Consider the following 72,089-nt stretch of genomic DNA (forward strand, 5'->3'; position numbering starts at 1 on the left):
AGGCGAAGCCCTGCGTCGGTAGCAACATCATCACCGTCATCACGCCGTCGTGCTGACGGAGCTCTCCCGCAAAGCTCTGCTGGATCGGAGTTCGTGGGACGTCATCGAGCTGAACGTGTGCTGAACTCGGAGGTGCCGTGCGTTCGGTACTTGGATCGGTCGGATCGTGAAGACGTACGACTACATCAACCGCGTTGTCGTAATGCTTCCACTTTTGGTCTACAAGGGTACGTGGACAACGCTCTCCCCTCTCGTTGCTATGCATCACCATGATCTTGCGTGTGCATAGGATTTTTTTTGAAATTGCTACGTTCCCCAACATCATGAGCATCTACAACACTCTCCAAAATATATCTCCCCTTGACAAAAGCAGATTGACAAGAAGACAAAAGTCCATCCCTATAGGAGAAACCCTATTAGTCATGGCCTTACTGAAGATTTTCATAGAGTAGTTGCTCAAACTTATTGTCCTAAACCATTCATATATTTAGCATCATGCTCCATGGGAATTAAAGTGAGGAAAACCAGTTTTCTAGGACATTATTAAGAAGGATTTTACGGCTTTAGTGAGAGATTTTGAAAATGGCTTTCCTAAAGCATGAAAGAAAGTAGTGTTTTGTCTCCTAAAATTTCCTAGTCCTAGATCTTTGCCACATGGCAGTTTCTTCCTTCTTCCAACTGTCTTTCAACTCATTTTTTATATCTCTCATTCCCTGATGATCCACATCAGAGACCAAATTCTTCTCAGGAAAAACATCTAAAATGGCAAATTCCAATAGAAGATATATCTTTCTTTTTCTTAATAGCAGTATCAATATTGATGCTCCAGTCTTTCACCTTTTTCTGAAAAGTTTTGTTTTAAACTGCCAAGTGTAATCTCCTCCACCATCTTATGAAAATCAGGGTGAGAGAACCACCATTTGTCAAATCTGAAATGCTGGTCAAATTATTTTTACTACCACAAGAATCAAGAAGGAGTGGAGCATGGTCACTACCAACTCACAGTAAAGCATGCAATGTGGTCAAAGGAAACTGAGCATCCCAACTAGCAGAAGAGAAAACTCTATCAAGTGCAGCAAAAGAGGATTTTGATTGATTGTTACACCAAGTATAATTTCTATTAGCCAGTTTGTTTTCATTAATGCCCATTTGTTAATCCAATCCTCAAACAAAATTGCCCAGCTAGCATTGATATTGCCACTAGACTTATGTCTAGCTTCCCTAACCAGGTGAAAACCCCTCCAAAAAGGACAAGATAGGTCAAAAGACCCACAACCTACGCTTTCCATAGTAGGAAGTTGGTGTGGGGAGCCGGGCGGTGATGAGACCGGCAAGCGATGGCATCGTTGCGGTAGGGCCGGAGATGATCGAGCTGGCAGCAATGGTGACTAGCGCGCCGGCGGTGGTGCTCATGGCATGGAGTTGGAATGTTGTATCGAGACTTTGTTACCAAGTTAGAAACAAATATGTTTGTCGTGGAGAACCTCACGGGCTTGCACTATATTAATATATGGGGCAGTCTTGGTTGCCAAGAATACATGAGATACATGAGATCCTAAAGATCAAATTAATAGGAAATAATCCTATCTAATCTGTCAGTCATAACCACAACGATTACATGCTGACATATACATTAGCAAAAGATTCAGATCCTCCCGTTGATAATCCAGTGGGAGTGGACCCTCCATTGGATCCTTTAGTTTGAGTGATTTGAAGGACTCGAGATCCCCAGTAATCTTCGGCGAGCTTGTCAAATCACTGCAGTGTGTGATGTGCAAATGACTATGGGCAGGTGCATGAAGCAACAAGCTCCAATGATGCAGAGGCACCTCACTGTTTTCAACTACCATATTAATAGATTCTCCTGCAGACGAAGATGAGGAAGCACAATTCTGTGACAGCCTTTCTGCCCATGATGTGAGCACATTATCACTTCCCATTATGCTCCAAGAAGCATATCTAGGAACTTGTGGTTGTAATCCTCAACTTGGGGCATCCATGTATATTGACTTGCTCAAGCATACACGAGATTAGCTCATTCACTGCAGCCTCACCACTAGAGAAAGGTGATGTGTTCCATTCTTTAAGGCTGCTCATGTCTTTCAGGGTAAGCTCTCGGAGGTTTGGTAATTGGGTGACGGGTGGAAGGCTGTTGCAGTAGGGCAAACCAACCAGCTGCAGTCGGACAATGTTGGGCAGATAACTACCAATGCTCATCATCAACCAATCTAGAAAGATGACACTAGCATGACCATGAATGGCAAACGCATGCAGATTGCTTGGTGGCAGTGGCACTAGCTCCGCCAGAATCTTTTTGTCATCAAGAAGCGCGCTAACCTCTGGATCACTCCACCTTAATGCCAATTCTCGCATGTTTAGTTTTTCACTTAGCTTTATACACGCTGCCTCTTCTCGGGACCACACATTTTGAAGTTGACCAATGTCCAACTCATCAGGGTTGACATGTTCAAGCAAGCCAGGTTGTTGGCACACTTCATATCATCAGCTACACCAAATACATCAAGTTGGGGCAATAGGCCAAAGACAGTTTGATCGTCAAGTTTATCCACGGACTCCGGAAGACTCGTAACTCGGGAGCACCCCTGAAGGATCAGCTTGCTCAGGAACGTAACACTTTCTGAGATACTAATAAGAGGTCCAGCTCCTCCATGTAGGCAAGGTTACATATACGGTGAATAAAAATCTCTGCTTCATTTGTTGATGGGCCATCAAAGATATACCCAATGCACGCTGTTAGATTAAGATATCTTAGTTCGGCGAGATTGCAAATGATTTCTTGCAGCCCTCTAAGATTTTGGCAGTACGATAGATTCAATTGCTGGAGTTTGGCAAGCTCAGTTAATGCTTTAGGTATTCCTTTAACATGATGACAAAGTGCCACGTTCAAGTATATCACGCCTTGAGATTCCCAAAAGAATGTGGGAGTTCTTCTAGACCAAGACAACTTGATAAGTCAAGATACATCAAGCAACACTGCTACCGTTCCACAGCCGCAAAAGTTGAGGTGATTCAGTTCTTGGAGCATACTGATACATAGGCTTGGCCCATAGGCCGGGCAAAAGGGGCGACGACCGCCCCGGGCCACAAGAGGGAAGGGCCCCAACTAAAACTTATACTAGTAAGAATTATACAAGTATACATTAGATATGAAAGATTATTAAATGGATAAAATAGAGCCTCAATTTGCAGAAGCGTAAGCTCACACCACATACTAATAAGTTATACCACGCATAGGCAAACCAATCCGACTGGCGAAGTTGAGTTCAAATACACTAGTCTCTCTTTACGATGCTTCTCTTAGTATATCATAATGAAAATTATGATAACTAGATTTTAATGTTTAAACCAATGCACAGTTTTTAATTCGATAAATGTGTAGGCATCTCATTTGCACCAAATCAAACCAAGTGAATCAGGACGAGCATGTTAGGACCGAATCATACGAAAAAGTACAATTAACAACATATTTGTTTCTTTGATGATTCTATTACTGAAACGAACTTGCAAACTATATTTTCTATGCCCTAGAAGTTTACATGAATATGAGTGCCTAATATACACTAGAAACCACTATTAAAATATTTGTTAGTATGTTTATAATCTAGAAATCTCTACCGTAATATTCAATAATACTAAAAGATATATGAACACACACATAGATATGCAAATGCGTATACAGTACATCATTTATGCAATATTAGAAAAATAAATAAGAAAGATTGTTTTAACAAGAAAGAAAAATTTTGTTACATCATAAAATTTTCATTTTGAAGAATAATTTGTTTAATGATATACATTACAACTGCATAGCAATGAATATATAACTATTATTTGAAAACATTCTATGTGGCTAAGTAATAGAAAAATATATTAATAATAACTGTAATATGGTACACTTACTTTAGTATAGTATAAAAGTTTAGTATAAAAAACAATTGTTTTACATCGCCCCGGGCCCAAAAATACTTTGGACCGGTTCTGCTGATACGGCTAAGATATGTACCATCAAGAATATGTGGAGCACCAAGATACGTCAACTACTTCAGTTGACCAACAAAAGTAGGTAGTAGCATAAATCCAAGATACGAACATTCTTAACTAGTGAAAATGCATCATGATCGAACTCTGACTGATCTTCGTAGTCAACAATATGAAGTGCCCTGAGCTTTTAATGGCTTTGTACAATCCATGAGCCATGCATAGCAGCAGTTGGGCCCTGCCAAATTAAATTCGCCAGCCATGACAGATCTTGTGAGGTCATGCACCAGATCATGCACAAGAACATAGTGCCGCCCCCTTGGAACGGTGTTTCAGTGTCAGCCTGCACGGAAATAATATGCAATAGTGTAAGACTGGTTCAAATTACAAATAACTTAAAAACTATATATATTAACAGTCTTTTGCAAGATTAATTTTATTTCTCTATTACTCAAATCAACTTGCCCATTGTACTGAGGATGATAAGGTGGTGCAGTTATATGATTTACATCATATTTGGCTATGGTTTTATGAAATGCACCATGAATAAAGTGTGAAACACTATCAGTTATTAAATATCTAGGGACTCCAAACGCGGGAAAATAACTTCTTTAAGTATTTTAATAGAAGTGTTGTGATCAACACTACTAGTTGGAATAACTTCTACCCACTTAGCTACGTAATCAACAACGACCATAATATAAGTATAACTGTTCAAGGAAGGAAAATGTCCCATATAATCAAAACACACAATATCAAATAGTTCAATAACAAGTAAATAATTCATAGGCATTTCCTGACGTCTACAAATATTACCAATTCTTTGACATTCGTCGCAAGAAAGTACAAACTTATGTGTATCCTTGAAGAGAGTAGGCCAATAAAAACTAGATTGCAATACTTTATGTGCGGTTCTATCTCCAACACGGTGTCCTCCATACGCATCAGAGTGACACTTCTTTATGAGATGTTCTTGCTCATGCTCAGGTACACAACGTCTAGTAGCACCATCTACTCCTTCTTTATATAGATGTGAGTCATCCCAGAAGTAATGTATTAAATCAAAGAATAACTTTTTCTCTTGTTGATATGTGTAATTAGATGGTATATATTCAGCAACAATGAAATTAGCATAATCTGCATAGCAAGGATTATCACTAGAAGAAGCATTTACGATAGCTAATTGCTCATCAGGAAAACTATCATCAACAGGCAGTGGGCCCTTCATGACCCACAAGTATAGGGGATCAATCGTAGTCCTTTCGATAAGTAAGTGTGTCGAATCCAACGAGGAGCAGAAGGAAATGACAAGTGGTTTTCAGCAAGGTAATTTCTGCAAGCACTGAAATTATCGGTAATAGGTAGTTTTATAGCAAGATAATTTGTAAGAAGTAACAATAGTAACAATAAGTGCAGCAAGGTAGCCCAATCCTTTTTGTAGCAAAGGGCAGGCCGAAACGGTCTCTGATAATAAGTAAAATGTTCTCGAGGACACACGGGAATTTCATGTAGTCACGTTCATCATGTTGGTTTGATTCGCATTCGCTACTTTGATAATTTGAGATGTGGGTGGACCGGTGTTTGGGTGTTGTTCTTACTTGAACAAGCCACCCACTTATCATTAACCCATCTCGCAAGCATCCGCAACTACGAAAAAAGAATTAAGATAGGATCTAACCATAGCATTAAACATGTGGATCAAAATCAGCCTTGTACGGAATAGCACATAAACTAGGGTTCAAGCTTCTGTCACTCTAGCAACCCATCATCTAATAACTACTCCACAATGCATTCCCTTAGGCCCAAAGATGGTGAAGTGTCATGTAGTCGACATTCACATAACACCAGTAAGGGAATCACAACATACATATCATCGAAATAGGAGAAAGATGCCACTATCTACTTTTATTATTCCCTTTGGTGTCTATCATACTGTCATTATCTATTTACGAGAGAGATGCCACTAGCGAACCTATGGCCCCAGGGACCATTCTCCTTTAATACTTGTGTATACACAATTGATCTGTTATTTACTTTTATTATTTTGTTTTTCCACTGTACCATTATCTATCCACTATTTGCTTTTAATCTTCCAACTAGCAAGATGAGGGGATTGAAAACCCCCTTTCCAAGTTGTCACAAGGTTTTTATTTTGTTTGTGTGTAGGTGCTACTTATCTTGTTAGCAGGTCACACTTGTTGAAGTTAATTTTCATACAAGACAAATTGTCAAAATATGAAAGAAACAACTTAATATTTCTAGCATTATCCAAACTAGGATGCAAGAATAGAGGGTCTCATCTGCATATTGCAGGCTGATGATTCTACCTAGAACAACATTAGGGAGAGTGCGGCAATAATTCTTTCTTGAAAAGCTTTGATCAACATTTTACATAAAACATCAGCAACCTAGTTAAATAAAATAGGAGAAGGGGGATCCCCTTGTTTTAGACCCTTACAACTAACAAAAAGAGAACCATTTATATCATTTAATTTGACATAGAAGGAACAATTCTGGATAGTGCCCATAACCAAACTAATCCATTTATTACCAAAACCCTAGAGGAAAGCATTTCCACAAGGAAATCTCAGTTAAATCTCTTATAGGCCTTCTCATAATCTAATTTGAGGATAACCCTAGAATGTTTAGATTGGTGAAGTTCATGGATAGTTTCATGAGCATTCACAACACACTCCAAAATATATCTCCCCTGACAAAAGCAGATTGACAAGAAGGCAAAAGTCCATCCCTAATAGGAGAAACCCTATTAGTCATAGCATTACTAAAAAAATTCATATAGTAGTTACTCAAACTTATTGTCCTAAACTATTTCATATATTTAGCATCATGCTTCTTGGGAATTAAAGTCGGGAAAACCAATTTTCTAGGACATTATTAGGGAGGATTTTATGGCTTTAGTGAGATATTTTGAAAATGGGTTTCCACATCCTTTGTGAGCTAAAGCATGGAAGAAAGGAGTGTTTTTGTCTCCTAAAAATTTTCTAGTCCTAGATCTTTGCCACGTGGCAGTTTGTTCCTTCTTCCAAAAGTCTTTCAACTCATTATGTATATCTTTCATTCTCCGATAATCCACATCAGGAACCAAATTCTTCTCAGGAAAAACATCTAAAAATGTCAAATTCCAATAGAAGACCATTTTTTCTCTTAATAGCAGTATCAATATTGATGCTCCTAGTGTTTCATGTTTATCTAAAAAGTTTTGTTTTAAACTGCCAAGTGTCAATAGCAATGGTAAAAGGGGAGGAAGTAGACCAAATATCCTCCACCAGGTTATGAAAATCAGGGTGAGACAACCACCATTTGTCAAATCTGAAAGGTCTGGTCAAATTATTTTTGGTACCACCAGAATCAAGAAGGAGTGGAACATGGTCACTACCAACTCACAGTATGGCATACAATGTGGTCAAAGGAAAGTGAGCATCCCAACTAGCAGAAGAGAAAACTCTATCAATTGCATCAAAAATAGGATTTTGATTGATTGTTACACCAAGTATAATTTCTATTAGCCAGTTTGTTTTCATTAATGCCCATTTGTTAATCCAATCCTTAAACAAAAATGCCAAGCTAGCATTGATATTGCCACTAGACTTATCTCTAGCTTCCGTAACCAGATGAAAACCCCTCCAAAAAGGACAAGATAAGTCAAAAGGCCCATAACCTCATGCAATTCAACAATAAAATCCATTTATAATTCAGCATAAGTTGTGCCATAAACAGTGACTAGATGCCAGCAAAAACCATCTTCCCTATTCTTAATAGTGGCAATTAGAAAATAAGTTTTAGTAATACACCCAATGCACTCAAATAAATCGTCATTTACTCCTAACAAGATACCACCTGTGGTATTAATAGAAGGCATCATGTGCCAAGAGAAGTTAATATTGCCACCAATAGCTCTAAGGAAAGCCTCAGAAAATTGATCTCTTTAGTCTCCTAGAATCCAATAAAATCATGTTTATATATGTAGATTAAGTCAGAAAGGCACTGTAATTTGCCATTTTTCCCAAGACCTCTAATATTCCCAAAGATTCCTATCATGAAACTTTAAATGGGCGTGAAAGGCTACAAGGCCTGGAATTATTAGTATAGTCTGGTTTAACAACAGAATCAACATTGCCCCAGACTTGGTGTTACCAGATTTGCTACAAGGTCGAGTAAAAATTCCCAACTCCAAATCCTCTAATTCCAAATTGGCAAGAAAATAAATTTTAGGATTTTGATTAGCAAAGTTAAGGCAATTATTCTTTTCAGTAACCACCATGTCCTCAATTGAACATAGCTTCTGTACAAAATTTCAGAGTTTCACAGTCGGAATGTGAAATAAAATAAGACTGTCATGAACTGATTCTAACACACATAAAAAAGACAATGTAAGACTTTTCTATGAAGAACACGGGCGACGATGGCCGCCCGCAGGGCATACACGTGTGCACCGGTGGATCCGGAGTTCCAGATCCTCGCGATGGTCTTCCGACACACCCTCACAATGGAAGAGACGAACGCGCGGAAGCTCCGTCGCAAAAAATCTAAAGCGCCTGGGCTCGCCGTCGAGCAATCAGAGCGTGCTAGGACGGAAGTGGCAGCCAAGGCGAAGGCGCCCTGTCTGCCTTGGCTAGCCTCTGGACCGCGCGGTCCTACGCCTTGGCTAGCCAGGGCGCCTTCGCCTTGGCTGCCACTTCCGTCCTAGCACGCTCTGATTGCTCGACGGCGAGCCCAGGCGCTTTAGATTTTTTGCGACGGAGCTTCCGCGCGTTCGTCTCTTCCATTGTGAGGGTGTGTCGGAAGACCATCGCGAGGATCTGGAACTCCGGATCCACCGGTGCACGCGTGTATGCCCTGCGGGCGGCCATCGTCGCCCGTGTTCTTCATAGAAAAGTCTTACATTGTCTTTTTTATGTATGTTAGAATCAGTTCATGACAGTCTTATTTTATTTCACATTCCGACTGTGAAACTCTGAAATTTTGTACAGAAGCTATGTTCAATTGAGGAGACGGTGGTTACTGAAAAGAATAATTGCCTTAACTTTGCTAATCAAAATCCTAAAATTTATTTTCTTGCCAATTTGGAATTAGAGGATTTGGAGTTGGGAGTTTTTACTCGACCTTGTAGCAAATCTGGTAACAACAAGTCAGAGGCAATGTCGATTCTGTTGTTAAACCAGACTATACTAATAATTCCAGGCCTTGTAGCCTTTCACGCCCATTTAAAGTTTCATGATAGGAATCTTTGGGAATATTAGAGGTCTTGGGAAAAATGGCAAATTACAGTGCCTTTCTGACTTAATCTACATATATAAACATGATTTTATTGGATTCTAGGAGACTAAAGAGATCAATTTTCTGAGGCTTTCCTTAGAGCTATTGGTGGCAATATTAACTTCTCTTGGCACATGATGCCTTCTATTAATACCACTGGTGGTATCTTGTTAGGAGTAAATGACGATTTATTTGTGTGCATTGGGTGTATTACTAAAACTTATTTTCTAATTGCCACTATTAAGAATAGGGAAGATGGTTTTTGCTGGCATCTAGTCACTGTTTATGGCACAACTTATGCTGAATTATAAATGGATTTTATTGTTGAATTGCATGAGGTTATGGGCCTTTTGACTTATCTTGTCCTTTTTGGAGGGGTTTTCATCTGGTTACGGAAGCTAGAGATAAGTCTAGTGGCAATATCAATGCTAGCTTGGCATTTTTGTTTAAGGATTGGATTAACAAATGGGCATTAATGAAAACAAACTGGCTAATAGAAATTATACTTGGTGTAACAATCAATCAAAATCCTATTTTTGATGCAATTGATAGAGTTTTCTCTTCTGCTTGTTGGGATGCTCACTTTCCTTTGACCACATTGTATGCCATACTGTGAGTTGGTAGTGACCATGTTCCACTCCTTCTTGATTCTGGTGGTACCAAAAATAATTTGACCAGACCTTTCAGATTTGACAAATGGTGGTTGTCTCACCCTGATTTTCATAACCTGGTGGAGGATATTTGGTCTACTTCCTCCCCTTTTACCATTGCTATTGACACTTGGCAGTTTAAAACAAAACTTTTTAGATAAACATGAAACACTAGGAGCATCAATATTGATACTGCTATTAAGAGAAAAAATGGTCTTCTATTGGAATTTGACATTTTTAGATGTTTTTCCTGAGAAGAATTTGGTTCCTGATGTGGATTATCGGAGAATGAAAGATATACATAATGAGTTGAAAGACTTTTGGAAGAAGGAACAAACTGCCACGTGGCAAAGATCTAGGACTAGAAAATTTTTAGGAGACAAAAACACTCCTTTCTTCCATGCTTTAGCTCACAAAGGATGTGGAAACCCATTTTCAAAATATCTCACTAAAGCCATAAAATCCTCCCTAATAATGTCCTAGAAAATTGGTTTTCCCAACTTTAATTCCCAAGAAGCATGATGCTAAATATATGAAATAGTTTAGGACAATAAGTTTGAGTAACTACTATATGAATTTTTTTAGTAATGCTATGACTAATAGGGTTTCTCCTATTAGGGATGGACTTTTGCCAGGGCCTGCGTGGAAATGGTGACTTCCTCCATCCTACTCCATCTCTCTGTTTCATCTAATTTTTTTACGTTTAATTAATATTGTCTGGCGAAAAAGACTTGTTATTTTGGTTGTCCGTTGGCTGCTACTATCGATTGATGTCGGAATTATATCTGTTTGTTGCTAGTGTGTTGATCTAAATAGTTTTATGTTTTACATTGCATGGATTGCATGGATATTGGGGTTCGGATATGAAGGAGACTGCTGCAGAGGCAGCAAAGTGAAGGGTGACCGGTCATGGCCCATGAACGCGCCCGCGAACGTTTGAGAAGGGCCGGATTAGCTACTTGCAGTTTTAGATGCTCTAAGAAATGACTTTTGTTTTCAAAGGCATACTTGGAGGAACATTCACAGCATCCTTGCGAAGCTCAGCGGTTATCTTCATCGGTGGAAGGTGCTTTGAGAAGACACCCAATCTGTGCTTCTCCATCGTTGCATTCTTTTGCTGGATCGGCATCGGGACGAACTCCTCAGAATTGCTTGGAGAATGAGCCGTCCCCATGGTGCAGAACTCCAGTAGATGTTGATATTCTCTTCTCTTTGGTATTCTGTGTCATGGATCCGTAAGATAAAATATCGTTGGCTGGTTTATTTTCAGACAACTGTTTGGTTGGCTAATGCTTGCTCGGGCCTGGCTTCACGCTGGCGGCACCACAGACCACACAGAAGAGCAACAATGATGGGATTGGGCGAGCTGGTGCTGACACTCACAGTGGGCCACAGAACAGAGCGCCACCTCATCCCTCGGTTGCGGCGTCTCGTCGTGGCGTCCCGCAGGGCGGCAAAGTGACCGAGCGAGTTCCTGCTCTCCTCGCCGGCCTATCACGTGGAGTCCGTCAAGCCAGAGGCGCCAACGAAGCAGCTTTGGATGCCGGCGCGTCCAGTGTCCAGACTCCCGATCCACCCTACCGTGCCGGCGCCTTCCGCCTGTTGCCACGGCCACCTTTGCACGGACGCGGATGAAAAGGCGGTTGCACATCGTTCCTGGTGCCTGTCCTTGATCGCGGCGGTCCTGCCTGCCAACGCCACGGGAGCCGAAACGGGGGGGTCAATGCAGACGCCCGGCCGTGTCACCGCCGGCCGGCATGGTGATGGAGTCGTCATCGCTTCTGGAGCGTGGGTCTTGGACGTCGACGTTACGCTGCTCTCCAACCTCCCTTGCTACTAGGCCCATCACGGATACGGATGAGTCCCATGCACAAGCACAAATTGTTGGATCAGTGCTCCACAACGGCGTGGCTGTGAGCGCCGACAGGATGCATCTCGTTGTCGCCAAGACATTGTCATGAAGGCTGCTTCGTCACTGCCTGCACGGACCCACGGCGGGGGAAACAGAGGTGCTTGCCGAGCTACCGTGGTACCCGGACAACGTGCGCCCTGACAGAGGCGACCAGGGATGGGTACCGGCCTGGGCGGGCTTGAACCGAGAAAAGCACTGGGAATAGAACGGTACCACGGCGAACTCCATGAGCGCCGTTAGGGTCGTCGCCAATGGAGATGCCAAGAACGGCACGGTGGCTGTGGCGCTGCGCGGGTTCAGCGACTCCACGGTGAGTGAGGTGGTGGAGCGGAACGGGTATATGTGGATCGGCTCCGTCGACACGCCCTACATCCGTCTCTTCAAGTTTGCATCTCTCTAGCGCATAGCAGTAAGCGCCATCAGCAACTTGTCTAACATTAAAGCGAAGTAAATAACAGATGGTTTGCTAATAAAAATATGGATCACAATAGTTTGCCTGATAAAAAAGAAACTGGAGCATTACATTTAGCCACAAGAATAATAAGAAACTAAATTCATCCTATATCTACTATACTCTACTTCTCTACTTCCTTTTTACTACGCCGACATAAGGAAGCTCCACCGAGCCCAAGTATAGCTTGCCGTCATCTCTTTCCATGATCTCGGTTGGCCTGACTTTTTTTGGCCCTCTCATCTCCTCGACTATCTTCCCGTCAGCAGCGACCCTCACAGCAAGAAGATGGCTATCACGACCAAAGGGCAACTCATTTTTCTCACGGTGCAACGCCACCCAGTAGCCTCCTTTCCTGTCGGGCCTCACGTTATCTGGGTAGCCCGGCAGGTCGGCAAAAGGCTCGGACTTGCCCGCGTCGACCCCTTTGATCCAGTGCCTCAGCAGCTTGCACGGGCCAGTAGATGCGACCACGAGGTGCGTGCGGTCGGCGCTGAGTGCGACGCCGTTCGGGTATGTCATCCTTGGTTGGAGCACGGTGGCGTCCGATGTTCGTGGATCATACATCATGAGGCGGCCCGTGGAGTCCCCCGTCTTGGTGACCATCTCGTGTTCTGACCTGTCGTAGTTCATTGAACTGTGGGTGAAGTAGACTTGACCGGTGACTTGATCGACGTCAACCCCGTTGGTGAAGCGCAGCGGCATGCCATCAATCTGGTCGACCAACACGGTGGCTTCCCCGCCGCCGGGCGGCACACGCATAAGCCCTTTGTACGCATCGGCCACGTAGAGGTCACCCGTTTTCTGGTTGAAGCGCAGACCAAGCGGGCGGCCGCAGCGGCTCTCTATGTCCGCCTCCGTGCCAAACCTGGATGTCGTGCACGTTTCGCTGTCGTAGCCTGGTCCGTAGGCGTATGTTGTCCAGCCGAGCTTGGGCCCGTTCCACCTCAGGATGCGGCCGTCGGAGACGCCGCTGTAGGGGCCTCGGCCCTGAGCGTCGAAGGCGACGCTCTCTGGCCCGTGCACTTCTCCGGGCGGCAGGGGCAGCTGCTGTGCCCGGGAGGCGTCGAAGCTTGCGGCGGCGGCTGCCATGGCCCCGGGCATGAAGAGAAGGACGAGTATGACCAGTGCGACGGTGGCCTTGAGGAGGCGGCTCATGCTGCACCCCATGTTGGCTGGCTGGCCGGCTACCTTAAGCTTGTCGATCGATCACGTCGGCTGTTCGATGGAGGTTGGTTGTACCGTGTGTGTCGATCTGCTGGATGTTGTTTGGTTTGATGGATTGAAGGGAGGTGTCTAGATGTCCTATTATATGTACTCTCATGGACAGCTACAGGTCCGAGTCGGCCCATGCATGATCCACACGTACGCCGAGACGGACGGAGGCAGTCGAGTGGAGTCGAGTTGGATTCGAATCGGCAACCGAGTCCGGCCGGGTACAAGGAAAACAGATACGTACGTACGTGTTTCCCGCCGGCATCGCGTCGTCGTACGTATGGCATCGCGTACTTGTATTTTGCTTTGAACTTGCAAGGAGGATCCACTTGCGTCGCGACGTGCCTACCTACGTGTATCGTTTGTTTTTTATTTTTATTTTTTTTTCACATGAAAGGAAGCCTCATTTCACATCCAACGAGTCAGAGATATATAAGACCATGCATGTCACATCTGGTTCCTACGTGCAGCTAGCTCCTGCCTGTACTCTACGGATCAATCGATCCATCTATTGTAAAGATCTCATCTTCAACAGTTTCGTTTCAAAAGAAAAAGTCTTCAACAGTGTATAGCTAGCTACGACGTCGTCCTGACTCGACCGTCGTGCATGGATCTAAAACCCTGTGCCGCCTCATGGTGCACGCATCCCCGCCACTAGACATCATCGACGCTTTCCGCCATGTGGCGGTGCTCCGCAGAATGGCCTCATTAGAAGAGATCCGCCGTCCTGCCGCTGCCGCTGGAGGAGGACCGGCGTCATGGTTGCCATAGCCTATAGGAGCTTGGAGAGAGAGGGAAGGCTAGGGTGCGGCCGCGACCGGTTCTTTCTCCACCACGACGACCGGAGTGGTCCGAATTCATGAACATGGAGGAGCTAAGTGTCCTTGCAGACGACCGAGATGCCAATAGAGATCGTTGCACCACTGTCCGTAGAGAATGCCTCGCTGCCATCACGACCGCCTCACCGCCGCTAGGACCGCCTCGTTGCCCCGAGTAGGCGCCGCCAGGAGCGCCCCACCGTCTCCCGTTCATAGACCAAACGAGTTCAATTATTTCGGTCCACTCCCGCTCTTGCGCCCGAAGTGCGGCCTCGTAAGAGAGATGTGAGCCCTAGGTCAGGCCTAGGCCGAACCAGGTTGATCTCTCTCTCTCACTCTCTCTCTCTCTCTCCGCCAATTTTTGCATGGACGACCGTGATCGATTTTTGAGGGGGGCTATTTGTGTGTTGTCGCGGTGGACAAATGAGTGAGCAGCGAACCGTGGCCTCCTCCACCCCAAAAGAGAACACCCAAACAAGTTGCGATACTATTCACAATCCCTAGCCGCATCCTCCCGCTTCATGCTCCCACACGTTGCCGCCGATGCCTCTTCCACCCCAAGTGACGGTGGCGCCCCAGCGACCACGACTCCCCAGAAGAGAGGAGGCACAGAGGGGTGGTGGACAACGGTCGCTGAAGATGCAAGCGAGATGACAGACGCATGGTGGCAGCTGCAGATCCGCACTCGAGCGGCCATCTCCGCCTCTGCCTTCTCCCTGCACTCGACAAGTTGCACAAGGTAGTTGAGACACCGCTGTTCGTGAGGAGCACGTCGTTCATACACAGTTAGACATACATGCATGCATTCGAATTGCTTAGCTACTAGTAATAGTACATATGTGCGCGTGAGGATGATGTCAGGTACTACGCATGGATGGATGAAGAAGATGGATGTGTGTGCACATTAGCAACAAGCAACGAGAGGATCACTATTAGATTTGGACGTTCCACTGAGATGGGTTCACAAGAAAGAAGGATCAATCCGTGGCAGATCAATTTGACCAATGAGCGAGAAATCGATCAGTGAGAGATGAGGTTGACCAATCATTAATGGAAGGCCAACGAAACGATTGATTAATACTAGTACTAGTACCAAGAAAGAAAGAGAAGATCTCACCGTAGACACGGACGGACGGCTGAGATGAGGTTGGCAGGGGATCGATCCGTGGGACGCAACAATTCTCCAATGAACAAGAAGCAATCCGACGTGGGTAAACCGAAACGGCGAATCCACATCGACTTCCCCCGACCGATTCATTCATTGCTCCCCTACCCACACCCAGACACAACACCACATTGGCGCCGCCACCCAACGCCCCATCTCCCTTGGAGGCTCGGACCTTGCCGCCGCGCCCCCCCCCCCCCCCCCTCCCCACCCCTCGAGCGAGGAGGAGGTCGGTAGGCATCCCCAGATCTGTTAAGGGATTCGAACTGGAGCTCTCGATCGCTCACGCGCCGGGCACAACCTCCGTCTGCTCTTATTGCTCGCCGGCGACGCGAGCATGGAGCTTCCTCCGTGCTCGCTTGGGCTCGGGACACCGCTGCTAGTCAAGGTAACTTGTCTCTCGCCCGTCCATCCTTTATTTGCTTGTCCCCAACGCCCTTCCCTTCCCTCCCCTCCCCTCATGAGTTTCCATCCGTGGAGCGCAGACACCACTGGCATCGAACCCTAGCCGCACCGCACCAGCGGCGGCCATCGACGACGGAGTACAGTACAGGACGGCCTCCCCGACGCGGCCGTCATAACCCAAGGAGCCTTCTTCGCCAGCCCTTGCCTCCTCTCCCGAGATGTGGACTGATGATGGCTGCTTCCTCCTCCCCTCCTCAACCACCAGCCCCAGATCTGGACCTTCCGGACATGGACGTGGACGTGGTGAGCTTCCCCGCCTCTACCCCCAAATCTCATCTTTTTTTGTTGCAATTGTACCTACTGGACAGACACAACTACAGGTTCAATTTCTACTATATAAGAGAGACATGTTAATTATTGTGTATTTTATATATAAATAAATCAGAGGCTTTGCTTGATAGCAATGTGAGCCTGTTAGTTTGCTTGCTTGCTACCAAGTGTCAGGGTCACTCGAGCCAGTGGCATATATAGAGAGAAAACTGCACCTTTAAGATCAATCATATATCCGTGACATTGTTGTGTCCAAAGACAATATTTTCCATCACCATTGGGTCAATATTCAATTCCTTGACATGCCTTTTCTGATTAACCTCAAATAGGGACACTCTCACTTCAAAAACACACATAGACAGCACAAGGATATCTGGCTCCATATATTGATGTAAAATAAATACCTGATAGATGCCTAAAACTTTGGCAAGGCAAGTTTCGCTGTTCAATGCCGACTTGTTAGTTTTCATATTGGTTGCTTTTCCAAAGAGTATCACTCAGTCTCTTGAGGATCGATTGGTTGATGTGATTATATAGCACATCTGATGGTACTAGACTAGATGTGTAGGAAGGAAAATATAATCATCTTCTCTCCTTGTTTGGTTTTCTTAAGTTTACCACCAAGATCTGATTTGCAATTGTACCTACTGCCCAGACAAAAAGAGCACGTTTTGCTTCCATTTTTACAGCCTTAAAGCTGGAGCGTCACGTTTATGACGAATACGCATCACGTACATTACATGCTTATTATTTCTATGCAACATTTTTTGGTTCAAGCACAGAACCTATAGTAGTATCTTAATTTGTTCAATTTCTACTAGAACAAGAGAGACAGGTTAACTTTGTGTAGTTTATGAAATTTCTAGAGGCTTGGCTCCATAGCAATGTCAATCTGTTAGTTTGCTTGCTACCAATGTGGTATCAGTTGGTTTTGTGCTGTTCAATGCCGACTTATTAGTTTTGGCACTGGTTGCTTTTTCAAAAGGGAGGAGCTAATCACATGTGATTGCGCAAGTACCAGTCAATCTCTTGAGACTGGATTGGATGATGTAACCACATAGCAGATCTGATGGTACTAGATGCGTTTGAAAGTATAATCATCATCTTTCCTCTCTAGGTTTTCTTAAATTTACTAGATGTTTTTCCTGAGTCTTTCTCTGCACGGACCGACCACTCCCATTATTCAGCAGTATGGTGGTCTACTAGGAATGCGTCGGGATGTTAATTGTCGTGTACGGTAGCCACTCCTGCAAGTCGTACCACACGTCCTTGACGGTGTTGAGACGGCAAACGTGACAAAGCACTCACTATAGTTTTACTCTCAATGATGGTTGTTTCAGACCAACACCAGCTAATATATAACCAAAAAATGAAAATGTTTTCAGAAGGTGCGTAATTAACATGCGGCTTTTCACTCACCTGCCATGATATGCCTTCAAATTTGAAACTTTAACTCTACCTTTACATAAACGATATACTGTTCATAACTAGCAATTCGGAAAAATTACTTTCAAATTCACTTTTTATGTCACTGACTAGTGACCGCCCAAGCTTGCACTATTGTGGGTTAATTCCACAAGTTGTTTCCGCAATGTGGTAATGAACTGACGGATTGATTTCTATTTATTCTCAAGTTAGATTTCTAGATTTATTTGATTTGAGGTTCCTTCCTGGGTTAAGTTAATTTCATATACGGCTGCTTCTGCCATGTGTAATGAACTGGGGATTAACTTGTTATTCTGAATTTTAGATAGGTAAAGAATTCACCCTTGATGCTGCTTCTTCAGTTGAGACAATCTAGTCCCTGGCTGCTACTGGAACGAGATGTGCGATGGCTCATCCCACTCAGCTCTTGAAGACAGCGTGTGTACCAGGGAAGGAGAATGGCATAAATGCAAGTTGTGACTACTTCGAGTGGTAAGCTTGCTGCAAATTGTAAATATAGCTTCAAAAAATGCTTCTGCAAATTATTCTAGCCATGTATGTGACAAACAATGCTTCTCCAGCAAATTTCCCACCAATCTGTTTGTCTGTCGTTTAGATTTTCTACTTCTGAAAATAAAAAATTTAGTGACAAGCAAGCCTTCTCCATTAACCACTTTGTGTGGTATCTGCTGGTTTTGTGTTGTTCAATGCCGACTTATTAGTTTTGGCACTAGTTGCTTTTTTCAAAGGGAGGAGCTAATCACATTTGATTGTATAAGTATCAGTCAATCTCTTGAGACTGGATTGGATGATGTAACCATATTGCAGATCTGATGGTACTAGATGCGTAGGAAAGTATAATCATCCTCTTTCCTTTCTTGGTTTTCTTAGGGTTACTAGATGCTTTTCCTTAGTCTTTTGCTGCATCGACCCTCCACTCCCATTATTGAGGATATTGGTGGTCGACTATGAATGCATTGGGATGTTAATTGCCATGTCCGGTAGCCACTACTGCAAGTTGTACAACACGTCCTTGATGGCGTCGAGACGGCAAAAGTGACAAAGCACTCACTATAGTTTTATGTTTTGTTTCAAGCGTTATCAATTACTCCCACCGTACCAAAATAATTCTTTATCAGTTCTCAAGCTGATATTCTTTCACAATGATGGTGGTTTCACACTAACATCAGCTACTATGATACACTTCTTTACCTATATCAGCAGCTAATATATAACCAACAAATGAAAATGTTTTCAGAAGGTGCATATTTAACATGTGGCTTTTCACTCACCTGCCATGATAGACCTTCAAATTCGAAACCTTTAACTCTACCTTTACTACGTAAATGGTATACAGTTGATAACTTGCAATTCGAAAAAAAATTACCTTCAAAATAACTTTTTTTATGTCACTGACTAGTGACGACCCAAGCTTGCACTGTTGCGGGTTAATTCCACAAGTTGTTTCTGCAATGTGGTAATGAACTGACAGATTGCCTTTTATTTATTCTCAAGTTAGATTTCTAGTTTTATTTGATTTGAGATTCCTTCCTGGGTTAGGTTAATTTCATATACTGCTGCTTCTGCCATGTGATGCTGAACTGGGGGTTGACTTGTTTTATTCTAAATTTTAGGTAAGTAAAGAATTCACCCATGCTGATGCTTCTTCAGTTGAGACAATCTGCTCCCTGGCTGCTACTGGAATGAGATGTGTGATGGCTCATCTCACTCGGCTCTTCAAGACAGCGTGCGTACGAGGGAAGGAGAAGGGCAGAAATGCAAGAGTGACTGCTTGGAGTGGTAAGCTTGCTGCAAGTTATAACTATAGCTTCAAACAATGCTTGTGCAAATTATTCTAGCCATATATGTGACAAACAATGCTTCTCCAGCAAATTTCCACACCAATCCGTCCATCTATCATTTAGATTTTCTACTTCTGAAAATTAAAAAAATAGTGACAAGCTAGCCTTCTCCATTAACCACTTTGTGTGTGCTGCTATATGAACATGTTTCGATTTGGCTGCTCCCCCTACCTTATGCGTGCGCAGGTGCTTTGAGTGCTTCCTTCTTCCCTTCCTGGGACGCCGCTCTCCCAGTGCTCTGACGCCATAGACAGACAAATGTAAGTATTTCTCTTGTCTCCACTTGCCCTCTGTTAGTGTCCTTTCTCTGGCCTTAATTTGCACAGAAATTATTTCTTAAGAGAGGACAAGAGGAGATGTCCTGCCATCCAACTTGTCTTCTTGAACAAATGAAGCACAACCCTTCGCAGCACCTGAAGTTTCAGACTGAATGAATTACGTTGGCCACCTATATTTAGAAACTTTACCCTATGGAGTAGCATGTACCTTTGGTTTCCTAGAAGCCCATTGTGCGCGTCCTTAATTAGCAACTCACTTTCCAAAAGTTCCGATGACAATTTATGTGAAACCAGTTGTGCAGTTTGCATCTTTGTAACAATACATGCTATAACATCGAAGTTAACACTAAAAGTGTTCTCTGCAGTGTATGGAAGTTTAACTTATTATGCGAATCTGCTTTCATTTGATTGTGCCTCAAATTTCACAATCATTATTATTTATTTTAGACACTTGAAAATGAAGGGAGAAATGCTACAGTTGTATGTTGTTTCTGCAGTATGTTGATCTACTTGCCTTTCCTTTTGTTATACATGCAACCAAAATTTCTAGAGCAGGACAGTCGCTTGACATTTTGTTATACATGCAACTCAGTCGGTCAGTTGGCGGCTCCCAGATATATCCGCCACGGTCGCCATGATGATGACGACCTCCCCTCCACATGCTTGTGCTCGGTGGACGACGCGACTGTCTCTTCCTCACCTCACCTCACCTCAGGCTGGTGGCGTCCAGATCAAGTGGATTCGTCAATGGCCTCGAGAGATGCAGTCTGATTGCCATCATGAAGGTACTCCCACTCTTTGATTTGCTCCTCTCCCCTTCCCTTCCCCTTTCTTCTCTTATACACTTGGTTTCCTTCCTCACGCATGCGTTTCGGACAGGCTTCTTCTCCACAACCACACACGGGAAGCCATGGAAGCTCCATGTGCTTGTTCTCCATGGAGGTCAGCAGCTGCCATGCCGCGATGGAAGCAAGTCCTAGAGCTCGTCAAGGTTTGGTTTTGGCAGCTCCACTCCCTCCCTATTGATTAACCTATGCTAGTTTTTGATAGTTTGCCTTAATTTTGCTGCTAGCACATGGTTTTGCATGTATTGCTAGCGTATATTAAACTACCAAGAAATAAGTGGCTCTGAAGCTACTTTTTTTATCAGTCTAGTCTTGATTAAATCCAGGCTTTATTTACTTGTAGATGTATATTGTTTCTTTTGGTTGGTACCTGCTAACTGGTGTGATGTGGATTACGTCAGATGTTTATGTCAGGTGATGAATGTATCTGTGATGAATTTTTGTGCTCTGTTTGGAGAACTCACTTGGGTTTGTTCACTCAAAATGACATCAAATTCTTGAAATCTAGTTCTTAGTCTCGAGTGGCAATGTGCAGCTTGACTGAATCTTTAATGTACCTGTGTTGTATGACTAATGCTAGTGCGGAGAATGAGTAGTTCAGATTGGTAGTAAGCTGGATAAGTACTTGGTCTGAATCACACAATTTTGTTTGCTGCATAATAGCACCATGCTTAGTTAGTATACTTATGCAACCATCATTTTCCTTGCTGCTATTTTTGTGGTTTCTTTGCACCACCTTGTTATCTCTGTTTTGTGACACATGTGCTTGTACATTGATCGTATTGAGTAACACTTTATTGTATCAGTGCATCCCCATGCATATGAATGGTGCTTTCTTTTTGGTACAGGTAACTAGTGTCGCCGATCTGCCAAGCATATGATTCCAAAGCATCTTGTAATCAGCGACCTACTTCCACTGGGACCTGACTGCCATCCGACAACACGTGAGCCATACCGGACATCGTTGGGACCTCCATGTCCGGCTACATGGGTTGCGGTGAGCCCCTGCTCTCTCTCTCTCTCTCTCTCTCTGCCCTTGGACGGTCCGGCCATCGAGCTAGTGTGCGACTGTTGTCGTCATGCTGTGTGTAGTGGTGGTGGTCTTCCGGCAACTAACATGATCTTGGGATTGTGGTCATATTTCTTGTCGATTAAACATGTCATGATACTTGTGCTTTGCGAGGCCATGTGTGTATGTGGCTGCTACCATGCTTTCCTACCTATGCAAGATTCTGTTGTGCCTCCACAAATAGTCTCTGGTTTATCCATTTATGTACCTTTTTTGCACCGCATGTTACAGGATTTGGTAGTGGTCCATGTTCTAGCTTTGGTAGGATCCTTGCTTATATGTTGTGGGAGGTTTATTTATTAACAATGGCTACCATTAAATATAGAAAGAAAACGATTACCTATTAACTGGTGTAGTGTTGCAGTGCACATATAGATAGAACAAGTGTTATCCTTGTGTGCTTTGGAGGGAGCCATCATGCATGTGCTAGCAATATTCATGACTAGTCTTGGATGGATATTTTATCTAGTTGTATGTTCGATTGTCAATTGTTTGCTATGCTAGCTGAACAAATGGGTGCTTCTTTTAATTTGTTATGCTACCTGGTCAGTTTCTGGAGCTCAACAATATCTGTTGTTTCTTGGAGCTAGGGCCCGGCGCAAATGACACTTGCTCTCCCCAGAGCTCTCTCCCTCCTCTGACACGTATGATGAACACTTTTTCTCTGACCACGGCTGAGGTGAGCCGGTTGCTTCGTTTCTTTTGCATACTTACTCTCATTCCCTGTGTGTCCACAACCATCGAGCCGTGGTAGTTGTATACTGGCCATTGCACCATGGAGATTTCTTGGGCTGGGTTGGGGGCTATGGTCATGGTGTCTGTTGTAATCTACATTTCTGTTTCTGTGAATGAACGATGACGACAATATTATTTTCCTACCTATGGCTGCGGCTGCGTTGAGCCGTCTCAATTGGTACTTTTGATTGTTACACATGTTCTGAATCCATGATGCTCAGGGTCCCTGATAACCCACAAGTATAGGGGATCGCAACAGTTTTCGAGGGCAGAGTATTCAACCCAAATTTATTGATTCGACGCAGGGGGAGCCAAATAATATTCTCAAGTATTAGCAGTTAAGTTGTCAATTCAACCACAGAACAATATATGAAAAGCTCGTAGGCATTGGATCGGTGATGGAGAATTATGCCGAATGCGGTTCATCATGTAACAATCATAACATAGGGTGACACAGAACTAGCTCCAATTCATCAATGTAATGTAGGCATGTATTCCGAATATAGTCATACGTGTTTATGGAAAAGAACTTGCATGACATATTTTGTCCTACACTCCCGTGGCATCGGGGTCCTAACGGAAACTATGGGATATTGAGGCCTCCTTTTAATAGAGTACCGGAACAAAGCATTAGCACATAGTGAATACATGAACTCCTCAAACTATGGTCATCACCGGGAGTGGTCCCGATTATTGTCACTTCAGGGTTGCCAGATCATAACACATAGTAGGTGACTATAGACTTGCAATATAGGATCAAAAACTCACATATATTCATGAAAACATAATAGGTTCAGATCTGAAATCATGGCACTCGGGCCCTAGTGACAAGCATCAATCCATGGCTTGCTCGAAACAACGAGTGCCTCCAACTAGCAACAGTCCCAGAGGGAGTTTTGTTTGCAATTATTTTGATTTGATTTTGTATAAAGCATGGGAATGGGCATTCCGGTGACCAGCCATTTTCTCGTGAGTGAGGAGCGGAGTCCACTCCTCTTAAGAATAACCCGCCTAGCATGGAAGATACAGACAGCCCTAGTTGATACATGAGCTATTCGAGCATACAAAACAAAATTTCATTTGAAGGTTTAGAGTTTGGCACATACAAATTTACTTGGAACGGCAGGTAGATACCGCATATAGGAAGGTATAGTGGACTCATATGGAATAACTTTGGGGTTTAAGGGATTGGATGCACAAGCAGTATTCCCGCTTAGTACAAGTGAAGGCTAGCAAAAGACTGGGAAGCGACCAACTAGAGAGCGACAACAGTCATGAACATGCACTAAAATTAATAGACATTGAGTACAAGCATGAGTAGGATATAATCTATCATGAACATAAATATCGTGAAGGCTATGTTGATTTGTTTCAACTACATGTGTGAACATGTGCCAAGTCGAGTCACTTAAATCATTCAAAGGAGGATACCACCCCACTATACCACATCACAACTATTTTAATAGCATGTTGGCACGCAAGGTAAAGCATTATAACTCATAGCTAATGAAGCATGGCATAAACAACTATGATATCTAATTGTCATTGCAAACATGTTTATTCATAATAAACTGAATCAGGAACGATGAACTCATCATATTTACAAAAACAAGAGAGGTCGAGTTCATACCAGCTTCTTCCATCTCAGTCAGTCCATCATATATCATCATAATTGCCTTTCACTTGCACGACCGAACGATGTGAAAATAATAAGAGTGCACATGCATTGGACTAAGCTGGAATCTGCGAGCATTCAATAAACAGGAGAAGACAAGGCAATATGGGCTCTTGGTTAAATCAACAATAATGCATAAGAGCTACTTCAACAATTTAATCATGGTCTTCTCCTATCGACCCCCAAAGAAAAGAAAAGAAATAAAACTATTTACACGGGAAAGCTCCCAACAAGCAAAAAAAGAACAGGAAATCTTTTTGGGTTTCCTTTTTAATTATTACTACTACAGCAAGAATAGTAAACTAACTAAAAGCTACAGCTAATTTTTTTGGTTTTTTTAAGGTTTATCAAACACACAAGAAAGCAAGAAAAAGAAAATAAACTAGCATGGATATTACAATGAAAGAGTAAGAGCACCGACATTTAGCAATGAGTGTGTGAACATAAATGTAATGTCGGTGAGAGATACGTACTCCCCCAAGCTTAGGCTTTTGGCCTAAGTTGGTTTATTGCCACGGATGGCCTGGCGGATATCCATAGTTGTAGCTGGGGTCGTACTGAGATGAAGAAGACTCTGACTGCCACTGGTTCGCAATCATATCCGGATCCCACTGGTAGTTAGACTGTCGTGGAGGTTCAAAATGTGGTTCCGGCTCCGTGGCTGGTGTAGGGTTCCGGTAGGCGTGAATGGCCGCCAACGGAACGAGATACGGACCTTCAGATAAATTAAACAAGGAGGGAGCAGGCAAGGTAATAGTCTCAGGGTGATGTTTATCAAAGAACAATTTGTATTTAAGCGCTCCTTCCCTATTCTTAACAATAAAGTCATGCGCTACCATACTCTTATAATCTAAATAAGCATTGGGCAGCAATTTTTCTTCTTTTTCATAGTGCCTCATAGGTATGTTATAATGTGCAGCAAGGCGTGAAGCATAAATACCTCCAAAGATGGGGCCCTTTGTACGGTTCAAACTTAACCGTTTAGCAATAATACCGCCCATACTAACAGTGTTATCGCAGAATAAACCATGGAACAAAATGATAATATCAGGAACACTAAGGTTTCCACAGTTTCCGCGACCAATTAAGCAACGACTAGCAAATATGGCAAAGTAGCGTAAAACAGGAAAATGTATGCTAGTGATTCTTGCATCGGAAACCTTCCTAGTTTCCCCCACAGTAATGGTATCCGTAAACCCGTCCACATCTTTACGATGTGGTTCCTCTAAACTACCCTCAAAAGGTATTTTGCAAACCTTGCAAAATTCATCTAGTGGCATTTTCTTAACAACATCATATAAATGAAACTCTACTGAAGGAGGTGATTCCTTAGGATAATGGTAGAAGTTTTGCACAAAAGTATTGGTGAGTAAGAGATACTGATTGCGTTGGTCGCGGAGGAAGTCGGTGAGGCCTGCATTCTCAACCAATTCATAAAAATCATCATAAATCCCGGCTTCTCTCAAGAAATCATTGGAAGGCCGTTCACATGGCCGGACATCCGCGGTGCGAGGCAAATTATATTTGGGCCTCTGTGCTTCTTCACTTTGCTTTTCCTTCGAGCTTTGGATCGATGAGCCCCTCAAGAATCTCTTCATTATTTTCTGAAAACTTCTGAAATTTTTAGTAACTTCAAATAAAAATGAACCAAACTCAATAGAATTGATAGCAACTACTCCTGCAAGTGCCTAGAGCCTATATCATGCATTAGCACTACTTGGAACCATATAAATTTGACATGCAAGCTCAAGAACATGGTCACCTAGGCAGCACAAATTTGCAATGAATAAAGCACTAGAACAAAAACTAATTGGACCAATGGAGGAGTCACATACCAAAGAACAATCCCCCCAAGCAGTTTTGTGAGAGGTGCTTTGAGCAAGGAGATCGAAAATCGCAGCAAAATGAGCTACAACTCGTGCTTGAGCTGAATGGTGATTTTTTTGGGAGGAAGAAGAAGTGTGTGGGTGCAGGAATAAGTGGAGGGGAGCCACCGTGGGCCCACGAGGCAGGGGGCGCGCCCTCCACCCTCGTGGCCAGGTGCTTGCCCCTTCTGTTGTGTTCTCAGTGCCAGATATTCTCCAATATTCCAAAAAAAATCATATTCCATTTTCAGGGCATTTGGAGAACTTCTATTTTTGGTGTATTTTTATATTGCACGGATAAATCAGGAAATAGACAAAAAAATACTATTTTACTTTAATTCAACTAAATAACAGAAAGTAAAAGGAGGGTACAGTAGGTTGTGCCTTCTAGTTTCATCCATCTCATGCTCATCAAAAAGAATCCACTAACAATGTTGATCAAGTCTTGTTAACAAACTCATTCCGAATAACATGGAATCGGAGAAATTTCGAATGACACTATGTTACCTCAATGGGGATATGCACATACCCAATAATAAGAATATCATATTTCTTCTTGACAGTAGGAAGAGGAAATTCAAAACCTCCAAATATAATTGATGGAATTTTTCGAATAGAATTTATACTATGAACTTGAGGTTGCTTCCTCGGAAAGTGTACCGTATGCTCATTACCATTAACATGAAAAGTGACATTGCCTTTGTTGCAATCAATAACAGCCCCTGCGGTATTCAAAAAAGGTCTTCCAAGAATAATAGACATACTATCGTCCTCGGGATTATCAAGAATAACAAAGTCCGTTAAAATAGTAACATTTGCAACCACAACAGGCACATCCTCACAAATACCGACAGGTATAGCAGTTGATTTATCAGCCATTTGCAAAGATATTTCAGTAGGTGTCAACTTATTCAAATCAAGTCTACGGTATAAAGAGAGAGGCATAACACTAACACCGGCTCCAAGATCACATAAAGCAGTTTTAACATAGTTTCTTTTAATGGAGGTACTCCTGGATCTCCAAGTTTCTTAAAAGTATAATTAGCAAGCATGGTGGAAATTTCAAGTTCTGGTATCTTTCTTTTATTAGTAACAATATCTTTCATATACTTAGTATAAGGATTCATTTTGAGCATATCAGTCAAACGCATACGCAAGAAGATAGGTCTAATCATTTCAGCAAAGCGCTCAAAATCCTCATCATCCTTTTTCTTGGATGGTTTGGGAGGAAAAGGCATGGGTTTGTGAACCCATGGTTCTCTTTCTTTACCATGTTTCCTAGCAACAAAGTCTCTCTTATCATAACGTTGATTCTTTGATTGTGGGTTATCAAGATCAACAGCAGGTTCAGTTTCTACATCATTATGATTGCTAGGTTGAGCATCATCATAGACATTATCATTAACATTTTCATTAGGTTCATGTTCATTACCAGCTTGTGTTTCAGCATCAGAGATAGAAATATCATTTGGATTCTCAGGTGGTTCAGCAATAGGTTCACTAGAAGCATGCAAAGTCCTACCATTTTTCTTTTTCTTCTTTTTAGAAGAGCTAGGTGCATCAATATTATTCTCTGAGAATCTTGCTCAATTCTCTTAGGGTGGCCTTCAGGATACAAAGGTTCCTGAGTCATTTTACCAGTTCTAGTAGCCAACCTAACAACATAATCATTATTCTTACTATTCAATTCACTGAGCAAATCATTTTGAGCTTTAAGTACTTGTTCTACTTGATGGTGACCATTGAACCATGTTTAGTAATGAGTTTAAGTTCACCTTTAACTCTAGACATATAATCACCCCAAGTGTTCAATCATATAAGCATTTTATTTTAATTGTCTACCAAAATAAGCACTAAAATCTTCTTGCCTAACCATGAAGTTATCAAACTCATCCAAGCATTGGCTAGCAATTTTAGTAGGAGGGATTTCAGCTTTATCATATCTATAGAGAGAATTTACCTTTACTACCTGTGTCAGGTTATCAAGACCATGAGTTTCTTCAATAGGTGATGGATTGAGATCATATGTTTCTTCAACAGGCGGTAAATTAAGACCATGTATTTCTTCAATAGGAGGTAAATTCTTAACATCTTCAGCTTTAATACCTTTTTCTTTCATAGATTTCTTTGCCTCCTGCATATCTTCAGGACTGAGAAATAGAACACCTCTCTTCTTCGGAGTTGGATTTAGGAATAGGCTCAGGAGCTGGCTCAGGAAGTGTCCAATTATTTTCATTTGTCAACATATTATTCAATAGAATTTCAGCTTCATCCGGTGTTCTTTCCCTGAAAACAGAACCAGCACAACTATCCAGGTAATCTCTGTAAGCATCGGTTAGTCCATTATAAAAGATATCAAGTATTTCATTTTTCTTGAGAGGGTGATCAAGCAAAGCATTAAGTAATCGGAGAAGCCTCCCCCAAGCTTGTGGGAGACTCTCTTCTTCAATTTGCACAAAATTATATATTCCCTTAAAGCAGCTTGTTTCTTATGAGCAGGGAAATATTTAGCAGAGAAGTAATAAATCATATCCTGGGGACTACGCACACAACCAGTATCAAGAGAATTAAACCATATCTTAGCATCACCCTTCAATGAGAACGGAAATATTTTAGGGATATAAATGTAGCGATATTTCTCATCATTAGTGAACAGGGTGGCTATATCATTTAATTTAGTAAGATGTGCCACAACAGTTTCAGATTCATAGCCATGAAAAGGATCAGATTCAACCAAAGTAATTATATCAGGATCAACAGAGAATTCATAATCCTTATCAGTAACACAGATAGGTGTAGTAGCAAAAGCAGGGTCAGGTTTCATTCTAGCATTAAGAGATTGCTGCTTCCATTTAGCTAATAACCTTTTGAGCTCGTATCTATCTTTGCAAGCTAAAATAGCTAAAGTAGCTTCTTTTTCAAAAACATAACCCTCAGGAATAACAGGAGAGTCTTCATCATCACTTTCATCAATGTTATGAGTCTCAATAATTTCATTCTCTCTAACTCTAGCAAGTTGTTCATCAAGAAATTCACCAAGTGACACAGTAGTATCAAGCATAGTAGTAGTTTCATCATAAGTATCATGCATAGCAGAAGTGGCATCATCAATAACATGCGACATATCAGAACGAATAGCAGAAGCAGGTTTAGGTGTCGCAAGCTTACTCAAAACAGAAGGTGAATCAAGTGCAGAGCTAGATGGCAGTTCCTTACCTCCCCTCGTAGTTGAGGGATAAATTGTTGTTTTTGTGTCTTTCAAGTTCTTCATAGTGACCAGCAGATATAAATCCCAAGTGACTCAAAGAATAGAGCTATGCTCCCCGGCAACGGCGCCAGAAAATAGTCTTGATAACCCACAAGTATAGGGGATCGCAACAGTTTTTGAGGGTAGAGAATTCAACCCAAATTTATTGATTCGGCACAAGGGGAGCCAAAGAATATTCTCAAGTATTAGCAGTTGAGTTGTCAATTCAACCACACCTGGATAACTTAGTATCTGCAGCAAAGTATTTAGTAGCAAAGTAATATGATAGTAGTGATAACGGTAGCAAAAGTAATATTTTTGGTATTTTGTAGTGATTGTAACAGTAGCAACGGAAAAGTAAATAAGCGCAGAACAATATATGAAAAGCTCGTAGGCATTGGATCGGTGATGGAGAATTATGCCGGATGCGGTTCATCATGTAACAATCATAACATAGGGTGACACAGAACTAGCTCCAATTCATCAATGTAATGTAGGCATGTATTCCGAATATAGTCATACGTGCTTATGGAAAAGAACTTGCATGACATCTTTTGTCCTACCCCCCCCCCCCCCCCCCCCGGTGGCAGCGCGGTCCTAATGGAAACTAAGGGATATTAAGGCCTCCATTTAATAGAATACCGGAACAAAGCATTACAGATAGTGAATACATGAACTCCTCAAACTATGGTCATCACCGGGAGTTGTCCCGATTATTGTCACTTCGGGGTTGCCGGATCATAACACATAGTAGGTGACTATAGACTTGCAAGATAGGATCAAGAACTCACATATATTCATGAAAACATAATAGGTTCAGATCTAAAATCATGGCACTCGGGCCCTAGTGACAAGCATTAAGCATAGCAAAGTCATAGCAACATCAATCTCAGAACATAGTGGATACTAGGGATCAAATCCTAACAAAACTAACTCGATTACATGATAGATCTCATCCAACCCATCACTGTCCAGCAAGCCTACGATGGAATTACTCACGCACGGCGGTGAGCATCATGAAATTCGTGATGGAGGATGGTTGATGATGACGATGGCGACGAATCCCCTTCTCAGAAGCCCCGAACGGACTCTAGATCAGCCCTCCCGAGAGGTTTTAGGGCTTGGCGGCAGCTCCGTATAGTAAAACGCGATGAATCCTTCTCTCTGATTTTTTCTCCCTGAAAGTGAATATATGGAGTTGGAGTTGAGGTCGGTGGAGCGTCAGGGGGCCCACGAGGTAGGGGGGCGCGCCCTAGGGGGGCAGGCGTGCCCTCCACCCTCGTGGATAGGGTGTGGGCCCCCTGAAGTGGCTTTTTCTACCAGTATTTTTCTTATTTTCCAAATAGATGTTCCGTGGAGTTTCAGGTCATTCCGAGAACTTTTGTTTCTGCACATAAATAACATCATGGAAAGTCTGCTGAAAACAGCGTCAGTCCCGGTTAGTTCCATTCAAATCATGCGAGTTAGAGTCCAAAACAAGGGCAAAAGTGTTTGGAAAAGTAGATACGACGGAGACGTATCAGTCCCATGTAGTTTTTAAACTAAACTTGATGCAGAAAATTATCTTTGGAATAAACTAGATGCAGAAAATTATCACCTTTGGCAAAACAAGTATAACCTTTGGCAACTTAATTCACAGGTCGTCTCTGTTTATTATTGACAACGAATTAACAAAGTGGCTGCGACTTGGAAGACGTTTTACTCGACCGCAGAATGAATTCACTTGTAATGTTGGAATATTTTCCGTAATTCCTGGCAAACCAAAATAGTATGCAAATTATTTCACCACATAATTGTCACGCAGCTGGTTTGAACTCCAAAACTTACATTTTGATTCTTGGGTGCAGATGATAGACAAGAATTCTGATTTCTTCCATTGAAGGCCTTAGTGGGCATACCACTAGGGAGCTTGTTGAGATGCTCAAGGCGTGAGAGAGCTTTGTCTTGCAGTGCAATGCACAAGATGGAGGTCCAGAGCAGGCACCTATAGGTGCAATGGTTACATTAGGCGGCGCCATCACCCCCATGTAGGTAGTGGCTTCGCCAGCGCGTCTGCTCCAGTACCCCTTCTTGCATAGGTAAGCCACTCAGTTGGTCCCACTACTCCGCTTTCTCTTCTACTCTGTGTGCTCACGGCCATCCATTCGTGGTTCATTTAATTCCATGGCAATTTCTATGATTCTGGGTTGTGCTGATGGTCTGTGACGCAAACACTTTCAATTCCATGGCAATTTCTAGGATTCTGGGTTGTGCGTCTCGTGATGATTCTGGCATAATAGCCAATGGATTTAGCCCTCAAGTTTAGTCCTCTAAGTCTTTCTCTTTTGTTGTTGTAGTTGGCTGATGTGTTGTTGTAGTTGTGGTTGCTTTGCACCACCTTGTTATCTCTGTTTTGTTACACATGTGCTTGTCCATTGACCATATGACAATTGTCCTTACTACTATGAAGAAACACTTTATTGTATCAGTGCATCTACATGTATATGAACGGTGATTTCTTTTTCATACATGCAACATGTGTCGCTGATCTGCCAAGCATATGATTCCAGAGCATCTCGTCACCAGCGACCTACCTACACTGGGACTTGACTGCTAGCCGACAGCACGTGAACCATACCATACATCGTCGGGACCTCCATGTCCGACTACTTGGGCTGCGGTGAGCCCCTTCTCTCTCTCTCTCTCTCTCTCTCTCTCTCTCTCTCTCTCTCTCTCTCTCTCTCTATCTATCTATCTATCTATCTATCTATCTATCTCTATCTCTCACTCTCGCTCTCTCTCTCTCTCGCTCTTAGAAGGTCTTGCCATTGAGCTATGGGAGATTGTTGTTGTCATGTTGTGTGTAGTGGTGGTGGTCGTCGGCCACTACCATGATCTTGGGACTGTTGTCAGATTTCTTTCTTGTCGATTAAACATGTCATAATACTTGTGCTTTGCGACGCCATGTGTGTATGTGGCTGTTACTATGCTTTGTTGCCTATGCAAGATTCTGTTGTGCCTCGACGAATATGCTTTGTTTTATCCATTTCGATATCTTTTTTGCACTGCATGTTGCAGGGTTTGGTAGTGGTCCATGTTCTAGCTTTGGTAGGATCCTTGCTTATGTTGGGATGTTGATTTGTTAATAATGGCTATCATCGTATAGAAAGAAAACGCTTACTTATTAACTGTTGTAGTGTTGATGTGCATGAATAGATAGAACAAATGCTATCCTTATGTGCTTTGGAGGGAGCCATCATACATGTGTTAATAATATTTCTGACTCATCTTGGATGTATATTTAATCCAGTTGTATGTTTGATTGTCAGTTGTTTGCTATGCTAGCTGAACAATGGGCGCTTCTTTAATTTGCTATGTAGCTGATTAGTTTATGTAGCTCAACATTTTTTGTTCTTTCCTAGGCCGCATCGGAGCTGGGACTCGGCGCAAATAACACCTACTCTGCATCCTCTGACACCTCCGATGAACGCTTATTCTCTGACTTCGGCCTAGGTGAGCCAATCGCTTCCTTTCTTTTGCATGCTTACTCTCCTTCCTTGTGTGTCCACAACCATCGAGCCGTGGTAATTGTATGCTGGCCATTGCACCATGGAAATTTCTTGGGATCAGTTTGGGGCTGTCGCGATGGTGTCTGCTGTAATCCACATTTCTGTTTTTGTGAATGAACGATGACCAAAATATTTTCCTTGCTATGGTTGCGGCTGCATTGCGCCATATTAATTGATACTTCCGATTATTACACATGTTCTGAATCCATGATGATTAGGGTCCCATGTAGTTTTTAAACTAAACTTGCTGCAGAAAAAGTTTTTGGAATAAACTAGATGCAGAAAATTATCACCTTCGACAAAAAAAAAGTGTCACCTTTGACAGCTTAATTCACATACTAGCTCATATAGTAATTTTTTTTCTAGGAACCAATCCTGCTTCCTAAACTGGGTCCATGGTTTTTGGGGTTGTCTATTTGTTGCTTCCCTTGTTGATGTTGTATTGGCCAGTAAAACAAAACAGTCTGTGCAGTTTTATTTCTCCTGTTGCTAAGGTTGTTAATGACCACTGGTGAGTAGTATATAGTTTTCTCCTCCGGCTACAAGCTTCCTTGATTTTTATGCGGCACTGTGACTCGTTGTGTCCCGAGCACTCAAATTTCTTTTGCGATAATCTCCAAAGGATTTGGGATCTCCGATGTTGCACCAGTGCCAGTACTTGTAGCATATGTTCTTTGTTTGCTCCTTCACGAGTAGAAGAATGAAACATTTGGGCTTAGGATCTTGCTGCATATCAACACTCTTCAGTCTCTTGAGCACTCTTCAGTCTGTTGAGGTTGTTGTTGGCAAGGGTAAGCAGTGAACCATATATTAACAGTTTTTTATTTGGAACTTTGACTATCAGTTCCTATGAAAAATATGTTGCTTCAAATTTAACCAAATATTGATTATAAACATATATTTCAAGATAATCTAGTAGTATTAATGTGTTGCAGTTGTTGGTATTTGGTATATATTGATAGTTGTGATCAACCTTTAAATTCAGGTCCTGCATTTGGATCTTGTTCTTGCTGCTTTGGTTAGGCAGCAATTTAGAATCTCTATAGCAATAGGCTTGCATGTCACGCTAATCAAGTATGAAGCAAAGAGTTAGTTCATATTGTGTCTGCAAAGGCTAGCTTGCCTAGTTAGGGCCCGTATCTTAATCAGTGCTTTTAATCCTCTGTTGATGTATCTCCCATCGTGGTCGATCCTTGCGGCTTGCCTTTGCATATTTGCACTGTTTAGTCTGTATTAGTTGTCTTTGCCATTGCATAATCATGTTTTTCATGTGCCATTGGCTGTTACAAGTCGCACTTTGAGTTGTTTATTTACTTTACTAAGTAATATTCCTTCCATGAGATGAGGTTTGCCTGCAACGGTGGCTGTGGTCGCTACGTCTTCCTTGGTTCCGGTGAGTCCATGGTCATCTTCCTTTATCCATGTGCCTTGAGATGGCCTGGCAATTGAGACGTGGCTGATTGTGGTGCTGGCCACTGGGTCAATGATTTAGGGTTTTGTGTTGTGGTGGTGGTCTTCCGGCCACGGCAAACTTGTGTTTGTGATGCTCTTGTTGTTGAAATTAGTCCCTGTGCTTGTTAGGATTTTTTGCTACTGTGCATGTTGTTTGTTTGGGTTTGATACTCATTCCAGAGAAGCTTTTTGTAGTAGAATGAGATCTTGTTTTAGTTATTCAATCGGTGTCGGCAGAAGCATTTTTACTTTTAAGATAATCATCATGATTCGATATTTGTAATCTGAGTAGCTACTCCTTTGCAATTCTTTGTAGTGGCTTGAGTACAAACTCGGAACTGCAGCTCCTGTTGGCGCGACCTGGTGGTTGATGTTGCAGCCTCCAGCATAAATAATTAAGGTCCTGCTATTCGATCATGCTGTTGTTGCTTTTGTCAGGCGGCAATTTCTATTACTTTGTGTGAGACTGTTCTAGGAGTACTCAGCCCTCCTAGCTAACTTGCCTAGTTAGTGCCTCGCATGTTAGGTGTATTAGTGCTTTTAATCCTCCGTCGATGTATCTCCCAATGTGGTTGAGTTTCGCGGCTTGCCTGCTTTGCATAATTGCACTGTTTCGTGTGTATTAGTTGTCCGCCTTTGCAAACTTGTGGTTTTCATGTGCCATTGGATGTTACAAGTTGCACCTTGATGCATATGCGAGTTGTTTATTTGCTTTACTGTCCGACATTATTTTCATGAGCTTGGCCATTAAATATCATTCTAACTTGAAAGCCATTTCATATTCATGAAAAGGTTTCTCCTTTTGCCTTTACATGAGGTCGGTTGCTGGTGCTTTGTAAACAAGCAGCCATATTTGTCTCGACTTGTGTTTTGTTGTTGAGAAACCTGGCTCGGTTTCGGTTTAGATATTATTACAAGGGACAAAGGAGCAAACCTAAAGAAAATAAAAACCTGACTCGGTTGTTTGTTTAGATTTGATAATCGTTTAGGATCTTGGCATGCCGCTGGCCAGGATGTGGATTTTGATATCAAAGGGATGATTTCCTTAGACGTGTAGACTTAACCATATAGATAAATTGGACTGTCAACTTAATCTTTCTGTAAGTTACTTGCATGAGTATTTGCAAAGAATTCCTGAGAAGTTCAATTTTTTTAGTAGAATTAATTAGATCATGGTTGTGCCACTTGATCTTTTTACCAAGAGTTAATGATGTGCTTTTCTATTGCTGGATAGAAGAGTAGAACGGAAAAGCAAGGGCGGTGTCATGCTTGATATACTCCCTTGTGTTGCGTTGTGAGTAATAAGATCGTCTGACCTGTGATGAGCTTGCTTTCCCAGATGTACAAGTAATTTGTGGTGCTTGACTTGTTTTACATGCCTCCTTTATAAATTCTAGGATTTCTGATGTACTCCCTCTATAGCAAAATACAAGACCTTTTTTGATAATTCCTTTGTATAAAAAAGTCTTGTATTTTGATAAGGAGGGAGTATTAAACTGTTGCTGACTTGATGCAAGCACTGTGCTTTCAGATGCATGGCAGTGACGGTTTGGCGCCATTGAGATTGATGACGCATGATGCTGCTGCAAGGCGCCGACGAGAGAAGCACCTCCAAGGTCCGAGATTTGCAAGCACCAGATGAAGTGGCAAGGCGAGCTGGCCGGATCGTGTTAGTGTGTGCATTGTTTGTCCTGGCGAAGTGCTAATTGTTGATATGGGTGGTGATGTTGTTGTGTGTACATACAATACATAAAACAAAATGTCTTGGCTGTTTGCTGCTGCTCTCTTGGTCAGCTGGCTGGTTGTGTTGCCCAAGTGGTGGAGGAAATTCAAATATCCTTATCTTTATTTATGTATGTGTTGTCCCCAACCAAGCATAGATGAAATGGGTTTGAAATGCAATGAAATCTTGAGGAAAGGGTTTGAATAGCTGTTGTTGCTGCTTTCCGGTTACATATTGTGTGAATGAATCTCTCAAATGGGAACTCCGGAATCATGGGCTCTATCTGCACCTAGTTGGTTCAATCGGGATGGCTATAATATTTCAAGTCAGACTAATAACATGAACATCACCAGCGGGCAAATCTGATTGTGTGTGCTTTTGTGGATGGAAGTAGATTACTCTGCACCAAGAGGTATTGGGGAAGTAGTCTTTATTAATTGCATCAGTCTAGTTTATGTCCAAACCATGAACACAGGTGTAAAATTTGCAATTTGTCGGGCGACGAGCCGAAGAAATGAAGTATCGTACCGAAGAAAGAACCACTCAAATTGTTGGCAAAATCGTCTTAGTCACTAGCCTTTATTTATTTATTTTATTTAGTTATCAACCTGCAGTAATGGGCTAGCAAAAAAAAGTGCAGCCGCAAGAGCGCCAACCAATCCCAATCTAGTAAGCAGGCATGGCATGGCATGCTGCTTCTCGTTCCCGTGAGAAACCAAAGCCTCTAAAGAAATAAATGCATGCCTGGTGATGCCCACCAACTAGTCAGGGAGGGTTCAGCTTGCGCCAGCTCACCGATCCGCGGCACCACAGCCTTCTACTTCTCTTCACCATGCCTTCCAAGACTATCTCTATATATACCAGAGGTAGGCATTCGTCCGCGTGCGGGGTGTGCGTGCAACTTATGACTTGGGCGACGGCTGGCGAGAGGCGATGCTCCCCTTCTCCTTGTGAGGAGGTGGTTTGGCTCCTGGCTCCTCACCCGTTGATTAGTCGTCGCCGGTGAGTGCTCCGTTGACGGGGACCATATGTGCTGACTGAATCTCTCACAGTTCGGTACGGGAGATGGTGTACAACTCACGCTGCTCTTGTAGCTCGCTGGCGTCTTGTCTTGGAAGAAGTCCGTCGAGGAAGATACATGAAGCCTGAGGGTAGGAGGTCGTTGGCGGATGGCAGCGGCCGGGTCGTAGGTGAAGGTTCCCTCCCTCTGGCTCTGGTGGGAGGATTCTTGTTGTTGTCTGCAAAGAAGAAGAAAAGGGTGGTCGGAGCTCGTCTGATCCGGCGTAGTGCAGCTTGAGGAGGAGGAGGAGGAGATCATGTCGTCTTGTGGGGCGAGAAAGACCACGGCGGCCGAGTCCCGAAATCGCGGCCGCGATGAACTTGCGATTCCAGGCCGGCGGCGAACAGGTCAGGCGAGTCCCAAAATTAATTTGATTGGGTCGGAGCTCGGCCTAATTCTCAAAAAAGAAAAGGAAAAGAAAAAGAGAAGAAGATTGGCCTAGCCTGGATATAAGGGGGAGGAAGAGAGAGAGACGTCCCGCTCCAAGGTGACCATCGACACGGAGTTCCCGGGCGCGCTGCACAGCCCCACCGCGTGAAACCAGTAGAGATGAGCGTACGTACCCGGCCGGGCTCGGTTCTCCTTAAAATCCTACGAATCCGTCTCCGACTGGATTGCCTCCGTCAGACTCGCCCTACGTACGTGACTCTGAACCATGGGCCGACTCGGACCTGTACTAGCTTTTCATGAAAGTACGTACATATAATAGGACCTGTAGCTAGCCACCTCCCTTGAATCCATCAAATCAAACCATATCCAGATCCACCAGAAGATCGACCGAGCAACTACGTACGTACGTACCGATCGATCCACAAGATTAAGGGCAGCGATCTGCGCCGGTGCACCGGCCCAACCGTTGGGCCGGTCAGCCCGCAGCCGTCCGATAGGCCTACTAATAACCGTTCGATTACTTTCTAATCTTCGTCTTCGTTCACCTCTCGCCCGCGTCTTCGTCAAACCAACACCGCACGACGCGCCTGGCCTTGAAGAACCGCCCGCACGTTCTCCGGCCGTCGCTGCCCTCGTCGCCGGTCGCCCGGTCGCCGTCGCTGCCCTCGTCACCGGTCGCCGTCGCCGTCTTCGTGCATGCAGCAGCCTGCTCCTGCGGTTGCAGCTCCCCATGGCGACGACCGCAGCTCCGGTGCGGCGGCACAACTCCGATGCAGCCGGCCATCCTCGTCGCCGGTTGCAGTATCAAAAATGGCATAGTCGCGTCGCTTACAACCAAAAATGTGGTGGTAGCAAAAACCAGTGCCGATTCCAGCAAATCAAACACACCATGGAAACAAAAAAAAAAGAAAATGAGGCATCGGTTCTAGCAAAAAACTCGCACAGGGTGGAAGCAAAAACATGAAAACACCGGTTCCAGCAAAAACATGATACGGTGGAAGCAAAACAGACACCGGTTGCAGCAAAGTCAAGACGCCGGTAGCAAAAAAATGGGTTGTTTCCAGCAAAATCCAAAGACATTAGTAGCAAAAAAAATGATTGGTTGTAGCAAAAAAACAAACTGGTTGCAGCACCAGCGTCGGGCCGTGGGCACCACCGTCAGGCCGTGGTCACCACCGCCGTGGGATGGCCCCCATTGGTTGTAGCAAATCCCGTCATCGGTGGTAGAAGCTTTTCTGTAAACGATTGAAACTTTTTTTGCACATACGATTTCAAAAGCTTTCTCTGTCGAACGGTTGCAACTTCGCTGATTGTGCAGAGTTTGGTTGTAGCTTTCTCTCTCGAAGGTTGAAGCTTTTTTCCTCTACGGTAGAAGCTTTTCTGTAAACGATTGAAACTTTTTTCGTTTTGAGCAGCGCCTGGGTGAAAGCTTCCTCTATCGTTAAGTTGAAGCTTTTTTCGTCAAAGGTTGTAGCATTTTCTGTACACAGTTGTAGCTTCCCTCGATAGCACTGAAGGTTTGCAGCTTTCTGTATATACGGTTGAAGCTTTTCATATAGAGTTTGAAGCTTTTTTTTAGCGGTTGCAACACACGGGGGTCTGCGGCAGGTTCTGTAATGCCTCGGCTGTAGGTAGATGTGTGACGCCGACGGGCGTGCGACCGCCGCCGCAGATCTAGAAGAGGGGGGGAGGGGGAAGTGGGCGGATGGGGGGAGGGAGGAGGTGCGGAGGTCGTCCATGGCATTCTCGGCAGCAGCCGTGGTTTGGACGGCGCGGGGTTAGCGGAGAAGATGGGGAGAGGTTAGCGATGGGAGCCGCGTGGAGGGAGGAGGTGTGGATCTCGCCGGCGCGCGCTCCGCCTCGTATCTCTGGCCACCTCTGGTAGCAGCTCGCCGGCGCATAGTCGACGGGAGCCGCGGGGCGCGCTCGGACGACGGGGGAGCAGCTGGGGAGCGAGAGAGCGGAAGAAGAAGGCAACCATAGCGAAGGAATAAGGTGGGGTCACGGTCTGTTCTGGCCACATGATGACTCCCAATCGAACGTCCCGCGCGCGACCGGCCCAATGTTCGGCCGGCGCGCCGGGTATAAACTTTTCCGCAAGATTAAGGTAGCCAGCCAGCGAGGAGGGTAGCCGCCAACATGGGCTGCGGCATGAGCCGCCTCCTCAAGGCCACCGCCGCTCTCGTCATACTCGTCCTTCTCTTCATGCCCGGGGCCATGGCAGCCGCCGCCGCAAGCTTCGACGCCTCCCGGACACAGCAGCTGCCCCTGCCGCCCGGAGAAGTGCACGGGCCGGAGAGCGTCGCCTTCGACGCTCAGGGCCGAGGCCCGTACAGCGGCGTATCCGACGGCCGTATCCTGAGGTGGAATGGGCCCAAGCTCGGCTGGACAACATACGCCTACGGACCAGGCTACGACAGCGAAACGTGCACGACATGCAGGTTTGGCACGGAGGCGGACATAGAGAGCCGCTGCGGCCGCCCGCTTGGCCTGCGCTTCAACGAGAAAACGGGCGACCTCTACGTGGCCGATGCGTACAAAGGGCTTATGCGTGTGCCGCCCGGCGGTGGGGAGGCCACCGTGTTGGCCGACCAGATTGATGGCATGCCGTTGCGCTTCACCAACAGGGTTTACGTCGATCAAGTCACCGGTCAAGTCTACTTCACCCACAGCTCGATGAACTACGACAGGTCTGAACACGAGATGGTCACCAAGACGGGGGACTCCACGGGCCGCCTCATGATGTATGATCCACGAACATCGGACGTCATCATGCTCCAACCTAGGATGACATACCCGAACGGTGTCTCGCTCAGCACCGACCGCACGCACCTCGTGGTCACATCTACCGGCCCATGCAAGCTGCTGAGGCACTGGATAAGAGGGGTCGACGCGGGCAAGTCCGAGCCATTTGCCGACCTGCCGGGCTACCCAGATAATGTCAGGCCCGACAGGAAAGGAGGTTATTGGGTGGCGTTGCACCGTGAGAAGAATGAGTTGCCCTTTGGCCTTGATAGCCATCTTCTTGCTGTCAGGGTCGGGGCTGATGGGAAGATAGTCGAGCAGATGAGAGGGTCAAAGAAAGTCAGGCCAACCGAGATCATGGAAAGAGACGACGGCAAACTCTACCTGGGTTCGGTGAAGCTTCCTTATGTCGGCGTAGTAAAAAGGAAGTAGAGAGAAGTAGAGAATAGTATGTATAGGAGGGCTTTTAGTTTCTTATTATTCTTGCCGCTAAATGTAATGCTCCAGTTTCTTTTTGTATCAGGCAAACTATTGTAATCCTTATTTTTACGATCAGACCATTTGTTTTTTGCTTCATTTTAATGTCCGGCATGATACTGATGTCGTTTACTGCCATGCGCTAGAGAGATGCAAACTTGAAGATATAGGATGGATTTAGTTTCTTATTATTCTTGCGGCTATATGTAATGCTCCAGTTTCTTTTTGTATCAGGCAAACTATTTAATCCATATTTTTATTAGCAAACCATTTGTTTTTTGCTTCAGTTTAATGTCAGCCAAGTAACCGATGACGCTTACAGCTATGCGCTAGAGAGATGCAAACTTGAAGAGACGGACGTAGGGCGTGTCAACGGAGCCGATCCACAGTAACCCGTTCCCCTGCACCACCTCGCTCACCGTGGAGTCGCTGAACCCCGCAGCGCCACGGCCACCCTGCCGTTCTTGACATCTCCGGTGACGACAACCCTGACGGCCCTCGTGGAGTTCGCCATGGTACCGTTCTATTCCCACTGCTTTTTTCGGTTCAAGCCCACCCAGTACCCATCCCTGGTCTCCTCTGTCCGGGCGCACGTTGTCCGGGTACCGCGGCAGCTCGGCAAGCACCTCCGTTTCCCCCGCCGTGGGTGCGTGCAGCCAGTGACGACGAAGCAGCCTGCATGACAATGTCTTGGCGACAACGAGGTGCGTCCTGTCGGCGCTCACAGAGTCACAGCCATGCCGTTGGGGAAGGCCAGGCCGGACCTGAGCACGGTGACATTGCCGGTCCGCGGGTTGCACATCATTAGCCGCCCGGTAGTGTCACCGGTCAGCACTCCCTCGCTACAGGCATTCACAACCATATGATTAGCTACTTGTCTGGTTGTGAATGCCTGCATCTGCATGCACTACTTCTAGTACGAGCGAGTTGTCAATGCGCGTGAATTCACTAGAGCTCTTCTAAAAATCCATGCCCACCTTCCGCTCCGAAGCGAGTAGTGTTGGTGCTGCCTCTCGCAACACCTCTTCTTCTTCCTCACAAATTCGTTACAGGCATGCACAACCATATGATTAGCTTAATAATAGAATGACCAGAGAAAGAAAAATGCATGTACTACTACTCTACTAGCGAGTTGTAAATTACATTGGTTATACATGAGCAACGATGCTATACACACGACAATTGCCGAAAGATTTTTGGACGACACATCTCATCAAGCCGTTCGTGTGGACTACAAACCTGGTCAGCTCCGTCCAATCGTCCATCGTGCACACTTTGTTAGGGACATGTCGTCCTTGTAGTAGTTTCGATACATGAGTATCACTACAGGAATCATTTAAGATGCCCACGGCCAAATATATGCCGACGGTCATCGTCGGCGTTCATGGAGCTAAGCCGACGGTGAAATGGTAACCGTCGTCATAACCCGGGTGGTGGTGCTGTTGGTGGTTCTACCTCGAGCCGATCGCCTCATTTTGTAAGTCTCCTAGTCTCAGATGCATTTTTTTCATAGTTAGAACATTTCTGAAGCCACACACTTAGAACTGGATAAAATGCCATCCTAAATGGTTGTGATTCTTCATTTTGTAGTGATGATGCTATTTGGAGGTACACTTCAGGTGGACGGTGCTCGTAGGCCGTTGGCTAGGACTTTTGACTTCTTTAGTGGATGCTATGTTGACTTCTGTAGGGGATGCATTATGGTGGATATTGATGCTGTGTTCGATGACATGATGCTCTATGTTGATGTTGATGCTACCTACTTGTTTGAAATGATGATGCTATATAGTTTTGTGATGGAGATGTTGTTATATATATTGTGCTCATTTTATTTGCAAAGTAGAAGCAAAAATAGAGAAAAAAAATTGGCCAAAACTATACCGACAGTTTAACCGTTGGTGTAGCCTCGAACCCGAGCTACCAGAATACGACACGTCGCATCTACGCCGACGGTTTAACCGTCGGTGTAGCTTTAACGATGTCGACCGTTAAGCCGTCGGCATAGGGAGACCACCGGAAGAAGCCTACTGCCGCCACATGGCGCATCTATGTTGACCGCTTAACCGTTGGCATAGATATAAGATATGCCGACGGTTAAACGGTCGGCATAGATGCGCCACGTGGCGGCACCAGACGCCTCACTGTGACGGTCGGCACTTGACGGTCGCACTGTCAAATAGTTTGCCGACGGGGATATATGCGGACGGCCGCTGTCGGTATATGTCATCTATGCCGAGGGTTTTTATATGCCGACGGGGAATGGGGGTATGGCTACGCTATTTATGCCGACGGGGACCGTCGGCTTACCCTATGTTGACGGTTTGAGGGCCTATGCCGACGGGTTTAACTGTCGGCATTTTACGTGATTCCTATAGTATAGCCAGCAGCTCGCTATATTATTGAGTGCCTCACGGTCTAGGCGTGCATAGATTGAACGAGGAAAAATTATTAGCGCGTGTTTGCATGCACATTATTTATCATGCACTTGCGAACGGGGCATTGGAGCATCCAACCACCGGGAGGCATGCATGCCAACACTAGTAGAAAAAGGCCCATTTGTCCCGGTTCTGGAGCCGAGACTAAAGGGTCGGTACTAAAGGCCCCCCCTTAGTCCCGGTTCTTATACGAACCGGCACTAAAGGCCCTCCACGTGGCCGTGGTCGGTACTAAAGGAAATTTTTTATTTTAACAAAAAAATTTATGAAATTTTATTTTTTTATTTAATTTTTTTCGATTTTTAAATTTCTGAATTATTTTACAATTTAATCTCTAATCACTACTCATCACTGCTTAATTTAACCTCTAATCTCTAATCACCCCTCATCATTGCAAATCATCTAACTTCCCGACCGGTCACCGATCCTCTCACTACTCCAGCCTGAGCACGCTTAACTTCCGGGTTCTATTCTCTCTCGTTTCCAAGTCTGCACTTGTTGTTTTCCTGACAATAGTAAGATGTCAATCCTATTAACCCTCAGGAGTTTAGCTTGAGTATGAAGTCGCACGTTTCATTATTTGAGTTTGAAACTATTATTCTAAAAAAAAATTATTTAGTAACACTAATATTTCTTGAATAAGTAGTTTGACCATAGTTTGACCAGATTTGACCAAAATTCAAAATACTTAAATAATTATTTAGTAACACTAATATTCTTGAATAATTATTTAGTACCACTAATACTTCTTGAATAAGTAGTTTGACCAGATTTAACCAAAATTCAAAAAAAAACTGAAATTTGAGCACATCTTTTTTCCTTTCAGAATTTGAGGATTCTACAAATTTGCAAACAGGCCTACGGCATTCTAAAAATCGGATGCGGACTTTGGTGCTGTTTTTTTGATATATTATGCGTTTTTTGACATCGTACGCAAAAGATATGGCCGTTTTACTTTTTCATAACATTTTTTTGCAAAACATGTCCAAATTTAAGTTTTTTAATTTTCCTAACTAATAGATGTAGTGACATAACTACATCTCGAAGGATTTTAATTTTTGAATTTTTTATCATTTTCTTTTGCTTTTTACAAAACTGAAAAGGCGATCCACCAAGGGGGTAGAGTTTGAAAATGGGACCTTTAGTCCCGGTTTGAGACACGAACCGGGACTAAAGGGTGCGTTTAGTCCCGGTTCGTGTGTCAAACTGGGACTAAAGGTCTAATCTTTAGTCCCGGTTTGAGATACGAACCGGGACAAAAGGGCATCGCACCCTTTAGTCCCGGTTCGTGTCTCAAACCGGGACTAAAGGGCTCATTTGAACCGGGACTAATGCCTTTAGCCGCACGAATCGGGACCAATGCCCCCATGAATACCGGTTCGTGACTGAACCGGGACTAATGGGCTTATCTGGCCCAAACGAAAGCCCTGCTTTCTACTAGTGCAAACAGTTCACATTCAACCGTATACATGATACTATTCACCCGGAGGCATGGAGCTCGGCCTCCATCGAGGCCGCTTTTTCAGGTAGTTTGTCCAGTATATTCTGCAATTAAAGGCACACAAATTTTTCTTAGAAGATGCACATATTCTGAAAACACCTTAACCTACAGAGCAAGAGAAACATGAGCAGAAAAGATAGTAGGCAACAGAATTTATTTCCAGACTATTTTCTTCCTTAATTTGTATTTTTTTATGGAGAATAACCTCTGGCCTATGCATTGATTGATGCACGCAACTATTTATTAACTTATTTTCTCCATTAAGTATTTCCTTGATAAATTAGATACATAGAAACAGTATGCCATGAAGTCGATGGTACAAACCGTGTGCTTCATGAAAGATGACATGTCATTTGTCAATCTGATCAGTGCTTCTAAAGGATGCTTCCCACTTTGCATTCTACACAGTGCCATGTTCACCTCATTGTCTGGTCTCGTTGTCACCCTCGTTTTGTCTAGCGTACAGACCCCTCCGTCCTTGGCTTGGCCCATTTACTTATTTTTCTTTTTTTAACCTTCAAAAAATAGGTGCATGAAGTAGGATTCGAACTATGGACATCTCGGATTACTTCCACCCGCTATAACTTCGAACCATGAATTCTTTCTCAAATTTGAGATTTATTGGTAGTGACGAAAATTGTAAATAATAGAAGCATTCAAATTAGGAAAAAAATATATGCTCACGGCATCCGTCTAGCCTACTCACGCACGCTCCTCTCAACTCGTGTTGTTTTCACTATGGATAAATGACCACAACTTCTTGCAACAACCTGGCACATACATATGAGCCATTCATGCCAGGCTTGGACAACTTCCGACACCGTTTGCATGTTGGACACGTCTGGCCATGTATCGACCCTTTTTCACCGACAAAACTCCAGAAAATGCAAAACTTATCAAAATCCAAACAACTTGGCATAATGCCTTGAATTGGTCATAAAAGCTGGTGAAAAAATTGTGGGTCCATTTGACAGATATCGAGAAACATCATCCTCTCAGACGGAGCCTTCTAGCACCAGAATACCCTCAAACATTGTCTATTTTTATACATCCTTGAAATCACCCAAACTTCTAAAAGCAGGTGGGTAAGCCCATGGTAGGAATTCATGCTTGCTTGGAACGACTTTCGACACCGTATGCAAGTTACGACATGTCCGGACATTTATCAACCTTTTTTACCGAGAAACCACCAGAAAATGCAAAAACTAGTCAAAAACACAAACAACTTGGAATTGTGCCTTGAATTGGTCATACAAGGTCAGAAAAATAATTAGGGTCGTTTCAAGGATGTTGAGAAACAACGTGCACTCAGACGGAACCTTCTGGACTACCCTAACCCTCTCCATTCAACATGGTCTATTTTTGGACATCCTTAGAATGATCCTAACTTTTGCAACCAGGTGGGCATGCCCATGGTAGGAATCCATGTCAGATTTGAACGATTTGAACTTTTTCTCGGTCTTTTTAGACCGAGACAACTCCAGAAAATGCAAATTTGTCAAAAAATAAAAACAACTTGGCATTATACCTGAAGTTGACCAGACAAGACCATGAAAAGAATTGGGGTCATTTCAAATATAACAAAAAACAACGAGCTGTCAGACGGAGCCTTCTCGCCTACTGTACACCTTTCGTTGAACATGGTGTTTTTGTGGATTTCCTGTAAATGTCCCTAACTTTTTCCTGATGGGCATGCCCATGGTAGGCATCCATGCCAGGTCTGGACGACTTTCTAAGAAAACTTTAGAAAATGAAAAACTTTTAAAAAACCAAACGACTTGGCATAGTGCCTTGAATTGGTCATACAAGGCGTTGGAAAAAATTAGGGCCATTTAACATATGTCACAAAAAACGTGCCGTCCAACGGAGCCTTTTGGCCTACCCGGACATTCTCGGTGAACATTGTATTTTTTTGACATCCTTACAATAACCCCAACATTTTCCACCAGGTGGGCATGCCCATGGTAGGCATCCATGCCATGTTTGAACGACTTCCGACACCATATGCATGTTCCAACACGTCCGATCATTTATCGGACTTTTTTCATCGAGAAAACTTCAGAAAATATATAACTTATCGAAAACATAGTCAATTTCACACGGTGCTTGAATTGGTCATACAAGGTAATGACAAAATAACTGGGACAATTTCGAGGATGTCGAGAAACAACATCCTCTTGGACGGAGTCTTCTGGCTAGCAATGAGAGCAATTTTATCCGGATCGCATGTTCGGTTCCTCTAGCTGCTGTAAATGGGTGGGCCCATGTTAACTGTTCCTGTACGTAATTTGGCATTTAGGAGGTCCGCCGAACGGGAAACCCTATGCACGGCTCATTGCGTCAAAATGACGACAGCACGCAAAGGCAATACCCCGCATCCCTAGCAATGGGCAGGCCCATGAACCAGCGCTAGCAATCCGGTTTTGGGAACCCTCTAGAAGGTTCCCTGAACCTTTTTTTCTTTTTGACCATTTTTCCTGTTTCTTCTTGTGGTTTTCTTCGTTTTTCATTTTTTGTTTCTTTTTTCTCTTTTCTGTTTGTTTTTTTCAAAAATTGTTCAGAAAGTTCAAATTTTGTTCGACTTTTTAAAAATTGTTCCAAATTTCAAAAAATGTTCGTGTTTCAAAAAATTGTTCAAAATTCTAAAAATGTTTACATTTTTCAATAATTGTTCGGGCATTTCAAAAAATCTTCTTGTTTTTATAAAATTTGTTAATTTTTAGAAAGTGTTATAGTTTAAAAAAATGGTCATGTTTTCTTTTTTTAGGAATTTCAATTTTTTTCTAGTTTTGAAAATTGTTCACAATTTAAAAAAAATCGTGTTTGGAAATTTTGTTCAGGATTTCAAAATATGGTCACATTTCCAAATTTTATTTGAAATTTGTAAAAATGTTCTTGTTTCAAAAAAATTGGTCAAGATTTTCAAACATGTTCTTGTTTTCGAAAATTTTCTAGCTTTTTAAAACTTGTTCACAAATTTGGTAAGTGCTTGCTTTCACAGGAGATTCCCTTTTTTGAAAAGATATTGCTTCCAAAATTCCTAAACTAATTCGGATCTGCGTGGCTTGTTTGTACTTTAAGTTTGATGCTAGCTATTTGATCAGCTACAAGTGCTAGGTCAGTTGGCAGGAACACATTGTCTGTGTTCGAATCCCCGGCAGCACATACCAATTTTTTTTGCCTACAGTTCGCGTTCGATTTCTGTTGTTGTCTTCATGGGCCGGCCCAGTCGAAGCCCCCCCTGTGCGAAACGGCAACAACTTGACGCAGAGCGCGTCACATAGGAGGACCCCGCCAAATGTGTATGGTGACTCATTATATACGTACAAAAGTATATACAATTTGTCAAAGGTCTACATTGCGCTTTATATGTTTATTACTAAGGTGGTGTACCGAAGCGGAGCTCAATTCATTGAAATTACCTCAATATAAAATCTCACTTTTACTTTATTTTCTTGTCTGTCTTTTTCCGCTGTCCCACAAAACCAAACTACAGTACATTATATCTTTGTTGTCCAGATCGCCGACCTCAGATAAGAAAAATTCAGAATATTTGTGAAAGATACATTACATAATAATAAATACCAAGCTAACAAAATCATTTATTACTCCTGCCAACAAACTATGCTGGCTGGTCAGGTCGCCGCTAACGACGTCCGACGGTGCTCTGGCCTGATGATGACCTGAGCTGCTGGAAGACGGCCCGCTGCCGGAGGTTCTCGTGGAGGCGGTGCGCGGCGAGGACGCGATCCGGGACAAAGTGGGAGAAGCACCACTGCAGCCGGTGACCGAGGTTGGGCATGCAGACCGGGCGGCGGTGCCCGATCCAGCGCGCCGCAGCACGAGCGTACGCGTCCGACGTCGGAAAGATCAGCCAGGACAGGAGCCCTCCCCGCGTCACCATGTTCGTCACCATCTTCGTGTCTACGTACAGCGGTGCCTGACACTGCACATCGATTCCCTTGACCCTATACTCAACGTATAGGCTCCTGGACAACTGAGCAACATAGCGCTTGGTGGCGGCGTAGACGGAGTAGAGCGGGTAGGAGGGCAACGCCTCTGCGGCGCCGGAGCCGATGTTGACCACGGCGCCCCTCCCCCGCTCCACCATGCCGGGCAGCACGGCCGCTGTCACCTCCGTCACGGCCAACAGGTTGACCCGTATCATCCTCACCCACGCCTCCGCGTCGGCCTCGTGGAGGTACGTTGCATGCGGCGTCGCCACGCCGGCGTTGTTCACCAGCACTCCCACCTCCAGCCCATCCACCGCCTGCCGGAGCCGCCCCATCGCCTCTTCCCCTGCCGAAACACGACCGATCAGTACAGCATGTACCATGTACGGTAGTTCCTTGAGTGCTGCGTGCTGCTTGCTTCACCTTGAGGAGTGGAGACGAGGGAGAAGTCAAACTGCACGGTCTTGGTTAGCACTCCGTGGGTTTTGGAGACGGTTCCGGCGATGTTCTGGAGCTTGGCGGGGTCGCGGCCGACGATGATGAGGTTGAGGCCGCACCGCGCGAGCTCCAGGGACATGGAGCGGCCGATGCCGGATGTCGGGCCGGTGACGACGGCCCACGCCCCATAGCGGCGGCGAAGGTCCTTGGGGCCGCGCAGGCAGAGCGCGATGCCGGAGATGTGTAGGAGGCGACACGCGAAGGCCGCGACGTAGAGGGCGCCAAGTATGGCCAGCGAGACGAACCATGGCTCCTGCTGCCGGAGCAGAGCCTCTGCGCCCATCCGCGCTCGCCGTCCCTCTCCCCCCTCGTGTGCACGTGTGGCTCACTTGTTGCTGCGCGTGCTAATTAAGTAGTGCGTGTCGGTCGAGAGCCTGTGGCTTTGACGCCATGTCCGACGACACAAACCGCTGTATCACCCATCAACGGCCTACCAACCAACTACCAGTTTGTGTGGTAGTACTACTAGTTTGTGGCCTACTCAAACTGATCGCCCGTAACGCCCAATCGATCCGTCATCAATTTATTGCACGCCCCAAAAGACTGGCTTTTGCCTCGGTTCACAAATAGCCCCACCTCGCCTAGAGACAAGCAACATAACCTATTTAAATAGTGCTCTCGGTAAATATAAGGCTATGATCAAACTTTAGGAAAACGTTTAGAATCATCCAGATGATTTCTCCCTCGCGTAAACTATCTCTTCCGAACGACACGTGTGCCCACCCACCGCTCTCACTCCCCAGCCTTATCTCCTCCCGTCCGCTAGTCTTCTTTCAGCCACTTTCCTTTCCCAATCTCCATCCTCCCGTCGAGGACCACCGCTGATCCCCAGCAACCACCATTAGTTCAAATCAAGAGGACCGCTTGCCATCCCTCGCCATGGCAACAGCCGCCGCTACTGCAAGCAAAACATGGCGTGCATCCACCGTTGTGCATCCCTCGCCATCAGAACCGCCGCCGCTGCTACAAAACACGGCGTGCAGCCACCGCTGTCGCATCCCTCGCCATGGCAGCAGGCCAACAGCTACTGCAATGTGAGCCAGTGTTTTTGTGGAGGAGGCTTCCATGTTGCGAGCCCGAGTTGGGGAAGGCGTCATATGTGCTGCCACGAACCCGTGGATCTCGACAGGACGGCGGTGCTGCAATATAGCGCACTTGGTGCAGCGACCCCGCGTATCTCGCCGGCGGCGAAAGCTGACGACGCAACACGCATGGTGTTGTGCGCGTGGCGGCGGAGCTTCAATGCAGTGCGGGGGACAAGTTGCAATGTAGAGATGCAACTCTCGTCAGTGCTGCCGGCGATGCGGCGCTCCTCGGCGGCCACTAGTGCTGCGATGCAGCGGTCATCGACAGCAGCCGGCGCGACGGTGGAGCTTCAATGCAGCGCGGGGAGAAGTTGCAATGTCGAGATGCAACTCTCGTCAGTGCTGCCGGCGATGCGGCGCTCCTCGGCGGCCAGTAGTGCTGCGATGCAGCGGTCATCGACGGAAGCCGGCGTGGAGGCGGAGCTTCAATGCAGCGCGGGAGAAATTGCAATGTTGAGATCGAGATGCAACTCTCGTCAGGGATGCGGCGGTCCTCAGCGGCCACCGGTTCTGCGATACAGCGGCCATCCATGTCAGCTGGTGCTGCGACGCGGCGCTCCTCTGCAACTTCCAGTGCTGCGACACAACGCTCGTTAGTCCTACCGGCGTTGCTATGCAGCACCTGCGTCGCTGCTGAGAGGAACCAGTGATGCGATGCAGCGCGCTTCGACGGCGTCGGTATTGTGGTGGAGGCACTAGCTACGGGAGCGGCGGCAGTGCTGCAAAGCATCCACGGTAGGGTGGAGTCGCTGTAAGTAACCGGCGAGGACGGTGGCCGGCGTCTCTAACTTTTTGCATGAGTGCTGCTCGTGGGGCGGGAAACTACAGATAGTGTGAACGTCGTGCCTCGTCAGAGCTGCGCTCATCGGGGGTCCCAGCATCCGCTATTGTGTTGTCGCCCGCGCCGGTGGCTCAACGGAGGCGTTGGTGCTGCAACCTCATTTTCTGCAGAAGGTGATGCGAGCTGCAGAAGGTCACGCGTGCAAAGGGAAAGGAAAGAAGACTGACTGCCTCGCATGAATCGGATGGCCACGCACGCCTGAATCATACGGCTCGCTAGGCAGATGATTTCTCGTCCGGCTGATCCGTAGCAGCCGCCCAAACTTTAGCCCCACCTCGCCTAAAGACAAGCAACATAACCTGTTTAAGTAGAGCAAGTACAATAGAGTGACATAAGCAGGCTATAAGGAATAGAATAATATATATGTGCTTAGTTGGAGGAAAGAGAAGAGGAGAGAGAAGAAAAGCGGGCTCTTGGTTAGTAGCCAGCTGCAACACGAGACCCAAGACACTTTGTGAGGATGTAAGGTGGGCCAACTATTGATAAACTAGTACATATTTAAAACTTATTATTGTACATGCCGGCTAAAAGGTTGGTTGTATATGACATGGCAACTTCTTATAGCCGACCGTTGGCTGTATTATTAACCATGCTCGTAGTGGGATAGTCCAGACACTGTAAGCTTCGGTATTCATTACACTCTTGTTAAGGAGATGGACTATCAATTTGAATGTTCACTTGTCTTGATACGAGAACATTCAAAGTGATACGCCATCTTCTTAATGGAGGATGCCGACGTTTTTTTATTTAACTAGCTGGGTGACCCGCGCATTTGCGCGGCTAGATTTTGAATTTACACATAAAGTTTGAGTATTGATATGTATTTACCTTCCTACCTTCCTTTTTCCATGACATCTATCTTGTCACCAAAAATTTTTATCTAGAAAAAATGATCTGCATAGATAATTACGTTTTATGGATTTACGACTCGAGGAAAACTATCATGTATTTGGAGTAGCAAAACCTTTGAATTTATTTTTTGGGGTAACAAATTATCTTATTTTCATATTGGAACGACAATATATGATCCAAGGTAGTTTTCAAGATTTCTGAAAGCTCAATCATTATCTCGGTTTCATAAAAGTAAAGCTCTTTGTTTACATTCACCATGAGCATACGTCGCCCGTTCTTTACTTCTCGCATGTTGCAATCATGCAATCTTCGCATTTGTGTTGGTATATGCGGGACCTGCTCAGGTGTGACCAGAGGGTACCCGGAGACATATTTCCATGCTAATTCAGCCATGGGCACTTCCTCGGCGCCTAGGGGTTCATCAATACTGATACCAAATTCTTGAGCCTTATCGGTTGGCACCTTGAGTGGGGGGGGGGGGGGGGGGGGTCGATTGCACTGCCTGTTCTCTAAGCTGGGGAACTGTTTCTCCACTTTTATTACTACTTGTACTTTTCGATGACTGTTTCTTTTGTTCATGATATGACTTCTTAATACAACGTTCATCATCGTCTGCTAACCTAGTCTATAAATGTGCTGGGGGTCGCTCTAGAAGATCCACAAAGTGTTGTACGGTTTTCTCAGGTATTTTCTCCTTTGGTGGCGGGGGCAGTTTCGGTGCAAAATGGGCCTTCACTTCGGAATCCACGGTCGCTCTAGTTTCCTCCTCAGTCATCTCGTAAGCTAACTTCCTTTTGGCAGGAGGCGCGTTTCTAGTCGGCTGACGCGACAGAGATCGATATTGCGGACTCGCTTTGGGCTCCGTCTCGGGGTGGGGTGGAATCGACCGACGCGGTGGAGATCGATATGGCGGACTCGCGTTCCGCTCCGTCTCGAGGTGGGGTGGAGTCGGCGGCCTTGGCGCCGAGTTTGGAAAAACGATGCATTCCTTTCTCCATACAACGAGACCATGTATGACTTCTCCCAGTGTCTGCTCCCCTTGACCTCCAGGAAAGTCAAGCTCTAGTGAGTCATATCCCGACAGAACTTCATCCACCCCGACACGAGCATAGCCAGCTGGAATCAGATTGCAATGGATGGTTGCTTCAGGTGCATTCGGTAAAGCAAAGCCATCCGCCACCTTAATGGATATGTTCTCAAGTTTCATGTGTAGATCACAACTTGTCGTCTCTTTGATATCATCCATGGGGTAGCGAGCCAGCAGTGCATCATTGGCCGGGACCCCAATGGAAGCCACACTACTTTTTGGCATAGATGTGACCGTCCTATCGAATGCAAGAACTGCTTGCTCCTGCCGCTGAGACGCCCTTTGCTGGCTAATTGTGTCGATCTGCTCCTGCTGCCGCATTAAAATGCGTCTGCATTCTTTGATTCTACCTTTTGAAGCCGGTCTACATCCTGCTTCTTCTTTCTCGCATGGCTTCTGTAAGTGTCGTTCCACTCCGCAAACCCCTCAACCCATGGAACAACGCCTTTGCCTTGTGTTCATCCCGGGTGTTCAGGATTCCCGAGGCGTGTGTAAGCTCATTGTTCTCTCTCTCGGGCTGGAACACCCCCGTTTGAGCCTCTTCTATTGCTTGAATTAAAGCGTCTGAGGTGTCTTTAAGACTTGCCTGTTCAATAATCTCCCCTGTCTTTGGGTCCAAGTTCCCCCCATGCACATAAAACCAAGTCCTAGACCTGTCGTGCCAACCCACTGTTTTTGGAGTGACCCCTGCAGCAATCATCTTGGCCTCAGATTCTTCCCACTTAGGCAGGCCAGTCTTGTAGCCACCTGGCCCCAGAACATGGTGAATTTTTTTGTCAGCATTTATCTTATTTTTTTCTCGACCGTTCCAGCTGCTTCCGATTCCTTGAACTGCACAAATAAGTCCCAGTGTTCTTTTACCTTCTCTAGTGCTCCAGTGAATTCTGGAGTCTTGTTTTCTGCCTTGACGTAGTCGGCCCATAATCTTTTCTTCCACGTCTGGAATTGTGTAGCCATCTTCTTAAGAGAAAACTGCTTGACTTTCAACCGTCACTATCTCCGAAACCCTCTAGTAGGTTGAAATGTGAGACGAGCGTATCCCAAAGCACATTTTTTGATCTTTTGTCAGACAAAACTAACTCCTCAATCTTCCTTTGGCTTATTCCGTTCTTGAACGGTGATCGGGATGTTGTCGCTAACAATAACTCCCAATTGACCTACCAATTTGCGGGCATTGTGTGTAGGAGCAATCGGTTCGCCATCTGCTTTGACATCATCGATGTTGTACTTTATGCCATCAGGCGACTTTTTGGCCTAGCCTCGTTCCCTTGTAGAAGATTTGCTCGATTCGGAGGGCTAAAAGAAGAAAGATTCCTTAATACATGTAATGATCATTAGAGGCCTTATATATATACCTCGCTAGACTTTGTTAATTGAGGAACATTTCCTTCGCCATCATTGTTTGTGTGCCCTTCGTCTCTTGGTTCTTCCTCAATTCCCTCACCGGAATCATTCATATATTGTGAGCCGTCATCTGGTTCATTCCCTCACCATGATATCCTCTTGATCATGGTCGTCTCTGCCGCTATCGTCCATAGCTTAACTAATCCAGAATAAAGATAAAACAATTAGAATGCATTCAATAAGCAAAAACTGAATCATAGTATCAAGAAGAACAATACCGGAGATGCAATCAATACACAACAATGCAACAATATGATATGCATGATCATGACATGGAGATATGATATGCATGATCATGACACAACAATGCAACAATTTCATCAAGTGTAAATCAGAAGGGGGAAAACGTCCGAAGGGGTCTAGTGGTGACCTATCGCGGTACATCCGAAGAGGTCTAGCTACACGATACCGGTGAAGGGAGAAAACATCCGGAAGGGTTTTCCCGGCAGTGCTAGTGGTGACCTATTGCAGCACTACATGATAACGGCGAAGGGGGAAAACATCCGGAGGGGTCTTCCCGGCAGTGCTAGTGGTGACCAATTGCAATTTTTTCCTGGGACCACAGTAAATTTGACATGGCGAAGGAACAAGAAAAAAAGACGTGTCTTAAAAACCATGGCAACTTCAAGATAATTGTTTTTGTAATAATGGTCATATGCGTAATGTAGGAAAATTTACTTCAAGCACCGTCACAATTTTCTCTCTCTTTAATTTGCCTTGAACAATGTTAGTGCCTTTGTCATTTTAGGCGCTGAAACAAGGCATGATGTCTTAGTGTTGTTTTTTTTGTCCTCTAGATATCATTTTGAACGTGTGATGGCATTTTTATCATTTGTCGCGTGATGGCAAATTCGTACTCCATGGCAAAAGTTGCCATGTCAAACTTACTTTTTAACCATCCTTTTGTTTTGCACATAAATAGCTTTTCTTAAAGTTTTGTTTTTTCCATGGCCCAATACAATAGCATGTAAAGTTTGTATACACAAAGATCATGGCAATACAATATAGACACAATAGCATGTAAAGTTTGTATACACAAAGATCATGGCAATACAAATCTATTTACATATATATGCATATAGCTTGGTATAAGTTCATATACACGTCAGTAGTCACAACTCAAACTTGCTCAATGACATTGATTTAGTGCTTTTTATGAAAATGGCACCCGTCATTTGTTTTCTTCCATTTTTGCCACGTACGGCACTACCGTTAAGTCAACGCACTTTGACGGGCTTCGAATGATCTGAAAATTGAAAAGTTCATCATACCCTTTGTGATGTTTAGGACTGTAAAGTGTTGAAGGTTTTGTTGTCCGATGAATAATGATTTAACTGTCACAAAAATAGAGTGGACAGTTTGCCAGAATAGAATCTGCATCCTATTTGTTGAATCTGTGCTCGTTCTCATTGAAACTCAGACTTGGCACAGATCAAGCATGCATCAGTCAATTCATCAACACATTCAGCCATAAGCCAACCATTAGAGAAGAACCATACTTGCACATCTTTAGGCAGCCGACAAAACAAAAAAACACTCAATTTTCATCACATTAGAGATGAAATTAACAACTAGTTAAGGTTAAAAATAGCTAAAAACAACAGTCCTATATGATGTACATGACCATGTCCATTCATTCAACACTTAACATTGAAATAAGCATCAAATGCGATGTGCACATAAAATGAAAATAGTCATCATGGCATAACCACCATAAAATAAAAATTGCAGAGAAGCATCAAATGTGCAAGACCATGGTTTCTTGCCCACAAGCGGTGTCGGCGTCGAGCATTGCATGGCGGCGGCGAAGCTTCGGCCATGGCGGCGACCGGAAGGGGGGCGAAAAGAAGGCGGGCTCACAGTGCAGAGGCCTCGACGACGAGATCGGGACACGTCAGAGACGGCGTGCGGTGGTGCGCGGGCTCGGGCAGGGGAGCGGGCCTGACGGGGTACGGTGGCGGGCTCGGGGAGAGGAGCGAGCGGACGGCGTCAACGGCGAGGTCGGGGAGGCATCGGGGACGACGTGCAGAAGCGGGCTCGGGGAGTGGCCAGAGTGAGTGGGACGGCAACGGCGATCTCCGGCTTGAGGACGAGCGGCCTGGCGGCGTGTGTTCTCGATCAGTTCTCCAGGGCGGTTGCTGGAACCTTGAAATTGGCTAAGTCCTATGTATATACGTGGGACCTTTAGTCCCGGTTCTAGCCACGCACCGGGACTAAAGGGCATTATCGGATGGCCCAAACTAAGTGCGGGAGGAGGACCTTTAGTCCCGGCTGGTGGAGGCAACCGGGACTAAATGTCTTTTTCAAGTTTTTTGTTTTTGTTTTTTTTGGTCTATTTTTTACTTTTGTTTCTTTTTCTTTACTTTTGTTTCTGCTTACAGGCAATATTTATAGGTTTTGAGTGAATCTTTTTGCTTTACGTCACAAAAATTATAAACTTTTTGTTAGTGCTAATAGTTTTCAAATTTGAATAGTTTTAATTTGAATTCTTTGAAATTTGTGTGTGAATCACTAGTTTGTGAATAACTTTAGTTTAAAAATATTTTTTTCAGTGATTCTTTTTCCTGCTATTTAATATTAGTGTGTTTTATCAGTATGTTCAATTTGGTAATTTTTAGGTTATTTTAAATAGGTGTTTTAATCAAAAACAGAATCTATTTAGCTATTTTAGTTCAATAGCTTCATTTGTTTTAAATATTTTAGTTTATGTTTTCTTGTTATTATTTTGCTAAATTATATTATGTTTCTGTTAGTCAACATGAGGAGTTTTAATTTTCATCAGAGTGTGACAAATAGTTCTATCAAGTTATTTTCCATAGGTACCCTCAATGACCCTTTCTGGATATCTCAAGCTTTTGAAATATTTTCAAAGAAAATATTCACCCTAAGTTCCAATAAAATTCTAGCATGTCAGAAATGCCATATTTGATGATCTTGCGAAGTCTCATGTCTTGGAGAACAAGATAATATCATCAAATTCTCTCAAAATAATATCTGCCCATTTTCTAGTTTGAGCAACATTACATTGCTAAACATGTCCAATTGAGCTCAAACTTGGTACACCTGCTAAAATGGTCTAAATATTCATCTAGGCCACGTGATTCAAGGAGAACAAATTAGCTCCGTCAAAGTATGCCAAAACTAATTTTGCCCATTTTTTGGGTTTGACAAAGTTACATTGACAACTTTCTTACATTGATCTCAAATTTTTACCACATTGCCAGATGGTCATAAGCATCACCCCCATCAAGTGGAACAAGTTTTAGAACAAGTTAAATTTATCAAAGCTTGTCAAAACCATTTCTGCCCATTTCTAGGGATTGAAATATTTACATTGCAAAGTTTCTTTAAGTGAGCTACAAATTTGCACTAGCTCAAACTGATACCAAGCTCATTCCTGTTAAATTCCAAAGCCATTGGATTCCTCTAAGTTCCTCTATTCACCATCAAACACCTTTTGCCAAAAATCCTTTGGTCAATGATTAGGGTACCAAATGGATTCTCCTTTGTCTCAAATTTTTACTAGAGCTCACCCTAGTCATATTAATTCTACCTCCGGTAACTCTCTCTCTTACATAGCTCAAAATATTTGTCAAAACCCTCAATTACCTTTCTGGATATTTCAAGCTTTTGAAATATTTTTTAAGGAAATATTCACCATAAATTCCAAGAAAATTCTAGCATGTCACATATGCCATATTTGATGATCTTGCCAAGTCTCATGTCTTGCAGAACAAGATAACATCATCAAATTCCCTCAAAACAATCTCTGTCGATTTTCTAGTTTGAGCAACTTTACATTGCTAAACATGTCCAAATGAGCTCAAACTTGGTACACCTGCTAAGATGGTCTAAATATTTATCTAGGCCAAGTGGTGCATCCAAGAGAACAAATTAGCTTGGTCAAAGCTTGTTAATTCTGCCAGTTAATACATCGCCTTCATGTAACAGCAGTGATTCGAGATCAAAGCCATGATCATAATAGTTGTCTCACAAAACTATGGATTTCAACCCAGAATCAAAGGTGCAAATTATTTGGTTATCTTGTATATGCCGAACAGTTACGTGAACAATCCTACCATCTGATATGTTGTCCTTGTTGGGGATCGTCACAGAAATTAAAAAATTTCTACGCATCACCAAGATCAATCTATGGAGTAACTAGCAACGAGAGAGAGGGGAGTGCATCTTCATACCGTTGAAGATCGCGAGACGGAAGCGTTGCAAGAACGCGGATGAGGGAGTCGTACTCGTAGCGATTCAGATCGCGGTAGATTCCGATCCTAGCGCTGAACAACGGCACCTCCGCGTTCAACACACGTGCAGCCCGGTGACGTCTCCTGCACCTTGATCCAGCAAGGAGGAGGGAGAGGTTGAGTAAGAGGGCTCCAACAGCAGCACGACGGCGTGGTGGTGATGGAGTGGCAGTTCTCCGGCAGGGCTTCGCCAAGCTCACGCGGAGGAGGAGAGGTGTTGGGGAGGGGAGGGGCTGCACCTTGGATGTGGTGCTGCAGCCCTCCCTCCACCCCTCTATTTATAGGGAAAAGGGGGAAGGGGGCCGGCCCCTCTAGACGAGATCTAGAGGGGGGCGGCGGCCAAGGGGAGGTGGCTTGCCTCCCAAGCCAAGGGGGGCGCCCCCTTTAGGGTTCCCCCCCAACCCTAGGCGCATGGGCCCTAGGGGGAAATGGCGCCCGGCCCACTTAGGGGCTGGTTCCCTTCCACCTACAGCCCATAAGGCCCTCCGGGGCAGGTGGACCCTCCCGGTGGACCCCCGGAACCCCTCCGATGGTCCCGGTACAATACCGGTATACCCCCGAATATTTCCGGTGACCGTATGATGACTTCCCATATATAAATCTTCACCTCCAGACCATTCCGGAACTCCTCGTGATGTCCGGGCTCTCATCCGGGACTCCGAAAAACATTCGGTAATCACATACAAATCTTCCTTATAACCCTAGTGTCATCGAACCTTAAGTGTGTAGACCCTACGGGTTCGGGAATCATGGAGACATGACCGAGACAGCTCTCTAGCCAATAACCAACAGCGGGATCTGGATACCCATGTTGGCTCCCACATGTTCCACGATGATCTCATCGGATGAACCACAATGTCGAGGATTGAAGCAATCCCGTATACAATTCCCTTTGTCAATCGGTACGTTACTTGCCCGAGATTCGATCGTCGGTATCCCAATACCTTGTTCAATCTCGTTACCGACAAGTCACTTTACTCGTTCCGTAATGCATGATCCCGTGACTAACTACTTAGTCACATTGAGCTCATTATGATGATGCATTACCGAGTGGGCCCAGAGATACCTCTCCGTCATACGGAGTGACAAATCCCAGTCTCGATCCGTGCCAACCCAACAGACACTTTCGGAGATACCTGTAGTGCACCTTTATAGCCACCCAGTTACTTTGTGACGTTTGGTACACCCAAAGCATTCCTACGGTATCCGGGAGTTGCACGATCTCATGGTCTAAGGAAATGATACTTGACATTAGAAAAGCTTTAGCAAACGAACTACACGATCTAGTGCTATGCTTAGGATTGGGTCTTGTCCATCACATCATTCTCCTAATGATGTGATCCCGTTATCAATGACATCCAATGTCCATGGTCAGGAAACCGTAACCATCTATTGATCAACGAGCCAGTCAACTAGAGGCTCACTAGGGACATGTTATGGTCTATGTGTTCACACATGTATTAGGATTTCCGGATAACACAATTATAGCATGAGCAATAGACAATTATCATGAACAAGGAAATATAATAATAACCATTTTATTATTGCCTCTAGGACATATTTCCAACAGTCTCCCACTTGCACTAGAGTCAATAATCTAGTTACATTGTGATGAATCGTACACCATAGAGTTCTGGTGTTGATCGTGTTTCGCCCGTGGAAGAGGTTTAGTCAACGGATCTGCGACATTCAAATCCGTATGCACTTTACAAATATCTATGTCTCGATTTTGAACATTTTCACGAATGGAGTTGAAGCGACGCTTGATGTGCCTGGTCTTCTTGTGAAACCTGGGCTCCTTGGCAAGGGCAATAGCTCCAGTTTTGTCACAGAAGAGAGTCATCGGCCCCGATGCATTGGGAATAACTCCTAGGTCGGCAATGAACTCCTTCATTCACATTGCTTCATGTGCTGCCTCCGAGGCTGCCATGTACTCCGCTTCACATGTAGATTCCGCCACGACGCTTTGCTTGCAACTGCACCAGCTGACTGCCCCACCATTCAAAATATACACGTATCCGGTTTGTGACTTAGAGTCATCCAGATTTGTGTCGAAGCTAGCATCGACGTAACCCTTTACGACGAGCTCTTCGTCACCTCCATAAACGAGAAACATATCCTTAGTCCTTTTCAGGTACTTCAGGATGTTCTTGACCGCTGTCCAGTGTTCCATGCCGGGATTACTTTGGTACCTTCCTACCAAACTTACGGCAAGGTTTACATCAGGTCTGGTACACAGCATGGCATACATAATAGACCCTATGGCCGAGGCATAGGGGATGACACTCATCTTTTCTCTATCTTCTGCCGTGGTCGGGCATTGAGCCGTGCTCAATCTCACACCTTGCAATACAGGCAAGAACCCCTTCTTGGACTGATCCATATTGAACTTCTTCAATATCTTGTCAAGGTATGTGCTTTGTGAAAGACCTATGAGGCGTCTCGATCTATCTCTATAGATCTTGATGCCTAATATGTAAGCAGCTTCTCCAAGGTCCTTCATTGAAAAATACTTATTCAAGTAGGCCTTTATGCTTTATAAGAATTCTATATCATTTCCCATCAATAGTATGTCATCGTAGTCAATTCCTTGAACTTGTCGATAACCCTTAGCGACAAGTCGAGCTTTATAGATGGTAACATTTCCATCCGCGTCCGTCTTCTTCTTAAAGATCCATTTATTTTCTATCGCTCGCCGATCATCGGGCAAGTCTGTCAAAGTCCATACTTTGTTTTCATACATGGATCCTATCTCGGATTGCATGGCTTCAAGCCATTTGTTGGAATCTGGGCCCGCCATTGCTTCTTCATAGTTCGAAGGTTCACCGTTGTCCAACAACATGATTTCCAGGACAGGGTTGCCGTACCACTCTGGTGTGGAACGTGTCCTTGTGGACCTACAAAGTTCAGTGGTAACTTGATCATGATCGTCATCATTAACTTCCTCTCTAGTTGGTGTAGGCACCACAGAAACATTTTCTTGTGCTGCGCTACTTTCTGGTTTGAAAGGGGTCATCTCATCAAGTTCCACTTTCCTCCCACTTCCTTCTTTCGAGAGAAACTCTTTCTCCAGAAAGGACCCGTTCTTGGCAACGAAGATCTTGCCTTCGGATCTGAGGTAGAAGGTATACCCAATGGTTTCCTTAGGGTATCCTATGAAGACGCATTTTTTCGACTTGGGTTCGAGCTTTTCAGGTTGAAGTTTCTTGACATAAGCATCGCATCCCCAAACTTTAAGAAACGACAGCTTAGGTTTCTTTCCAAACCATAATTCATACAGTGTCGTCTCAACGGATTTCGACGCAGCCGTATTTAAAGTGAATGCGGCAGTCTCTAAAGCATAACCCCAAAATGATAGCGGTAGATCGGTAAGAGACATCATAGATCGCACCATATCCAATAGAGTGCGATTACGATGTTCGGACACACCATTACGCTGAGGTGTTCCAGGCGGCGTGAGTTGTGAAACAATTCCACATTTCCTTAAGTGTGTGCCAAATTCATGACTCAAATATTCCCCTCCACGATCTGATCGTGAGAACTTTATTTTCCTGTCACGTTGATTCTCAACCTCACTCTGAAATTCCTTGAACTTTTGAAAGGTCTCAGACTTGTGTTTCATTAAATATACATACCCATATCTACTTAAGTCATCAGTGAGGGTGAGAACATAACGATAGCCACCGCGAGCCTCAACGCTCATTGGACCGCACACATCAGTATGTATGATTTCCAATAAGTTGGTTGCTCGCTCCATTGTTCCGGAGAACGGAGTCTTGGTCATTTTGCCCACGAGGCATGGTTCGCACGTGTCAAATGATTCATAATCAAGAGACTCCAAAAGTCCATCTGCATGGAGTTTCTTCATGCGTTTGACACCAATGTGACCAAGGCGGCAGTGCCACAAGTATGTGGGACTATCATTATCAACCTTACATTTCTTGGCATTCACACTATGAATATGTGTAACATCACGTCCGAGATTCATTAAGAAATAAACCATTGACCAGCGGGGCATGACCATAAAACATATCTCTCATATAAATAGAACAACCATTATTCTCGGATTTAAATGAGTAGCCATCTCGCATCAAACGAGATCCAGATACAATGTTCATGCTCAAAGCTGGCACTAAATAACAATTATTGAGATTTAAAACTAATCCCATAGGTAAATGTAGAGGTAGCGTGCCGACGGCGATCACATCGACCTTGGAACCATCCCCGACGCGCATCGTCACCTCGTCCTTCGCCAGTCTCCGCTTATTCCGCGGCTCCTGCTTTGAGTTACAAATATGAGCAACCGCACCGGTATCAAATACCCAGGAGCTACTACGAGCGCTGGTTAGGTACACATCAATAACATGTATATCACATATACCTTTGGTATTGCCGGCCTTCTTATCCGCTAAGTACTTGGGGCAGTTCCGCTTCCAGTGACCGTTTCCCTTGCAATAAAAGCACTCAGTCTCAGGCTTGGGTCCATTCTTTGTCTTCTTCCCGGCAGCTTGCTTACCGGGCGCGGCAACTCCCTTGCCGTCTTTCTTGAAGTTCTTCTTACCCTTGCCTTTCTTGAACTTAGTGGTTTTATTCACCATCAACACTTGATGTTCCTTTTTGATCTCCACCTCCGCTGATTTCAGCATTGAATATACCTCAGGAATGGTCTTTTCCATCCCCTGCATATTGAAGTTCATCACAAAGCTCTTGTAGCTAGGTGGGAGCGACTGAAGGATTCTGTCAACGACCGCATCATCCGGGAGATTAACTCCCAGCTGAGATAAGAGGTTGTGCAACCCAGACATTTTGAGTATGTGTTCGCTGACGGAACTATTCTCCTCCATCTTACAACTGTAGAACTTGTCGGAGACTTCATATCTCTCGAACCGGGCATGAGCTTGGAAAACCATTTTCAGCTCTTGGAACATCTCATATGCTCCGTGCTGCTCGAAACGCTTTTGGAGCCCCGGTTCTAAGCTGTAAAGCATGCCGCACTGAACCAGGGAGTAATCATCAACACGTGTTTCCCAAGCGTTCATAACGTCTTGGTTTGCTGCAATGGGTGCTTCACCTACCGGTGCTTCAAGGACATATGCTTTCTTGGCAGCTATGAGGATGATCCTCAAGTTCCGGACCCAGTCCGTATAGTTGCTACCATCGTCTTTCAGCTTGGTTTTCTCTAGGAACGCGTTGAAGTTGAGGTTGACATTAGCGTGGGCCATTTGATCTACAAGACATATTTTAAAGATTTTAGACTAAGTTCATGATAATTAAGTTCATCAAATCAAATTATTAATGAACTCCCACTCAGACAGAAATCCCTCTAGTCATCTAAGTGATACATAATCCGAGTCAACTAGGCCGTGTCCGATCATCACGTGAGACGGACTAGTCATCATTGGTGAACATCTTCATGTTGATCGTATCTGCTATACGACTCATGTTCGACCTTTCGGTCTCTTGTGTTCCGAGGCCATGTCTGTACATGCTAGGCTCGCCAAGGCAACCTAAGTGTGTTGCGTGTGTAAATCTGGCTTACACCCGTTGTATGCGAACGTTAGAACCTATCACACCCAATCATCACGTGGTGCTTCGGAACAACGAACCTTCACAACGGTGCACAGTTAGGGGGAACACTTTCTTCAAATTTTAGCGAGGGATCATCTTATTTATGCTACCGTCGTTCTAAGCAAATAAGATGTAAAACATGATAAACATCACATGCAATCAAATAGTGACATGATATGGCCAATATCATTTTGCTCCTTTTGATCTCCATCTTCGGGGCGCCATGATCATCATCGTCACCGGAATGACACCATGATCTCCATCATCATGTCTTCATGAAGTTGTCTCGCCAACTGTTACTTCTACTACTATGGCTAACGGTTAGCAATAAAGTAAAGTAATTACATGACGTTTCAGTTGACACGCAGGTCATAAATAAATTAAGACAACTCCTATGGCTCCTGCCGGTTGTCATACTCATCGACATGCAAGTCGTGATTCCTATTACAAGAACATGATCAATCTCATACATCACATATATCATTCATCACATTCTTCTGGCCATATCACATCACATGACACATGCTGCAAAAACAAGTTAGACGTCCTCTAATTGTTGTTGCAAATTTTTTACGTGGCTGCTATAGGTTTCTAGCAAGAACGTTTCTTACCTTCGCCAAAACCACAACGTGATATGCCAATTTCTATTTACCCTTCATAAGGACCCTTTTCATCAAATCCGATCCGACTAAAGTGGGAGAGACAGACACCCGCTAGCGACCTTATGCAACTAGTGCATGTCAGTCGGTGGAACTTGTCTCACGTAAGCGTACGTGTAAGGTCGGTCCGGGCCGCTTCATCCCACGATGCCGCCGAATCAAGATAAGACTAGTAACGGCAAGTAAATTGACAAAATCGACGCCCACAACAACTTGTGTTCTACTCGTGCGTTGAAACTACGCATAGACCTAGCTCTGATACCACCGTTGGGGATCGTTGCAGAAATTAAATTTTTTCTACGCATCACCAAGATCAATCTATGGAGTAACTAGCAACGAGAGAGAGGGGAATGCATCTTCATACCGTTGAAGATCGCGAGACGGAAGCGTTGCAAGAACGCGGATGAGGGAGTCGTACTCGTAGCGATTCAGATCGCGGTAGATTCCGATCCTAGCGCCGAACAACGGCACCTCCGCGTTCAACACACGTGCAGCCCGGTGACGTCTCCCGCACCTTGATCCAGCAAGGAGGAGGGAGAGGTTGAGGAAGAGGGCTCCAGCAGCAGCACGACGGCGTGGTGGTGATGGAGTGGCAGTTCTTCGGCAGGGCTTCGCCGAGCTCACGCGGAGGAGGAGAGGTGTTGGGGAGGGGAGGGGCTGCGCCTTGGATGTGGTGCTGCAGCGCTCCCTCCACCCCTCTATTTATAGGGAGAAGGGGGAAGGGGGCTGGCCCCTCTAGATGAGATCTAGAGGCGAGGCGGCGGCCAAGGGGAGGGGGCTTGCCACCCAAGCCAAGGGGGCGCCCCCTTTAGGGTTCCCCCCCAACCCTAGGCGCATGGGCCCTGGGGGGAATGGCGCCCAGCCCACTTAGGGGCTGGTTCCCTTCCACCTACAGCCCATAAGGCCCTCCGGGGCAGGTGGACCCTCCCGGTGGACCCCCGGAACCCCTCCGGTGGTCCCGGTACAATACCGGTATACCCCCGAATATTTTCGGTGACCGTATGATGACTTCCCATATATAAATCTTCACCTCCGGACCATTCCGGAACTCCTCGTGACATCCGGGATCTCATCCGGAACTCCGAACAACATCCGGTAATCACATACAAATCTTCCTTATAACCCTAGCGTCATCGAACCTTAAGTGTGTAGACCCTATGGGTTCTGGAATCATGCAGACATGACCGAGACAGCTCTCTAGCCAATAACCAACAGCGGGATCTGGATACCCATGTTGGCTCCCACATGTTCCACGATGATCTCATCGGATGATCCACGATGTCGTGGATTCAAGCAATCCCGTATACAATTCCCTTTGTTAATCGGTACGTTCTTGCCCGAGATTCGATCGTCGGTATCCCAATACCTCGTTCAATCTCGTTACCAGCAAGTCACTTTACTCGTTCCGTAATGCATGATCCCGTGACTAACTACTTACTCACATTGAGCTCATTATGATGATGCATTACCGAGTGGGCCCAGAGATACCTCTCCGTCATACGGAGTGACAAATCCCAGTCTCGATCCGTGCCAACCCAACAGACACTTTCGGAGATACCTGTAGTGCACCTTTATAGCCACCCAGTTACTTTGTGACGTTTGGTACACCCAAAGCATTCCTACGGTATCCGGGAGTTGCACGATCTCATGGTCTAAGGAAATGATACTTGACATTAGAAAAGCTTTAGCAAACGAACTACACGATCTAGTGCTATGCTTAGGATTGGGTCTTGTCCATCACATCATTCTCCTAATGATGTGATCCCATTATCAATGACATCCAATGTCCATGGTCAGGAAACCGTAACCATCTATTGATCAACGAGCCAGTCAACTAGAGGCTCACTAGGGACATGTTATGGTCTATGTGTTCACACATGTATTAGGATTTCCGGATAACACAATTATAGCATGAGCAATAGACAATTATCATGAACAAGGAAATATAATAATAACCATTTTATTATTGCCTCTAGGGCATATTTCCAACAGTCCTCAGTTTCACCAGAAAGCAACCAGAACTCCTCATCTGGACTTGGCTCAGCATAAGGGGTCCTCCGATCAGAGAAACCACACAGTAGCTCCAACTTTATATCATACAATATTTCTCTCTTATCATCTCCGATGCTTCTGCTGTATTCATCTATGTCAAGACGTTTAAGCCATGTCTATATTAACCTTGTTATTTTATATGGAGCCCCACCAACCGGGACTAATCGCGTATGATCAACCTTGCAAAATACATAGTGGAATATTTTGTTTGGACATAATTGCATTGATTAAATCCTACAAAATGTTTCTTCGCATTTCAAATGCCAAAATGCCAAAACACAAATATACCCTAATTCTTATAAAGATTCCCTCAGGTTTGTCCAACGTGGGACTTTCGAGCTATAAGTCTGAAAACTCACTAGAGAAGAAAGTGATGACAGTGAAGCCGGTCACATCCTAGAGTGGGAGCTTGGGGTATAAAACTTTTTCTTCGCTTGCGTCCCTTTGCGCCGTAACCATGGACAATCTTCATCATTTAACAGGATGTTTGGGTCAGTCTTCATTGTGAAGGGAGGAATTTCATGAAACTTTTCATAATCTTCTGAAATGTCTATCTTGTCCTCCACTCCCACGATGTTTCTTTTCCCTGAAAGAACTATGTGGCGCTTTGGCTCATCGTATGACGTATTCGCTTCCTCATCTTTTCTTTTTCTCGGTTTGGTAGACATGTCCTTCACATAGAAAATCTGTGCCACATCATTGGCTAGGACAAATGGTTCGTCTGTGTACCCAAGATTGTTGAGATCCACTATTTTCATTCCGTACTGCGGGTCTAACATTACCCCACCTCCTGTCAGATTGACCCATTTGCACCGAAATAAAGGGACCTTAAAATAAGGTTCGTACTCAAGTTCCCATATCTCCTCTATGTAACCATAATATGTGTCCTTTATCCTATTGTTGTTTGTGGCATCAAAGCGGACACCACTATTTTGGTTGGTGCTCTTTTTATATTGGGCGATCATGTAAAATGTATTCCCACTTATCTCGTACCCTTTGAAAGTCAATATAGTCGAAGTTGGTGACTTGGCCAACAAGTACAACTCATCTCCAATAGTGGTGTCATTCATGATATGTGTTTGCAACCAACCGCCGAATGTTGCCATGTGTGTACGTTTAATCCAGGGGTCAGACTGCTCCGACGGGTTCTTGGAGCATACAATATCCATGTGTTCCTCGATATACGGAGCCACCAAGGTGGAATTTTGTAGAACTGTGTAGTGTGCTTGCGCCCAAGAATGCCCGTCCCTACATATTACTGAATCCTTTCCTAGCCTGTCTTTTCCATTCTGTCTCCCCTGCATGCCGCGATTCAGAAACACCAATCGGTTCAAGGTCAGGAATAAAGTCAACACAAAACTCAATAACCTCCTTTGTTTCAAGGCCCTTGGAGATGCTTCCTTGTAGCCTAGCATGGCAATGAACATATTACTTTAAGACTCCCATGAACCTCTCAAAGGGGAACATATTGTGTAGAAATACAGGACCCAGAATGGCAATCTCTTCGACTAGGTGAACTAGGAAGTGCATCATGATATTGAAGAAGGATGGTGGGGAACACCAACTCAAAACTGACAAGACATTGCACCAAATCATTTCGTAACCTCGGTAGGATTTCTGGATTGATTACCTTCTAAGAAATTGCATCGAGGAATGCACATAACTTCACAATGGCTAATCAAACTGTTTGTGGTACAAGTCCCCTCAATGCAACCGGAAGCAATTGCGTCATAATCACGTGGCAGCCATTTTTTCTCTGTCATATTTATTATTCCTTTTATATTCAACGAGACGCCATACGGGACCTTCATACTGAGAACACATTTAAAGAAGATTTCCTTCTCTTCGTTGGTAAGAGCATAGCTGGCAGGACCTTGATACAGCTTTGGATGTATGCCTTTTTTCATGCATACGTTGCTGTTTCTCCCGTGCCCCCGGTGTATCTTTTTTCTTCCCATACACGCCCAAGAAGCCTAGCAGGTTCACACAAAGATTCTTTGTCACGTGCATTACGTTGATTGCAGAGCAGACCTCTATGACTTTACAATAGGGTAGTGAAAGAAATATGCCCTAGAGGCAATAATAAAGTTATTATTTATTTCCTTATATCATGATAAATGTTTATTATTCATGCTAGAATTGTATTAACCGGAAACTTGATACATGTGTGAATACATAGACAAACAGAGTGTCACTAGTATGCCTCTACTTGACTAGCTCGTTGATCAAAGATGGTTATGTTTCCTAGCCATGGACATGAGTTGTCATTTGATTAACGGGATCACCTCACTAGGAGAATGACCTGATTGACTTGACCCATTCCGTTAGCTTAGCACTCGATCGTTTAGTATGTTGCTATTGCTTTCTTCATGACTTATACACGTTCCTATGACTATGAGATTATGCAACTCCCGTTTACCGGAGGAACACTTTGTGTGCTACCAAACTTCACAACGTAAATGGGTGATTATAAAGGTGCTCTACAGGTGTCTCCAAAGGTACTTGTTGGGTTGGCGTATTTCGAGATTAGGATTTGTCACTCCGATTGTCGGAGAGGTATCTCTGGGCCCACTCGGTAATGCACATCACTATAAGCCTTGCAAGAATTGTGACTAATGAGTTAGTTGCGGGATGATGTATTACGGAACGAGTAAAGAGACTTGCCGGTAACGAGATTGAACTAGGTATCGAGATACCGACGATCGAATCTCGGGCAAGTAACATACCGATGACAAAGGGAACAACGTATGTTGTTATGCGGTCTGACCGATAAAGATCTTCGTAGAATATGTGGGAGCCAATATGGGCATCCAGGTCCCGCTATTGGTAATTTACCGGAGACGTGTCTCGGTCATGTCTACATAGTTCTCGAACCCGTAGGGTCCGCACGCTTAACGTTACGATGACAGTTTTATTGAGTTTTGATGTACTGAAGGAGTTCGGAGTCCCGGATGAGATCGGGGATATGACGAGGAGTCTCGAAATGGTCGAGACGTAAAAATCGATATATTGGACGACTATATTCGGACTTCGGAAAGGTTCCGAGTGATTCGGGTATTTTTCGGAGTACCGGAGAGTTACGGGAATAAGTATTGTGCCTTATTGGGCCATACGGGAAAGAAGGAAAAGGGCCTCAAGGGTGGCCGCACCCCTCCCCTTGGTCTGGTCCGAATTGGACTAGGGAAGGGGGGCGCCCCCTTCCTTCCTTCTCTTTTTCCCTTCCTCTTTTCCTATTCCATATGGGAGGTGGAATCCTACTAGGACTAGGGAGTCCTAGTAGGACTCCACACTTGGTGCGCCCCCTCCTAGGGCCGGCCTCCTCCTCCCTTGATCCTTTATATACGGGGGCAGAGGGGCACCCCAGAGACACAACAATTGATCCTTGAGATCTTTTAGCCGTGTGCGGTGCCCCCCTCCACCAAATTACACCTCGATAATATCATTGCGGAGCTTAGGCGAAGCCCTGCGTCGGCAGAACATCATCATCGTCACCACGCCGTCGTGCTGACGAAACTCTCCCTCAACACTCGGCTGGATCGGAGTTCGAGGGACGTCATCGAGCTGAACGTGTGTAGAACTCAGAGGTGCCGTGCGTTCGGTACTTCATCGGTCGGATCGTGAAGACGTACGACTACATCAACCGCGTTGTGATAACGCTTCCGCTGTCGGTCTACGAGGGTACGTGGACAACACTCTCCCGTCTCGTTGCTATGCATCTCCATGATCTTGCGTGTGCGCAGGATTTTTTTTTTTGAAATTACTACGTTCCCCAACAGTGGCATCCGAGCCTGGTTTTATGCGTTGATGCTATGCACGAGTAGAACACAAGTGAGTTGTGGGCGATATAAGTCATACTGCTTACCAGCATGTCATACTTTGGTTCAGCGGTATTGTGAGATGAAGCGGCCCGGACCGACATTACGCGTACGCTTACGCGAGACTGGTTTCACCGTTCGGAGCACTCGTTGCTTAAAGGTGACTGGCGGGTGTCTGTCTCTCTCACTTTAGTTGAACCGAGTATGGCTACGCCCGGTCCTTGCGAAGGTTAAAACAGCACCAACTTGACAAACTATCGTTGTGGTTTTGATGCGTAGGTAAGAACGGTTCTTGCTAAGCCCGTAGCAGCCACGTAAAACTTGCAACAACAAAGTAGAGGACGTATAACTTGTTTTTGCAGGGCATGTTGTGATGTGATATGGTCAAAGACATGATGTGATATAATGTGTTGTATGAGATGATCATGTTTTGTAACCGAGTTATCGGCAACTGGCAGGAGCCATATGGTTGTCGCTTTATTGTATGAGATGCTATCACCATGTAATAGTTTTACTTTATCACTAAGCGGTAGCGATAGTCGTAAAAGCAATTATTTGGCGAGACGACAACGATACTACGATGGAGATCAAGGTGTCGCGCCGGTGACGATGGTGATCATGACGGTGCTTCGGAGATGGAGATCACGAGCACGGTGCTTCGGGGATGGAGATCACAAGCACAAGATGATGATGGCCATATCATATCACTTATATTGATTGCATGTGATGTTAATACTTTATGCATCTTATCTTGCTTTGATTGACGGTAGCATTATAAGATGATCTCTCAGTAAAATTTCAAGATAAAAGTGTTCTCCCTGAGTATGCACCGTTGCAAAAGTTCTTCGTGCTGAGACACCACGTGTTAATCGGGTGTGATAGGCTCTACGTTCAAATACAACGGGTGTTGCAAAACAGTTGCACATGCGGAATACTCAGGTTAAACTTGACGAGCCTAGCATATACAGATATGGCCTCGGAACACAGAGACCGAAAGGTCGAGCGTGAATCATATAGTAGATATAATCAACATAGTGATGTTCACAATTGAAACTACTCCATCTCACGTGTTAATCGGACATGGTTTAGTTGCTTTGGATCACGTAATCACTTAGATGATTAGAGGGATGTCTATCTAAGTGGGAGTTCTTAAGTAATATGATTAATTGAACTTGAATTTATCATGAACTTAGTCATGATAGTATTTTTGCAAATTATGTTGTAGATCAATAGATCGCGTTGTTGCTTCCCTGTGTTTATTTTTGATATGTTCCTAGAGAAAAATTATGTTGAAAGATGTTAGTAGCAAAGATGCAGATTGGATCCGTGATCTGAGGATTATCCTCATTGCTGCACAGAAAAATTATGTCCTTAATGCACCGCTAGGTGACAGACCTTTTGCAGGAGCAGATGCGGACGTTATGAACGTTTGGCTAGCTCAATATGATGACTACTTGATAGTTTA

General features: G+C 44.5%; 3 protein-coding genes and 1 long non-coding RNA gene across 15 annotated transcripts; 2 read left to right on the forward strand and 2 right to left on the reverse strand.

Moving 5' to 3' along the window:
* Nucleotides 1-12,331: 12,331 nt before the first annotated feature.
* On the reverse strand, nucleotides 12,332-13,558 carry LOC123169002 (protein STRICTOSIDINE SYNTHASE-LIKE 10). The gene has a single exon (XM_044586866.1). The coding sequence runs from the start codon at nucleotides 13,457-13,459 to the stop codon at nucleotides 12,422-12,424; it is 1,038 nt and encodes a 345-aa protein (XP_044442801.1). The 5' UTR covers nucleotides 13,460-13,558; the 3' UTR covers nucleotides 12,332-12,421.
* Nucleotides 13,559-15,623: 2,065 nt separating this feature from the next.
* On the forward strand, nucleotides 15,624-36,125 carry LOC123165200 (uncharacterized). Of its 12 annotated transcripts, none has more exons than XR_006482831.1 (16): nucleotides 15,655-15,875; nucleotides 15,973-16,195; nucleotides 17,973-18,139; nucleotides 19,282-19,447; nucleotides 19,696-19,769; nucleotides 20,380-20,572; nucleotides 20,667-20,778; nucleotides 21,481-21,629; nucleotides 22,292-22,380; nucleotides 27,955-28,052; nucleotides 30,863-31,301; nucleotides 31,773-31,882; nucleotides 32,625-32,715; nucleotides 34,118-34,164; nucleotides 34,540-34,623; nucleotides 35,755-36,071. It is a non-coding gene; the product is annotated as an uncharacterized lncRNA (long non-coding RNA). The 12 variants fall into 12 exon arrangements; XR_006482829.1 differs by lacking the exon at nucleotides 34,118-34,164 and having other exon boundaries at nucleotides 15,656-15,875; nucleotides 30,863-30,991; nucleotides 31,071-31,301; XR_006482830.1 differs by lacking the exon at nucleotides 34,118-34,164 and having other exon boundaries at nucleotides 15,656-15,875; nucleotides 30,863-30,948; nucleotides 31,071-31,301.
* A 2,986-nt stretch (nucleotides 36,126-39,111) lies between these two features.
* LOC123170505 (protein STRICTOSIDINE SYNTHASE-LIKE 10-like) lies at nucleotides 39,112-40,579 on the forward strand. The gene has a single exon (XM_044588367.1). It carries the CDS (start codon nucleotides 39,536-39,538, stop codon nucleotides 40,571-40,573), a length of 1,038 nt encoding a protein of 345 aa, XP_044444302.1. The 5' UTR covers nucleotides 39,112-39,535; the 3' UTR covers nucleotides 40,574-40,579.
* Nucleotides 40,580-48,022: 7,443 nt separating this feature from the next.
* Nucleotides 48,023-49,355, reverse strand: LOC123167985 (very-long-chain 3-oxoacyl-CoA reductase 1). Its single transcript, XM_044585846.1, has 2 exons — nucleotides 48,931-49,355; nucleotides 48,023-48,853 (listed from the first exon to the last, which is right to left on the reverse strand). Exons 1-2 carry the CDS (start codon nucleotides 49,286-49,288, stop codon nucleotides 48,201-48,203), a joined length of 1,011 nt encoding a protein of 336 aa, XP_044441781.1. The 5' UTR covers nucleotides 49,289-49,355; the 3' UTR covers nucleotides 48,023-48,200.
* Between the last annotated feature and the right edge of the window lie 22,734 nt (nucleotides 49,356-72,089).

This window comes from Triticum aestivum, chromosome 7D (genome assembly GCF_018294505.1).
Source record: "Triticum aestivum cultivar Chinese Spring chromosome 7D, IWGSC CS RefSeq v2.1, whole genome shotgun sequence".
Classification (NCBI taxonomy): domain Eukaryota; kingdom Viridiplantae; phylum Streptophyta; class Magnoliopsida; order Poales; family Poaceae; genus Triticum; species Triticum aestivum.

What these genes read in the sequence shown, in the direction of transcription:
- LOC123169002 (XM_044586866.1), bottom strand. Translation starts at nt 13,459, where the DNA reads ATGGGGTGCAGCATGAGCCGCCTCCTCAAGGCCACCGTCGCACTGGTC.
- LOC123170505 (XM_044588367.1), top strand. Translation starts at nt 39,536, where the DNA reads ATGGGCTGCGGCATGAGCCGCCTCCTCAAGGCCACCGCCGCTCTCGTC.
- LOC123167985 (XM_044585846.1), bottom strand. Translation starts at nt 49,288, where the DNA reads ATGGGCGCAGAGGCTCTGCTCCGGCAGCAGGAGCCATGGTTCGTCTCG. An exon ending in CCTCGTCTCCACTCCTCAAG is followed by an intron (nt 48,854 to 48,930) that starts GTGAAGCAAGCA and finishes GTGTTTCGGCAG; the next exon opens with GGGAAGAGGCGATGGGGCGG.